This window comes from Mustela nigripes, chromosome 1, assembly GCF_022355385.1.
Source record: "Mustela nigripes isolate SB6536 chromosome 1, MUSNIG.SB6536, whole genome shotgun sequence".
Lineage (NCBI taxonomy): Eukaryota > Metazoa > Chordata > Mammalia > Carnivora > Mustelidae > Mustela > Mustela nigripes.
Genome location: NC_081557.1, coordinates 97,097,002 through 97,167,441, shown reverse-complemented (window position 1 = coordinate 97,167,441; position 70,440 = coordinate 97,097,002). Strand labels below are relative to the sequence as shown.

At 43.8% G+C, this 70,440-nt stretch overlaps 3 protein-coding genes and 1 long non-coding RNA gene across 9 annotated transcripts in view; 2 read left to right on the top strand and 2 right to left on the bottom strand.

The window, feature by feature from the left end:
• Window positions 1-3,675, bottom strand: part of BTG4 (BTG anti-proliferation factor 4) — a 3,776-nt gene extending 101 nt beyond the window's left edge. Inside the window, exons 1-4 of the mRNA XM_059392848.1 lie at window positions 3,503-3,675; window positions 2,857-2,994; window positions 1,850-2,048; window positions 1-82 (exon numbers count right to left, since the gene is read on the bottom strand). The exon at window positions 1-82 is cut by the window's left edge and continues 101 nt beyond it. Coding sequence (XP_059248831.1) covers window positions 1-82; window positions 1,850-2,048; window positions 2,857-2,994; window positions 3,503-3,675 — 592 coding nt within the window. The remainder of the gene's footprint in view (window positions 83-1,849; window positions 2,049-2,856; window positions 2,995-3,502) is intronic.
• A 14,217-nt stretch (window positions 3,676-17,892) lies between these two features.
• HOATZ (HOATZ cilia and flagella associated protein) lies at window positions 17,893-47,004 on the top strand. 5 transcript variants are annotated; one of them, XM_059392825.1, is made up of 8 exons: window positions 17,893-18,134; window positions 21,662-21,747; window positions 22,306-22,775; window positions 23,852-23,922; window positions 41,578-41,640; window positions 42,267-42,319; window positions 44,566-44,639; window positions 45,309-47,004. In XM_059392825.1, exons 3-7 carry the CDS (start codon window positions 22,550-22,552, stop codon window positions 44,621-44,623), a joined length of 471 nt encoding a protein of 156 aa, XP_059248808.1. In that variant the 5' UTR covers window positions 17,893-18,134; window positions 21,662-21,747; window positions 22,306-22,549; the 3' UTR covers window positions 44,624-44,639; window positions 45,309-47,004. The 5 variants fall into 5 exon arrangements, with proteins under 5 accessions (XP_059248808.1, XP_059248805.1, XP_059248813.1 ...); XM_059392822.1 differs by lacking the exon at window positions 17,893-18,134 and adding an exon at window positions 19,946-20,089; XM_059392830.1 differs by lacking the exon at window positions 17,893-18,134 and adding an exon at window positions 19,946-20,089 and having other exon boundaries at window positions 41,581-41,640; window positions 45,309-47,003.
• LOC132013088 (uncharacterized) lies at window positions 41,553-44,160 on the bottom strand. Its single transcript, XR_009402873.1, has 3 exons — window positions 44,097-44,160; window positions 43,236-43,328; window positions 41,553-41,610 (listed from the first exon to the last, which is right to left on the bottom strand). It is a non-coding gene; the product is annotated as an uncharacterized LOC132013088 (long non-coding RNA).
• Window positions 47,005-47,264: 260 nt separating the features above from the next.
• On the top strand, window positions 47,265-68,575 carry LAYN (layilin). Of its 2 annotated transcripts, XM_059417563.1 has the most exons (8): window positions 47,265-48,313; window positions 48,939-48,962; window positions 51,308-51,605; window positions 56,455-56,612; window positions 60,127-60,159; window positions 60,710-60,793; window positions 63,314-63,410; window positions 65,699-68,575. In XM_059417563.1, the coding sequence occupies exons 1-8, from the start codon at window positions 47,782-47,784 to the stop codon at window positions 66,060-66,062; spliced, it is 1,590 nt and encodes a 529-aa protein (XP_059273546.1). In that variant the 5' UTR covers window positions 47,265-47,781; the 3' UTR covers window positions 66,063-68,575. The 2 variants fall into 2 exon arrangements, with proteins under 2 accessions (XP_059273546.1, XP_059273554.1); XM_059417571.1 differs by lacking the exon at window positions 48,939-48,962.
• The last annotated feature ends 1,865 nt before the right edge of the window (window positions 68,576-70,440 follow it).

Below are 70,440 nucleotides of genomic sequence, written 5' to 3'. Positions count from 1 at the left end.
GGAGGCCCAGGCGGCCATCCACCACATTCTTTTTGCGGGAGACATGGAACCAAGATTGAAAGGGTTGTTTCAAGTTTTCAACCTGGGGAAAAAAAAAAAAAAAGGTGAAAAAGAAGGTCATCTCTGAAGTAATAGGCTAGACCCAAGTACTAAACACAAACCCATAACTCAGAAGCTAAGTCTTTAGAAAGTACAGTGAGTACAAATGAATAGAAATCAGAGCAGCTGATGATCGTTGGAAAATGGTCTAGCATGAGCGGTGGTAATAAAGTCATGTCATACCTTTTAACAAAATTAAGTCTTTAATCCCACTAAAATACTTAAAAACGGATCTTCAAGTTTGTGTATATTCTTGGGATCTCTTCTACCCCACCTGTCCCCTCACCTACTTAACCCCAAACTGTCTAATCATAACCTCTAGGGCTGAGGTCTAGAAATATCCATTTTCAACATCCCAAATGACCAATACAGATGTTTTGCAGAGTGCACTCTGAAAAGACATTCTCCAATTGTATAGCTGGCTGTAGATCTGATCCCTAGATGGAAGGAAGTCTTTCCAAGCAGAAGAACAAAATTAAGGGTATGTAGGTCATTACATGATTTTAACTTTTATATGTGTAGAAATATATAATAAACTGTAGAGTTTGGAAGCAAACTACAGAAAAAATACTTGCCAATAATATGAAAATGGGTTAAAATATTTCTAATCTTTGAAGAACCTATAATAATATATTAAGGCCTTAAATAGTAAATGGGTGAAGAACAAATTCATAAGACAGTAAGTACCCAAAACATTTGGGCACATGAATATTGGTTTTTTTAAGTTAATACTTAATAGTCTACAACTGATAGTGTCTTTAGCAAATTATGTCTTTTTAAATGAGAAAAACCAATTTTAGGGAAAATGATAAAACAGACCCTTTCACAAGGAGCTGCTCAGAGCACAAGTAAACAAAATCTCCTCGAGGGTATTTTGGCCATATTCAGAACAGTGGAAGACCCACATCCTCACATCCTATCATCCAGTAATTCCATGTCTGAGAATCAAGTCTCCAGAAATAAATTAAAATTCTGTCATCTCTACAAGTTATCACAACAACAAAGAAATAATCTAGACGTCTGCCAATAGTGGATTAAGTAAATTCCAAGAGAAAAAATAAGTATTAAAATGTTAAGTATTTAAATTGTCTTAACATGCATAAGGGGTTAATTTCAGAAAACATACAAGCAAGTATATACATACAATGTCAATAGAGGGTGTGTCTAGATCACGGTTTTTCAAATTGAGGGTTGCCACGATTTCTGGGTCAGGAAATTCATTTAGGTGGTTGAAATCGATTTAATTGAATAGCAACTATGGAGGGCATTATGCCAAGTAAGGATAACTATTGTTTCATGAAACATATCTCCCACACACAAATATGCAGATCTTTCTAGGAGTTGTGGTTAACACATATTTTATATTTTTTTAGAAAAACTGTTCTTGTGGTGGGATTACAGACCTTTGACCATTTCTTAATATTTCAAGTTTTCTACAAATGGTATGTAATTTTCTGTTGCCGAGAAAGCCCACTAATTTTCAGATTTAATCGTGAAGGAATTTGGATTAAAGGAAACTTGTGTCCATATACTACATAGAAAAACAGTATTCCATGAGATCGTGTAGCTACTGATCACTCAGCCAAGTAGTGGAACTACATATAGAAGAAAAAATTTTTCCAGAATGTTACTGCTGTGATTTTAATCTTTACGGTTTTTTCTGTTTTCCACTTTTACAGAGAACAAATTCTTTTCAGAATTAGAACAGAAAAAAAGACAAAGCACAGAGAAGAACTGAAACTCACTTTACCTGGTAAATGCTCTTTGGATTGCTCACTTTAGGAATGATCTGCGGTTTTTTGTTACAACTCTCTTCATCCGAGGAAAGGCCAGAGTTGTAGTCCAAAGCGGCCCTATTAACAGCGCAGCTGATCTGCTGGGAAAGCTCCCATTCCTCCCACCTGCCTTTAAAAGAAGCAATTGTAAATGGATGATTTTTCTCACCATACCTAAGCAGGAAAAGAAAATGAAGTATTCATTAGGGATTCACAATTTCACAAGGTTTTGTTTTTTTGGTTTTTTTGTTTTTAATCTCTACTCTCTTGTATAGACCACTCACTAATCTGCAAAAAGTTATTTTTAAAAAAAAAATGGAAATAGTTTGACAGCAAAGCAAATTAAGAGACCTTGTGATCTTCAGCTACCACAGGGTTATAAAATTTTTTTAAGATTTTATTTATTTATTTGAAAGAGCGAGAGACATAAGTAGGAAGAGCAGCAGAGGGAGGGGGAGAAGCAGGCTCTCCACTGAGCAGGGAGCCGGATGCGGGGCTCAATCCCAGGACCTGGGATCATGACCTGAGCCGAAGGCAGTCACTTAGCCAACTGGACCACCCAGGTGCCCCACACAGGGTTATAATTAATGGGGGTTATTATTCTGCAAGGGCTCTCTTGGTGAATCTTTCAGAAAAAGACAAGAACTAGTTTCTTTCATTTCAGCTAAAGGACGGCACTGCAACTTCTCGCCCCCTTGATACTGCCTAGAATACTTTGTCGTTATAATCTACGGTTGGCAATGAAGTGCAGGGGTTCCACTCTGATTTCAAATACTGGGTCAAGTCTTTGTGCTTCTAGGCCACCCACTCCTAGCAGAAGTTCGTGTGAATCAAGTTTGCATCGGAAACCTTAACCAGCCCGTGACCTTGGCCACTGCCGCAGGACTGTGAGGTACCATCTCTCACAAAGGTATACAGAGCTGACTATGCAACCCACGGTTTCCGGGGTGACAGGCACGCCCCCTCCCAGGAGATTACTCACCTACAGCACACTTCAAAGGGATCCACCCATAGGGTCATCTCCTTTGGAAGTCCCAGGTGAGAAAAGTCCACTTTACTTTCAGCACAAGCTCTTTCTAGAATGGGATCTTTATTCTGTGTATTATTTATCCTGATACACCTTTTAAAAGCAGAGAAAGCAAAACAAAGATGTGGCGACAGGCGCCTTAGTAGAAGAATCATGTGATGGGCAAACGGCTTCAATACTCACAGCCCCCCCCCAACCTGTGACCCCACCCCCAGCCCCACCCCATCCCCACCCTCCCCAGCTGGGTGATTAGAACCATCGATTTTTGACACAACCTCTCAGACTGTGAGTTACATCACTCAGTCACTCAATTAATGGGATGAACGTTCTCTGCAGCTCTTTCCTGGTGAACGCAAGTTAGAGACTGTGTGGTCCACCTCACATAAGGGGGTTTGCCCTGTAAGTCTTCAACTGTATTTAAACTACATAGTGCTTGACGACGAACTGCCAGCCGCTGCATCTCTTTCCTTCAAGCCCACGTTCAAGTCGGTCTGAGCCCATAACATTTCTGTTGCTCAGACTCTGCCACCAGAATCCTCGCCAACGGGGATGGCTCGCTTGTGACGGACTTCCCTTTGCCATGGTCCACAGCGGCTCTCACCTGAAGGCTTGCCCTTTGGAAGGGAAGTCAGAGTGCCAGTGACTTTTGTAGGTTTCAAACAAGATCGTCATCAGCTTTTCTGCGAAGTCTCTTATTTGCTGTTTACTCAGCTTGTCGTGTTTTTTCACCAATCTTGTGACAAAGAAAACGGCTGTTGCAATTTCATCCCTCATGGTTCAAGAGAAAGGAGGAGGTCTGCAACCATCAAAAGGAAGCGAGGATAACGAAACAGAGACAGGGTCACACTGGTCATCAGCATGGAAGTTTATAGACCTTACGTTTAAAATCGAAATCGTTTGCTAATCCTTCATGAGCAAAATAAGCACATCAATACTAACAATTAACATATTTTGTTCCTCAGCTAGTCAGTTTTTAGTGTTTTCAAGGAAAAAAAGATGGGCTTTTGAGAACTTTAATCCACTTAAGCAAAAAATGAAATATTACGCAACTTAAATTTAAAAAAAATAAAAAGCCCTGGTAAGGGACAGTAAGATATACTCAAGTACTGCTTTTTAGAAACATGTTTACAGAGAGTAAAACATTTCAGGATACAGTAGTTCTAAAATGTGACTCTCAGGTCACATGCTTTAAGTAAAAGTTTAACTTAATCAAACATACATTATACTTGCCAGAAAAAGTGCTTTAGCCCCAACTGAAAATGAGCCAGTGTTGGAAGACACTCTCCCCTACACGTGTTCTGTTAGATTTAGGCTGAAGTTTATATAAGTCAAGGTCCCCGGAGCCTGTCAGGTGTTTAACCTTACACAGGTGTAGCCTGTTAGGGTACTTAAATAGCTTCGTCTAGGTCCCCATCGGATAGCTCCCTGGTATAAGTAGAGTGAGTCCTTTAAAATCTGAAAATCTTAAAAAAAAAAAAAAATTTCCACTTCGATTTGTCTCTTATTTTGCCATTAAAGTCTTGTCTCTTATGACGTAGATTGAGAATCAATCAAGCCTTCTCCTCCTACCATATCCTAATCGCCTATATTCCAGGAGTTTTGTCTCTAACGTTAACTGTCAACATAGTAAAGAATTTTGTCTTGAATCATGTATAAAACTTATGGCAACTTTCTTTGAACAATCGTTGTGTTGACTACACATATTTTTTGCTAGAATGTTTATTTGCAAAATAAGTAGAAGGGAACTTGGAGTTTATCTATTCTCATTGGTTCTCAAAGTGTGGGTCACTGACCACCTCATTAGGATCCACTGGGCTGCTTGTTAAAAATGAAGATTCGTGGACCTTATCCCAGATCAACTGAATCGAGGCTTCTAACGGCCAAGCCTGCGAACTGGTAGTTCACGAGCTCTTCCAGGTGATTCTTATACCCACTAAAATTTAAGAACCACTGCACCTGGCATATAAGTCTTTAAACCCTCCATAAGCCGTGGTCAGGCTCTTCATCAGTGAGAAAGAATTCATCCTTTTAAAAGGAAGCCCATTTCATTTCTGAAAATCTCCCAGTCCCAAGCAGGGTTTCCTTGCCCTGAGGCATCAATCCCTCCTAATGGAGGCCTTGGTTCTTCCCTCTGGGAGTGTAGACTCGGCTGCGTCTGAGGCCCCCGGCACGAAGATGCTTCAAATACCAGCGCGTCAGCCTCTCCTGAGTCTTCTCTTTGGAGGCCGAAACTCCGCTTTTAACAGTTCTTCCCGTAGATGCATTCCTCCCGCTTCACCGTGCTCGGCGCTGGCCTGCGTAGGAGTTTCAGGTATGTCGGTTGCTTACAGTGCGCAGCCCAGAACGACACCCAGTGCCCCAGGTGTGCTCTGCCGTGGCAGGTCAGAGTGGGGCTGTCTCCTCCCTTGCGGCAAACACTGTATTTCTAGAACACAGCCTCGGGTGGCACCCACCTTGCTGGCAGTGCATCCAACCACTGCCCCGCACTCAACTTGCAAGTCATCTTTTTTACTCATGCTTTTAGTTTTCTATCTCTTTCTCTTCTTGCGCATCTTAAGGTTTAAGAATATGGACTTTAGGGGGCACCTGGGTGGCTCAGTTGTTAAGGGTCTGCCTTTTGCTTGGGGGCATGGTCCCAGGTCCTGGGATGGAGCCCCAGTCGGGCTTCTGGTTTAGTGGGAAGCCTGCTTCTCCCTCTCCTACTTACCCTGCTGGTGTTCCCTCTCTCATCTCTGTCAAATAAATCTTAAAATCTTAAAAAAAAATTATATATATATATATATAATATAAATGTGTATATGTATATATACACATACATAAATACATATATGGGCTTTGGAGTTAGACCCAGGTGTGAATTGCAACTCTACGACTCACTTTCTATGTAGCCTGGAGCAACCTGCTCACCTCCTAAACTTTCCATTTCTGATCTGCGAAATGGGAAGCACAAGAAAGTGACCACCTCTCCTGCCGCACCCTCCCCCTCCTGCCGGGTTGTTAACAAGATTACAATCAATAACGCATGAACACATCTTGTCCAGAGAAAAGGGAATACAGCAGAACTGATAAAAAAAAAAATCAGCTTAGAATCAAGTGTCATGGGATTGAATCCCAGTCCTCCGTTTACCAGAATTTAAGGAAGTTTCTCAGTCTCTCTCATCTTCAAAATCTCTTCTGTAAAAGGGGAGGGGGGTAAAAAGTGTACCTATAGCCTTGGAATCAGACTTCCAGAGCTGGAATGCTTTGGAGGGTTATGGGAATTAAATACAAAATGCCTAGAATAGTACCAAGTACTCTGTAAATTCTCTGTAAATGATAGATATTACTACTACTGCTGCTGCTGTCTTATGAGGCTCTTGTCCAGATTGAATTATGAAATTGTATGACGTATTTAGCAGAGTGCCTGGCATATCGTAAGTCCTCAAAAAATGCTAACCTTTCTTATAATAAAAAGTTTATATTTATCATCTTATTGTAAGTCTTTTCTAATGCTTTGTGGATTAAATGGGGGTATAAAGCAATTGCATACTGCAGTTTTACCTATCCTATTCCATTGTTTTAAATTTAGACCATCACTATAAGAAATCAAGATTTATTTGTGACCCAATTCTGTCATTCAATACATTCTCATTCTGTTTTGACTACCTCTTACCTGTAAATTTGGCAAGGATGTATCCTGCTCTAGTAATAAACAAGTTGAATAGAACAAAGATCAAGCAGAGGTACCTGGTGGCTCAGTCAGTTAAGTGCCTGTTTTCGATTCAGGTCATGATCCCGGGGTCCTGGAATTGAGCTCTGCATCGAGCTCCCTGCTCAGTACGGAGACCGCTACTCCTTCAACCTCGGCCCCTCTCCCCGTTCGTGCTTTCTCTCTCTCTCCCTGGAATAAATAAATAAAATCTTTAAGAAAAAGATCAAGCAAAGGGCTTTGACAAAATCCACATGACTCTAGAACACATTCCAATCTATTCTAGAGAGACCATCCTATCAGTATTACTCTTTTGAAATTTTACATATATAGAGAGAGAATGGACTAGAACAGAGCAATAAAAATATTGACTTTAATGTTGTTATGAACTAAGATTTTCAATGTAAGGAAATAAGGATAAAAGTGTAAAATCAAGGAAATTGGGTAAAAACCCTATAATGTTAAATCTGAAATGGTAGTATCAATATGAACTTGAGTTTTTTTCCCAAAAATCTGTATTTCGGTTCTGTCCACTGAAAGATCTAGAATCAATAGGCAATCGAAACACTCATTTTGTGGTCTCTAAATACCATTTCTCACTTTAAAAAATTCCTTGGAGAAATGGCTCATTCCAGTTCTAGTTCAGGTAATACATTAGATGAGCCTGGAATGTATTTTACCAGAAAGCAAGAAAGCTATGCAAAACAAGTGGGTCATGTCAAAAGATGTGAGCCTCCATGAAGAGCTCCCGTTGGCCAAAGAGAAGTCATTCTGAACAGTATAATAGGTACTGAGGTCCTTCAGCCAGTTCCCCTCCTCAGGGTCAACACCATCATCCCCCAGCTGCAGGGACCACCAGATGCTAACTGCTCAAAGGTGCATTTCTCATTGGGGCTCACTCTCGGGAACCACCTCACAAAAGATATCCTCCTATCGCCTGCGAGGGGCGGCCTGCCGTGCAGCCTTTGACTGGCCAATGTGGGGATACAAAAACCTGGCCCCCTTACAGTTTTGAAGAGCCATCCCATCCCCGGAGCTCCCCATGAAATAGACTGAATCTTCAATTGCAAAGGTGTCATTGGTCCACCTGTCCCTCCGCCTAGTCCTGTCTCTCTTACTCCCTCGTAGGTATGTCTCTCAAGAGGATTCCCTAGTGAACTTTCTGCATGCAGTTCCCGATCTCAGAATTCGTTTCTGAGGAACATAGTCCAAGACCGTTTGAACCAGGGATGTTTTATTTTTTTTTTTTATTTATTTTTTTGACAGATCGCAAGTAGGCAGATTGGCAGGCAGAGAGAGAGGAAGGGAAGCAGGCTCCTGTTGAACAGAGGGCTCGATGCGGGGCTCGATCCTAGGACCCTGGGATCATGAGCCAAAGGCAGAGGCTTTAACCCACTGAGCCACCCAGGTGCCCCCTAGACCAGGGATATTTTAAGGAAAGAGTCTCTAAAATGGAATTTTGGAAGTGGCTTACTCACGGGCTGGCTGAAATAAAAGCTTCATTCCTAGTGGTAGTAGAATAAGGGTAGGCATGGCTCCTGGCAACCTGGGCTGGTATAACTTGAAACTTTCACCAGTTGATGGACGGACATGAAATAGAGATACTGTTATTGGAAATACAGATAGGATTGTGCTGGCTACTGTCATATCTTTGGTCAGGAGGTATGAGAAATGATCATCTAGGGACTATGGAAATGGTGGCTGAGCACCTACCTGAATGTCAAGTAATGGCATGACTTAATGAGGCTAGCTCAGTCCAGTGTATTAAGTATTGAGTCTCTAGATGCCCAAAACATGTAAAAATGAAATTAAGTTGTGACTAGGACCTTAATGACCTTCCACTTTCACAGTATCTTACTGATTTCAACTTTCCACGATACATTTCTTCTTCCTTTACTCCATTACAAGGGTTTCCAAACTGCTGTACTTTGGGGTCACCTGAATTTTTTTTTTTTAAGATTTTATTTATTTATGTGACAGAGACACAGCGAAAGAGGGAACACAAGCAGAAGGAGAGGAAGAAGCAGGCTTCCCATGGAGTAGGGAGCCCCATGCGGGGCTCGATCCCAGGACCCTAGGATCATGACCTGAGCCAAAGGCAGACACTTAACAACTGAGCCCCCAGGCACCCCTGAATATTTTTTAAAAATACTGATGCCAGACATGAGTCTACCACCAGACATTCTGACTGAAGGGGGATGGAGGGTATTCAGAGCATTGGGACTTTTAAACGCTTCTTCGAGTGATTTTAATAAGCAGCAGAGATGGAAGAGTATGAAGAGAGAGAGCTCCTAGCCATTTAGGGGATTTCACGTTTATCTTACACTCTTGATTGCTTCGTAATGCTTTGAGCTTAGCAAAGATCGTTATCACAGATTTCATCATTTATCCTCATCTTTTCTAGCTTTTGCTGGGATAACTTTTGCAAAGGTTGTTTTGTTGTTGTTCTTATTTATGTTAGAAGTAAAAAATAATTGGAAATGAGGACAATTAATCATATATTGCTGAAATAAAATTTGGGACCTAAAGACAACATACACATTAGCATATCCTCAAATTTTTCCTTTTTGAATGGTTAGTGTTTGCATCTATGATACTAGTGTGGTGTCCGGTGTTGAATAATTCTTTCATTCATTCACTTTCCCGGATGACATACTGTTACAGTGCATTTTGAGCTGATGAGGCTTTGAACCCTCCCTAGCAATATTTTTTGCAACAGGCCCAGGCAGGCCTTGGATGTTATGACTAGAACAATAGACCTCCTTAGAGGTCAGGAAAAAACAAATAGAAACTAAACTTCATGCAAGACTTCCTTCAGTTATTTGTTTGGGTGGTTTTAAACACCTTTGTTAAATCACCTCCTACGCATAATGACAACTAGAACTTCTGTTATAATTGAGTTCATTCCACCACTATTTCCTGATTGTCTGCTGCATGTGAGATGCTTTTAAGTGCCATGGGATTAAAACATTTTGTTTCAACTTTCAAGGGGTTTATAATCTAGAGAAGGAAACCAAATATGTATCCAAGTGACTATTTGGATGCAGAGTTTCGAGATATGGGATACTCAAAAATCACTCCAAGTTTCCAGCCTCAGTAACAAAGACAATAATGTTTCATTGAAATAACTGTGTTCGGCAGAAGACCTGGGAGAAAAAGAATAGTGGCTGGTTCAGATCCCATGTACAGAGGTTTAGATGGCAATTAAATGCTCATTGACAGGACATGAGAATTTAGCAGAAAGTCTAGCCAGGGCCAGCCTAAAACAACCTCATGTTTAAGTAGAATAGAAAGGGGATGCTGAGGGGCGCCTGGGTGGCTCAGTGGGTTAAAGCCTCTGCTTTCGGCTCAGGTCATGGTCCCAGGGTCCTGGGATCGAGCCCCACATCGGGCTCTCTTCTCAGCATGGAGCCTGCCTCCTTCCTTCCTTCTCTCTCTCTCTCTCTGCCTCCCTCTCTGCTTACTTGTGATCTCTGTCAAAGAAAGAAAGAGAATGCTGAAATGTGAAGACAAACCTCCTTCAGCTCAGGTCATGATCCTGGAGTCCCAGGATGGAGCCCCACATCTGGCTTCCTGTCCAGCTGGGAGTCTGCTTCCCCCCCCCCCCCCCCCCCCCCCCCCCCCCCCCTCCCCCTCCCCCCCCGCGTCCCCCCCCCCCCCCCCCCCCCGCTCCTTCTCTCTCTCTATCTCATTAGCTCACTCACTCACCCTCTCTCTCTCTCAAAGAAATCTGAAGACAAAAAAAAAAAAAAAAAAAAGACCTATTTCTACCAGCATTTCTAAATAATGTCTAAAATTCCCATTAGAAGGCATTTAGTCCCCTGATTAGATGTTGTCTTTTCAGGATTTCCTTCTGAAAATGCCAAATGAGTTATCCTTAATAGAACAAAAGAATCCTGTTCAGTCTAGAGATGTTTGGAAAAGAGGAGGAAGCCTGAGGGAGGCACCAGAGAAACAGGTGGAAACATGAGGATTTTGGCCATTTAGAATGAGGATGAAGAATAGAATGGCGAGGCAGCACATCAAAGATCTATTTTGAGGGAGGCAGACCATAAGAGACTTTTAACTCTAGGAAACAAACTGAGGGCTGCTGGCACAGAGGTTAGGGGGGTGGGATAACTGGGTGATGGGCATGAAGGGGGCACGTGATGTGAGGAGCACTGGGCGTTACAGGTCACTGACAAATCACTGAACTCTACCTCTGAAACTAGTAATACATTCTGTTAACTAAATTGAATTTAAATAAAAAATGCAATGTGGGTAAATAAAATCTCTTTTAAAAAGACATATTTTACCTTCTTATTAAACCTGTAACAGAGAATCAAATGGCAGAAAACACGAAAAGGACCAAAATGATCCTGTACAAGTTAACAGTTTCCCAAATTACATTTCTTCCTTGAACATGAGGGACTTCAGCTCCATCACTAAGGCACCTTCAAGCCCCAGGGCTCATCAGTAGTGGAATAATGGTAAACCTTGAAAATCTGCCTCTCCGTTTGTCTCCTTGATCTTAGCTAAACGTCAGCATAAAATTGAAAATCCTTATTCATTTAATAATTTTTAAAAATTTAAAAATATACATTGAACATTACATTCATGGGATTTTTTACATGTATTAGAGATTATTATTTTTTTTAGAAGATGATCCTCTCAAGCAGGATCCAACACAAACAGTGCATCTTGGAGTAATGTATTTTATAATGTTCCCTCTGAGTTAGACTTCACAGGACAGCTTTTTGCTCAATTGTCTTTTTTTTTTTTTTTTTTATGATTCTTCCCACTATAACATCTGATGCTCAGTAAACATTCACTGAATAAATCAATTCAGTGGTGGCTACTATTTCTTTTGATGCTCCATTTTTTGTCTTTCATCTCAGAGGTAGAGTTCAATGGGTCATCAGTGTCCTGTAACATCCAATGCTCATTATATCACGTGCCTCCTTGGCACTCTTCACCCGGTTACTGTATCCCCGCCAGGAACCCTCAGTGTATTTCCTATGATTAAGAGCCTCTTATGGTTTGTCTCCCTCTCTGATTTCATCTGGTTTTATTTTTCCTTCCCTTCCCCTATGTTTATCTGTTTTGTTTCTTAAATTCCACATATGAGTGAGATCGTATGATAATTGACTGTCTTATTTCATTTAGCAAAATACCCTTAAGTTCCCTCCACGTCATAGCAAATAGTAAGATTTCTTTTTTTTTTTTTTTAAGATTTTATTTCTTTGACAGAGAGAGACACAGCAAGAGAGGGAACACAAGCAGGGGGAGTGGAGAGAGAGAGAGAGAAGCATGCTTCCCGCTGAGCAGGAAGCCAATGGGGGACTTGATCCCAGGACCCTGGGATCATGACATGACCCAGAGGCAGATGCTTAACTACTGAGCTACCTAGGTGCCCTGGTAAGATTTCATTCTTGATGGCTGAGTAATATTCCACAATTATATACAACACATCTTCTTTATCCATTCACCTGTTGATGGACATCTGGGCCCTTTCCACAGTTTGGCTATTGTGGACATTTATGCTATAAACATTGGGGTGTAGGTGTCCCTTTGAATCACTGTTTATATCCTTTGTATAAATACCTCATAGTGCAAATGCTGGGTCGTAGGGTACCTCTATTTTTAACTTTTTGAGGAATCTCCATACTGTTTTCCAGAGTTGCTGTACCAGCTTGCATTCCCACCAACAGTGTAAGACTCTCCCTTGCATATACATTCACTGGATTTTTGAAGTGATAGCTGGTCTTACCATCAGACCTATTTGATTTCCTTAGCGTCCCTTTCTTAAGTTCCAAATTACATCCATATACAAAAGCCTATAGTTGTTAATGAGGAAAAAATATACAGATGTTGTAGCAAAAATCCCACTTCTGACAGAAAGTACATTTTTTAAATAACTGCAAGAAATCACCATTTTATAAAGCGATGAACTATTCTACAAAGAACTCTTCAGTCCCGTTATGTTCAAATCACATATTAAGGAAGTTACACTCATTGCTGATACAAAATTGCATATGCTAAAATGTTACCTGAATAAATTCTACAGGTATGCAATGTTAATTTGAACCCAAAAGAAATTAAGTTTTGAGCTGCCTAACCTATTAAGCGAAACATTTACTGATAAACTAAATGAATCAAACTATAGATGCTTCTTTTTCATAAAATTACCATGCAAGTGTATTTACCACAAGCCTTTTCCCTACTTCATGTGTATTTTCTATGTGCATTATTGAGCAATCATAATGTAAGTGGCATTGTGCTACAAGGACCAAAACTAATATAGTCAGTGTAGTCAAACATACATGAAACGCATTAAGTTGGAAACCAAGACAGTCCACTGCAAACAACTCAGGATGTAAGACAATGTATACACAGTGCTCTGTACTAATATAATAAATGTATGTTACATACACCAGGACTCTACTATCACAAAATGCTAATTTCAAAAATGCAATTAGAGCACTGGAGAATACTATTCTCTTACTAATGCATGGTGCTAATTGCAGAGTGACTATATAAAGTGCAGAAGGAGTTAGAGAAGGAAAAGCTCACGATGAGGCTCCAGGCTCCAAGGAAGATTGTACCCAGGAAGAAGGAATGAAGCTTGAGATTTAAATGAGCTACAGATGAGCTAAGAGGGAAAGACAGTATGAACTTGATAAAATGTTTGAACTTAATGAAATCCTTGGTATGTGCTCTATGGATATAGAGGAAATAAAGATGACAATTCAGGGGTGCCTGGGTTGCTCAGTGGGTTAAGCCTCTGCCTTTGGCTCAGGTCATGATCCCAGGGTCCTAGGATGGAGCCCCACATTTGGCTCTCTGCTCAGCAGGGAGCCTGCTTCCCCCTCTCTCTCTGCCTGCCTCTCTGCCTACCTGTGATCTCTGTCTGTCAAATAAATAAATAAAATCTTAAAAAAAAAAAAGGTAACAAATCAGAATTATGTGATACTTTTTAGAGGTATATAATTCTTTAAAACTAAAGAATATAAACCCCACCTGGAAAAAAGGCTTAAGTGCCAAATGGGGAGAATAGAAATAAAAACAAGAATAAGTAGACTTAAAGGAATGGCATAAAGTATTTTCATGCTGATGAATGTATTAACAAGATAATCGGTCAGTTTCCTGGTTTGGGCTTCATATACTTACAGAACACATTCTAGAGCTCTTTTTTTTTTTTTTTAACATTTTATTTATTTGAGAGAGAATGAGTGAGAGAGAGCATGAGAGGAGAAAGTCAGAGGGAGAAGCCGACTCCTCAAGGAGCTGAGAGCCCTATGTGGGACTCGATCACGGAAGTCCGGGATCATGACCTGAGCCAAAGGCAGTCAACCAACTGAGCCTCCCAGGTGCCCTCTAGAGCTCTTAAGAACAGACTTTCTTCAACTGTGTACTCTGATGACCTGAAATTACCTCTAAAAACCTGAAAAATCTACATGAGGCTTTTTGGAGAGGGGACAGGGGCTAACCAGTGGTGGGAAGCAACCAGGAAAGTTCATCTGTTTCCTAATAGTCCAGAGAAGTACATGGACCCCTCACTGCCTCCGTGGATAAAGCCCTGAGACGAACATTCTGGAAGAGCAGGTGCAGTCATCTGCTGTCCACTGATCATGATGGGTGGTGGCCTCATGATGTGGTGGTGGCCAGGCAGCTGTTTCCCTTGAATTCACATGTGTATACAACCCCGTTTATAACAGCTTGGCTTCGCTGGGAGTCCTCTCTCCTACTTCTAGTGGGCTCAAGACCTATTTCTTATCCCACCCCTTACAGAGTACATGGATACAATCAAAGCTGGTCCTGAGCCTTCCACTTTCCTCACTCTGTATTCAAGAACCCGACCCCCACCCCTCTACTGGTCCCCCATTCTGTCCCGGGTAGACCAAGCAGATATCAGATGTTCATTCATCCTCAGACTTCAACAGTTGCCACTTTAGGAAAGGACTAAATCTCTCCTTTCAAGGATTGCAGCCCCCAACATCCAACTCCACCAATGTCCTTTGATCACCTAAACTAAACATGCCTGAACGTAAATAATTAGCCTCTGACTAGGTTTGCCCCCCAGGGTCTTGGTTTGTCGTTGGAACCTGGAGGTTCATCTTGTTGTCTCTTTGCTTTAATCAGTCACCAGGTCCTATGCCATTTCCTTCCCAAAGTCTCTCCTGTTCATACCATTTCTCTACATCACTTCATACCTAGGTCCTTAAAATAATTGCTCAAATGGACACTTAGTCTCCCCCCTCTCCCTCTTCTAACCCATGCCTCTTTATTAATCTCCACAGACCAACATATCGTGTAAGTCATGGGCCCCTGCAGTCAAGAGAATGGATTAAAACTCTGTGGCCTGACACCCATGTTCCTCCATGATCTATCTCCTCTGTACCTACCTCTTTAATCTTATTTCCCTAAGCGGGAACCCACTCCTAGCTCTCCCAACTGACCAGGTGTTATGGTCTCCATGAACCGACTGGCATCTTTCCTTCACAAGTTGCTCATTCTACCAAGAACATCCCCCTCTGTTTTCTTTTATCTGTGTCCTACTTTTCCTTCTAGACCCAGCTTGACCCCACATTTTCCATATAGCCTTTTCTGTGTCCCTACCTTCAGTGATTTGCTTTTACTTTTTTCCTAAATAGTGCCAATAATGAAGCTTACATAAACTATGCAGCCACTATAAAAAACAATATGAAGATTCCTCCAAAACATAAAAATTAAAGTACCATATCATGCAATCATTCTAATTCTGGGTATTTGTCTGAAGAAAACAAAAACACTAATTTGAAGACATACATGCACTGCTATATTTATTGCAGCATTATTTACAATAGCTGAGATATGGAAGCGACCCAAGTGTCCATCAACAGATGGATAAATAAAGATGTATATATATAGATACATAATGGAATATTACTCAGCCATAAAAAAGAAGAAAATCTTGTAATTCATCTCAATAGGGATGGACCTAGAGGGATTATGCTAAGTGTAGTAAGTCCAACAAAGGAAATACCATATGATTTCAGTTATATATGGAATCTAAAAAATGAAACAAAAAACAAAGAGATTCATAAATACAGAGAACAATCTGGTGGTTGCCAGAAGGGAGAAGGGTGGGGAAATGGGCAAAATAGGTAAAGGGAATTAAGAGATACAGATTTCCAATTATAAAATAAGTCACAGGGATGAAAAATACAATATGCTGTCTTCCCTAAATATAGGGAAAATATTCAATAATACTGTGCTAACTCGGTACATGATAGCTACACTTCAAGTATTTCATAATGTATGTAATTGTCAAATCACTATGTTGTATACCTGAAACTAATACTATATGTTCAATGATCTTTTAAGATTTTATTTATTTATTTACTTATTTATTTGAGAGAGAGGGGCACCTGGGTGGCTCAGTAGGTTAAGCCGCTGCCTTTGGCTCAGGTCATGATCTCAGGGTCCTGGGATTGAATCCTGCATCGGGCTCTCTGCTCAGCAGGGAGCCTGCTTCCCTTCCTTTCTCTCTGCCTGCCTCTCTGTCTACTTGTGATCTCCCTCTGTCAAAGAAATAAATAAAATCTTAAAAATAAATAAATAAATAAATAAATAAATAAATATTTGAGAGAGAGACCAAGCATGAGAAAGGGGAAGGGGCAGATTCCTTGCTGAGTAGGGAGCCACATGGGGCTAATCCTAAAACCCTGAGATCATGATCTGAGCCAAAGGCAGACACTTAATGACTAAGCCACCCAGGTGCCCTGTATATGTCAATTATCTTAATTAAAAATTTAAAAAGTAAAAAGTAAAAACTAATTTTAAAACAATAATGAAGCTTAAATTAGTATTTAGAAGTCTTGAAGTATCTATTAATCTAACAATCTTGATATTTAATATAATTATATAATATAAATATATAAACATTATATATTAATACTGATATTACTAAACTATAGCTATTTTAATTATCTGTGTACTTATATTGTCTCTCTCTCTCTCCAATTAGACCATAAATCCCTAGACTGTTCTCTCAAGATGGTAAGTGAGCAACAGGGTTGCTCCTACTGCTGAATCCTTAAGAGCTCAAGCAACTTTAATTATAAAGCCTATTTTTTAGATTGTTTCTGATTTACTAAAAGATAATTTAACATTTTCGTACTGAAAGCAACAGTATTGATTAATCAATAACTACAAGAAACTAATGAAGAATCTGGTACACTCGTACTAATAAGAGCACAATGAAATGGAATCAGAAGAAAGAAATTATAAAAATTCCTGACAGTTCATTTTAGCTAGAAAGTCTCCTCTCATAATTGAGCAGATTCATTGATTTTTTAACTCTTAAAAAGGCATTAAGTTGACTTCAACCTAGTCTTATATCAACATATAAACTAGTTCCTAAATATGGTATCATGAATGTTAATAAGGTAGTCTGACATTTATTGATCTATATAAAAATCAAGACATGGTTTTCTATTTCCTAAGAGAAAATATGTATATAGAAAATAGGTTTTAAAAGAAGCTTCTAGGCGTGCCTGGGAGTCTCAATCGTTAAGGATCTGCCTTGGGCTTGGGTCATGATCTCCGGGTCCTAGGATCAAGGCCTGCATCTGGCTCCCTTCTCAGCGGGAAGCTTGCTTCTCCCTCTCCCACTCCCCCTGCTTGTGTTCCCTCTCTTGCTATGTCTCTGTCAAATAAATAAATAAAATCCTTTAAAATATATATTTAAAAAGAAGATGCTAAAGTCCAGTAATTTCTAATCAGTCTGATTCTTCACTTCTTCCTCTAGAACAACATCCTCCAAAAGCTACAGAGGATAGAAAATGTTCAGATGGTGTGTCCATGTGTGTTAAGAGTAAGTTTGTCTCCATCTTTCGTAATTCCCAATCCCCATCACTCTAGTGTTTTTTCAAGGAGTGATAACTTTAACCAATACAAATTCTCCAAAGCTAAAGCTGAAGGTATGTGTGTTCTCTACGCTTCTGGTTTTGTTCCTAATCATCAACCTCATCTCCTCTCCTTGGCGCTCCTTTCCCAACACCTGCATCACCAAAAGCCCAGAAATTCAATAAAACAGTAAACAGTCTCTCTGAAAGGTACCTTCCTGGTTTTGTCTAAAACAAATGCAATCTTCTGTTTGGTCATTTAAAACACCACAAGCATTCTTAGTTAGATTAAATCATGGGTCTCCCTGGTCTCCAGGCATGCCTAGACATGAACCATAAAGGGAATGAGATCCTTGGAGTTTCTGTAGTAACTACAGGCCAAATCAACAGCAACCCTAAAACCCTAAGAACAAGCATTCTTTTAAAACACAAACACACACACACACACAGGACAAGGCCACACACAAATTTTTTTCTCGTTATTTTACTTTTTTTAGTTGCATGACCTACAAAATAGACTGCATTTTTAAAAAATCAATTTCTGGAGGCATGCATCTTGATGACTTTTACACACATTGTCTTTATTTTTTAAATTATCTTGGAAGAAAATCTTTAAAAATATAAATTTCAAGGCATCTACTGCAACCACGACCTTGGAAGGCAGCAATCCAGCCCGGGTAAGAAATGCTAAGATGCAACTAATAATCATAAAACGTCTATCAGAAGAGATATTTAATATAATATTGGGTAAAGTGACTTAACAATTTGAAAAAAACAGGATTGTTTTTGTAATTATGTCCTGACCAAAACTTGTAAGTCTGCCTATGGCTAATGGAATGGAAGCTATTTCACTCCTGCATTTATGTATGTATGTCTGTGTAGCTATAAGATGCAAATTGGTTCAACAGTTACCTCTAGAGAGCTCTCTGGTTACTTAGCTCTGATTCCAGCATATTGCCTGGTATGGCTTGGTATCCTGTACGTGTTAAAGAGGTGTGAGGGACTTCTGTGGTGTGTTTCTCCAACACTGCGCTTCTCCCAAAGATAAGATGAATACAAAAAAATAGTTAGAAATGACCCAGCTTTTATAATTTAACTTTGTAAGTTCATCTTGAGAATTAATGTTTTCTGTACTGTACATTTTATACTTCAATGTCTTACTCTTCATTTTGGTGTTCTCAGAACACATGCAAGTGGCAAAAAAAAAAAAAAAAAAGTGCTGTCTTTCATCGTGAAAGATGATGCTGTAACTCGAACTCCTCCTTGAGAAGTTCTGGTGGTTTGATAATGTGAGTTTGGAATTTGTTTTGAATGATCTAGATTACCGGCCCCTAATTCATGCTACCAGTGGCATCTATGAAACCATTTCCTGGGTTTAGGGAATCAGTCTCTAACTGGGAAATTTTCCTCTGGGGAAAATAATTTAGAACAAAGTTCTTGGGGTCAATAGTGAGTGCTCTATACCATATGCAAGAAGACAAGAGTGGAGGGTTACTTCCAACTGAGTTCCACAAAGCGTGGAATTAGAATATTCTTTATCCTCCCCCGACACATTCTCTGAAGGAGAAGAGGGGAAGGAGTAACTCAAGGAAAGAAGTATTAGTAGAGGGCTCCCAGAAATTCTTTGGAACTGTCCTCTTGTCCAGTCGAGTCCAAATACGCCTAAATATATCTACATCATCAGATGTGGAATTGTGAAAAGAAAATGTAACTGGTCACAAGACACTGTTTCTCTGGTCTCCCCAACCCTCACCCTGAATTTAGTCTTGCTTGGAGGACCTACTGGAGCTCCTGGTCCTCGGTGGACCTTCCCTGACAATTAACAGTCCTCGCTGAGGCCCCACCCCCACTTCTATTTCTCCCCAGTTTAACAGTTTATTATATACTGTCTTGAGTGGTAAGTAATGTGTGTTCACATTGTGTGACCACCTAGATTATACATATGGAGGGTAGAATGAATGACCTTGGGTGCTGAACATCTAGCAGGTATTTAAATAAGTGTGTGAGCACCAAGCTTTGATCTAACTCAGGAGCTGGTCCACTCACTATTTGATGAGAAGCGCCAACCCTCCACTCACCACAAGGCCCTCCAAGAGTCTAAGGGAAACCCAAGGGGAAGGTGAGAGTGCACATGGGACTCTCCAAGACAGTCGTCCCACATGCCAGAGGCCACCCAGGCCTATCTCCGTTTGGAAAATCAGAGCCTACAATTTGGTATCAGACCAGGCTGTTTCCCCTGACCAAGATGGGCATGAAAACTGGGCGGCCCTGTGGGGCTGCTTGGGGAGGGGTAGGGGGTAAGGAGCGCTTTGTCCTTCCTGCCCTAGAGGGAAGAGAAACTTCTCAGGAATCTGTGTGTGGGTCTCCAGGGCCCTCCCCGCAGAGACCCGCCCTCGGCCCCTGCTCGTGGCTTTCTCCCCTCCCCCACCCCGCCCCTCCTCCACTCCACCCCACCTCGCGCGCGCCCCGCCCCCGCCGCCACGGGGTTCCAAGGGCGGTTGGCCAGCCACGGCCACGGTCACTCGGCCACTCGGAGCTGCGGGGCGCACGGGGTGGAGAAAGCCGGCTTTAGGGTTTGGGCTGGGAACTGAAGAGAAGTTTTCTGGGGCGGAAAGGAAGAGGGAGTGAGAAGGTGGGAGCCCGACCCGAGAAGGGAACCTGCGGGGGCGGGCCCTGGAAGGCACGGGGGACCGGCGCGGGGACGGCGGCGGCTGGGATGAACCCGGGAACACCTGGATTTGGGGGGACGCGGCCCTGGGGTGCAGGTCCCCTCCGAGCGCCGCCGGCTGGCCTTGCCACGCCAAGTGTGCGCGGGGGTCCGGCAGGGGCCAGCTCAGCCCGCGGGCCGGGCGAGGATGCTGGCTGGGCCCGGGACGTCCCCGGGGGCCCCGCGGCCACGTCCTCGCGCCCGGGCACCGTCGGGCATCGCCCGGGGGGGAGACGAGGCCCGGAGCCCGCGGTCCCCCCGCCGGGGGCCACGGCTAGGCGCCGCCGACCGTCCGGGAGCTGCAGCCCGCGGGCGCCCGGTGCTCGGTTTGTAGGCAGTGTCATTAGCTGATTGTAGTCGGCTGCTTACAATCACTAACTCCACTGCCATCAAAACAAGGCACAGCGTCACCCGCCGCCCCGCGGGCAGGAGGACGCCACCCTCGGCAACGAACGGCCCACCCCAGCGGGCGTCGGGAGGAGGCCGCGCTTCGAGCTGTGGCGCGGCGGCGTTGGCGGCCGCCGTGTGCGCGCAGGGCACGTTGTCAACCTGCGAGGACGCTCGGGCTCCGCGGCCCGACGGCTGCCGCTAGATGCAGTTAAACGGTCCGCTGCGCGGGGAGCGAGGGCAGGACGGGGCAACCCGCCTGCAAGGAGGGAGACAAGTGTCAAGTTTAATGGCTTTAATCGTGAGCTGTAATGACCGTTCAGACTTCCAGGAGGAGTCCCCTAGGTAACGTTTAATGCTGTACGGTGTGATTCATTGTGCCTTTTTCGTTATTTAGTAAGGTATTCGCTAACCCACCAACTAAAAGGAGCTACCATTGAACCATGAACCAGTAAGGTTTGTCTATCACAACGTATGGGGCGCCAACTTGGGACTGCAGTGCGTGAGTCTAGTTACTAGGCAGTGTAGTTAGCTGATTGCTAATAGTACCAATCACTAACCACACGGCCAGGTAAAAAGATTTGGGAATCATCCAAATGGGCTGTTTGTGCACATCATTGTGTTGGGGCAGTGTGGGGTTTGGAAATGCTCCAATATTAGGAATTGCCCATTAACATGAAAAAATCAGTATTTTAGCAGCTAAATACACAATGTATAATTTATATGTCTTTATAATTTACCAATTTCTTTCAGGCTCTTAACCAAAAATAATTTAGATATATTGGGAAATAGGATTTTTTTTTCCTTCACTGATCTATGTCATTGTATAGACTTGTGATTGTCCACGTTTGAACTATGAGACCGTATTAATATTTTGAAAGAATAAAGTGCCATTAGGTCATAAATTGTGGTTACTAACCATTGCTGAGTTGGCTTTCTGATGTCCATCTCCATTCCTGCCACAGTAATTACAACTTTGCTATGGCTGGAATGGTTAGAGTGTTCCTAGATTAACGAGATTAACTTTCCTGGGAGCAGGAAAGTTATTCACTCACACTTATTAATATTTTTATAAGAATACATGAACACTTCTCATAATTTATTTTTCAGGAAGGGACTGAGTCCACACATCAGATACAGTCCTTTTAAGTGCCCATTTAGGACGGTTGCAGAGCAAGCAGCTTTTAGTGGGACAGGTTAGTAAATGCACTTACAGTCTAAGTCCAGCATCTTCCATGAGACTGCTCTTAAAGGATGGGACAGGATAAAAAGTTTATCCACAGTTTCTTCTCGGCCAGTTCAGTACCCTGGCTCCTATAGGCTAGGATGTTAGCTGCCCTGTGGAATTCTCCAACCAGTGTCCACATAGGGCGTGCTGAGCTGTGGCAGTCTGGTGTGGAAGGAGAGGTGGGTTGGGGTGGTAGGACTAAGGGTTGAAAGGCTTTATTTATGGGGCGCCTGGGTGGCTCAGTGGGTTAAAGCCTCTGTCTTTGGCTCAGGTCATGATCCCAGGGTCCTGGGATAGAGCCCCACGTGGGTTTCTCTGCTCAGCGGAGAGCCTGCTTCCTCCTCTCTCTCTCTGCCTGCCTCTCTGCCTACTTGTAATCTCTGCCTGTCAAAAAAATAAAATCTTAAAAAAAAAAAAAGATTTAGATAAACTTGGGGGTAAGGAAGCTGGGTTGGGGGAGAAAGAGAGAGGGTGAAGGCTGACCGCGGTGCTGTGAACTCAAGTGCCCCCTACTAACTCCCAACAGGACAAGAACCACCCCAAACCTGAGGTTTTGACTGTTCCTATCTCGTGGCCGAGGCTTGGACGGGTCCCGAAGCCTGTGAGACCGCAGAAGGGGGCTTCAGCTAGCCCGCAGGCACGCGCTGGACCCTAGCATCTCTCCAGGAACCGAAGGGCTTCTGGCGGCGGTGGATGCCCGCGAGAGGGTTCTTTGCAGGGCGGGGCTGGGAGAAGGGCGAGGGAACTCAAGAGAAGCGTCCAGAGTTGCCATGGAAACGGGGGCCTGCGGAAGGCTTCCCAGCCACCGGGAGTCCCGTGAAATTTGCCCCCAGGGACTACTGGTGTTCACCGGATCTTCAGAACAGGACTCCACCTTGGCCAAGCAGTTCTGGACCGCAGCGTCCCTGTACCCCCCTAACGAATCGCAGCTGGTGCTGCCCCGAGGTAGCAGTCAGCGCCTGCCGGTGGCCCGGCCCTCTAGGCGCCGTCCGCGGGGTGAGTAGCTGCCTCCCGCCGCTGGTTCCTGCCTCCGTCAGCAATAACCAACCTCTGGAAGATCCCAGAGCCGCTCCCACAAGTAACAGCTAAACCTGCTTCTAAAATAGGAATCTTTCATTCCAAATACTTAAAAAACCTATACAAGCAGTTTTTAAAAAAATTTTCAGCAGTTCTTCCACCGGGAAAGCATCAGTGGTATGCTTGTTACATCTAAAATCACATCTGAAAGTAACCCTTAGGTTATGGCATCCATTTGGCTAAACAGAGAAGCATCTAGGGGAAATGTTGTGTTGACTGAAAGGATGTTAAGGGTGGTTGTTTACATAATCAAGTTCAAGCATGAAAGCCTCAGAGAAAGTTGAAAGCAATATTAGGAACCAAGTTCCCAAACCTGTAAAACCTCAGTAACCCAAAGATACGGAAACTGTTATTATGCAATTTTTATAGGTATAGGAGGCTCAGATAACTCCCTCTTCTTTAGAAAGCTTAAATATCTTTAATCCTATAGTCTTTCCAATAATTTCTTCACTTCCCTTTTGTATTTTTTTTTTAAAGAAAATTTACTTCCAGCCTTTTAGCCGTGAGAAAAACAGTAAGTACCAAGTCTCATGCATTTCAACATCTTGATTCCTAGATCCTTCAGAAAATAGGTAATAAGTATAAGGAGTCATCTTTACACGTTGGTATAACTTTCTGAATTGCATACCAAAACCCCATCTCAGAGACCATCCTACTTATCCGGAGGTGAATGTCGAAATTCCCCTAACATGGTGAATAGAACTGTAGAAATTGGAAACTCTTTTACTGCAAATATGTTCTCTCCAGAGACCTCTTCTTGTCTCTGGACTCAGGCTTACTCCTCTCCTAAGGAGATTAGAGGCTCCCGTTGGCTACTGCTAATTACTTCAGTCTCCAATTATTTAAGAATCTGGTTTGTAAAATTTCAGGACACTACATATTTGTATTTCTCTTCCTACTCTGTTACCTTTTAACATTTATCCAAGTTTATATCAACATTATTATAACACCATAACAACATTATTTCAGATTGAATTCCATTTTATTTCTTTTAGAGACTATAAATGTCACTGCTGAAACCAGAAAGATTGAGGAATCTGAGGAGAAGAAAAAGTATCTCCAAAAGGTAAGCCAATATTTCAGAAGGTAATCTGATTTTCATTAGAAATTCATCATTATTTTCTAAATAATCTCAGTTATTCTTTTTAAACACATATATGTAAAATATTTCTACTTCTGGTACATTAGCTTGAGCAGTTAGAGAACTTTTATTTGAATTTTAATTGAGGGTTAAAAAATTGTATTACATTTTGGTTATTCTCACCCCAAGGATATTCAGGAATAAGAGAATCAGAGGAAAATGGGGGGAAATGAATTCACACACCTTCCATCCAGTAAAGCCCCAAACCATATACAGTGTTCTAAGAACATTGTAATAACTGGAAAAATCAAAAGGGCTGACCATCTTATTAGGTCAAAATTAAAAGATCGGAGGAATGAGCCTGTCACCTAGGACCATTTATTTTGACTAAAGGCTGAAATTCAACAAATTAGTATCATCAAATCAACTGAACACATCTCTTTTTGGCAACAGCCCTTGTTTGTTTTTCATGGCATAGACACAGACTTAACTCTGCAGTTCATTCAGTGATTTATAGGAACACTTTGTTTGGTTAATGGCTAAGTTCCATCCCTATAACTGTTCTTATACTATAAAAGCAAAGATAGAAGATTCAGTTGGGCCTAATGTCTTTAATCATGGGATATTCTGGCAAACTCAGACTTGTCAGGAATTCTACATAGATTACGGAACAATGCATTTGTGTTTGCAGATCACATTAATTCACTTTACAGACTAGTGGTGATTCCTCCAAACAAATGAAGTAATTTTAAATAGCATTTGCTTCATTCTTGAGGATATTGGGAACTATGTGTTTGTACTGGGACTTAATGGGTAGGATGGAAACGAATTTTTAGTGATGTAAAAATCATTCCATTTTTGGAAGAAATTAGAAATAAAAAACTAAAGATACACTGTTATCAATTCTTATCATGTTTTGTCAAACAATTACGATGATGTGAGTTACAAGTGGCTATTCTGCTAATGGGCTATTAGAACTGGCTTCCTTGCCCTGGGTTCTTTTATTAATTACTCAATTCTATAGATAGAATTGATTGAGAAGTACCAAGTGCCAAGTACCTTACTAGATGCTGGGAATGCAAAGATAACACGCGGCCCTTGATCTCAAAGAGTTTATAGTCCAGTGGGAGAGAGAGTCAGTTGAAGTCCAGAATTATGATACTTTATTATGACAGATGTATATGGTCACACTACTATGGAAACACATTGAAGAACATCACAATGAAACTTAAGGAATCAAGAAATCTTCCCAAAGGAGCTGAGTTTCAAAGAATATATTGAGTTTCAAAGATTATGCACAGCAGTGCCCACAGCGCACAAGTTAGCTTCCTAACACCCAAATCCAGTCGTGCCTGTCTCCTCCTGCATTAGGGTGCTCGGGCCACAATCGTGAAATACCACAGCCTGGTTAGCATGAACAACAGAATTTTATCTTCTCCTGGTTCTGAGAACTGAGAGTCCGCGATCACGATGCCATCATAGCTGGTTTCTGATCCTCTCTTCCCAGCGTGTTGATGGCCGGCTTCTCGCTGGGTCTTCACGTGGCACAGGGAGAAAACTCTGGTGTCCCTTTCTCCTCTTACAAGGACTCTAGTCCTATCATATTAGAGCCCCACCTTTGTGACCTCATTTAACCCTAATTACCCCGCTAAAGGCCCTATCTCAGAATAGGCCCTATCTCAGTTACACATGGAGTTAGGGCTTTAACATAGGAATGGCAGGGTGGGGTGTGGGGACCATTCTGTCTGTCCATCTACTTTCATTTTTCTCCTGGCTCTCTAGTTCTACAGGATCAAGACCAAATCCCCCAGCATGGCATTTAGGTTCCTTTCCATTCTGACCATAACCTGGCTAACTTCTCCTGCCACCCTTCCCCCAACCCCAGTGTAGCCCACTCTGTACCACTGGTTCTCAACCACGAGGCGAGGGCACACCAGATCCTCCCTCTGTGTGCTGTCAAAGTGACGAGTGGGTGAAATAGTCTTTGCTGAACTTCCGTGTACACGTTATTCTGTGATATCTGCCAAACTGTGCATTAAGTCAAGTGGGTCCTGCAATGGGGTAGAGAAGATTCTGTCTGTTGAGGGTAGAGGAAGCCCAAAAAGCAGCAAGCCGGCAGGAAAGAGAGAGAATATCACCGAAGGTGTGCCTTGTGAGTACCGAGGAGAGCTCAGTCAGTACTACATAGCAGAGTGCTGTTCAGACACACTGTGGTACAAAATGCAAGAGAATCCGCAGTAACTGAAGGCTGCTAGAGATACTCTCGTATCACTGTGATGTAGAATTCACAACAGCCCATTTAGTGAGTGTAAACCTTGTGCTGTAAACTCACCTAAGCACTTTACATATATATCAATTCACTTTCTCCTTAAAATAGCCTCCTGCTAATTCTCCCCATTTAATCAAACCAGGCCTATGTGATTTTCCAGTTCCCACAAGTGGCAAGTGGCAGAGCCGAGATTCAAAGCGTCTATTCTAACTCCAAAGCCCATGAGACTCATTGTATTACAATGATTGCTGGCCGCGGCACTGTCTGGGTCTGCTGCCAAATAATCTAAAATTCAGAACTGTAGTACAAATAAAGCAAGTATGAGAAACAGAGTTTCCAGCCGTGTGAGACCGTAGCTGTTTCCTCAACCTGCAATGCGCTTGTGTGTCTGTACCTAAAACGCTCCTCCGCATTTGTCTCCAAGGCCCAGCTCCAGTGCCAGCTTCTCTGGGCCAAGAGAGGCAAGCCGGAGGCCGGCAGGATGAACAGCTTCCTCCTGCGTGCTCCTCCAGTAGGTCCCCTCCACCTCCCTCGTTGGGGTCGTCCCCGTCTCTGGCCTGTGTTATGGGCCACTATGCGTGTTTCCTGGCTTTCCTGCCAGATGACGGACACTGTGGGGTAGTGGGCTATGGAGACAAAGCGAGTCTAGAGGTCTCAACTCTGCCACTATTTGCATGACCTCGAACAACCTCTCTAACTCTGTGAGGTTCAGCTTCCCCAGACATGAAAGGAGGAATGTAAAAAAAAAAACTTTGATAGAGTTGACTAAGTTACGCACAGCCCCTGGCCACAGTTTGCCTTCAACAAATATAAATTCTCTTCTCCTCTAGGAGGCTGGAGATCATTTCTTATTGCTTAAGCCCAGTGCCTTTCTGGTTATTGGAATTTAGTACGTATTTGTGGACTGAATAAATAAATGCATAATCAAATGAATCAATGAGCAAACATATGCTCTATACAATGACATTTTCATTTTGCTTTGCCTTTCCTACATGTATCCATCTGGCCCATTTTTCTAGGTTGATAATTTTTGCAAGAATTCTCCTCGGAGCTAATCTGTTTGCAAGTCTGCTTGAGGAGCACGTTAGCCCGTCACCTCTCTTCTCAGTTTTGCTTTTGTCTCATGGGTCTCTCTGTGCCGAGAGGAACTCTGTGACTTCGTTATGAAAGCATAGAGTCAGTATTTGGATACCACTGTTTTTCTAGGTGTGTAGCACTCTACCTGCCCTGCTGCCCTCACCATTTTAGAATTTTTAGCTTGATGGCAGAAAATAAGTGGCGGTGGTAGGTTCTTTTTAGCTAATAAAAAATTTACAATGCTCTATTCAATTTCAGAGAATCTTCTACATATTTTGAACATAGACATTGATAAGTAAATACCTAGAATGGTGTTCATCTTAAAATGCGGGGGAAAAAAACCTTCTCCTGAAGGTTTTTCTTCTACTTTTTCTTAAAACTAACAAAAAATCTAAAAATTTATTTTCCATGTGTCTTAGAAGTATCTTCATAAAAGCTTTTTCTTCCAACTGATATTGATTTTTGGGGGTTGTTGAAATTTTTAAAGCTGTAATGTTATCCTCCGTTTTGGAATATATTCCAGGTATACACTGTAAATGCTTTTGGTTAGTGGACAAAATGCTATTAATCACAACTACTATTTCTTTGATGGATTCCATGGCAGAAAATCAAAAACAGTTGAGTCTGTCGAGATTAAATGGCTTACTCTGTCCATAAAGGAAACCTTATAGCACTATACTAGACTATTATTCTTCCTTTGAGAGTTTAAAAGTAGTCTGAAAACATTATAATAAATGAATAGTCAGCTAATTTTTTGAAATCATAAAACTAATTTGCTTTTTAGTTTTGCCACCTTTGAGAAAGCTCTTTAGCTGATTATCTCTTTATGAAAAGAATTATAAATAATTCATTGGCTGGGAGAAGGAAGAAGAGATCAGAGTAGTATTTTAAGGCATATATATAGATGGCATATTGGAAATAGCCATCTGGAATCAAAGTTCTGACATGAATGCATACAAGCTGAAGATTTTTACAAGAAATTATGCAATCTACAGAAAAACAGTACTGACATACTCCTTGTTGGGAATGGGGTTTTAATCCATCCTATCACACAACCTGGGCAACCAAGATTGACCATAGTTTAAGTCTTCCTCAAAAGTGAGCTTGCTGTATGGAACTTCCATGAACCAGAAGCAAATCGTGCTATGAGAAGATTCTCGAAGGAGAATCTAAGAAGATTCACAAGAATTTTTTTTTTTAATTTATTTAGCAGACAGAAATCACAAGGAGGCAGAGAGGCAGGCAGAGAGAGAGGAGGAAGCAGGCTCCCCGCTGAGCAGAGAGCCTGATGCGGGTTCCATCCTAGGACCCTGGAATCATGACCCTCGCTGAAGGCAGAGGCTTTAACCCACTGAGCCACCCAGGCGCCCCCTTCACAATAATTTTAGTTACTGATTTATGAAACAAAAGGAAACTGGAAAACTTTAATGTTATTCTCCATTATCCTACACTTAATAAGGAGGGATACCCAGACTCATTGTAAGTCAGTTTCATAGAGCCAAACCAAACGTGTAGGAAATGCAGTATAAGCAAAGTTCCTTTTCCTCCATAAAGTAAATACCATTAGGAAACAGTAGGTTTCTCTTTCACCAACAAAAGATAGTCATTTAAATTCCTGTTGTTCTTAATTTGTCAAAGAATTCAAGTGAAAGGATATAAAAATAGTGTGGAATTCACAGTAACAAGCAAATATTTTGGTAGCAAATGATAATTAGATTACATAAATATGAATTACTCTTTTATGTTATCTCTAGTACTCTTTGTTTTCAAACATAATTCAAACTCAGGAAACATTTTCAGTTGGCAGATGAGGTTCCCCTCTTAATCTTCTCTGTAACTTCTATAGTCCATGAAAATGTTCTTGGGGAAAGGGATCTCGTAGATGGGACTTGGGATCTTAGCGGGCGAATTCATTGCCCAAGACAGACCCAGCCCCAGATTTGGACAGAACTATGTCCCCAGAGCATCTTTTCCTCTTTTCTTTTTACAGATATCTATGTACTTTACCTTCTATATACATTCACCTTAAGAACATAAAAAAAAAACATTTTAAACTCTAAGATACAACTGGTCAAGAACCCATACTAATAATCTCCTTGTAAAACATGATTAAATGAAACCATTGAATGCAGAATAAAGTCCAAAAGGATGACATATATTTCAAAATAAATGACAAGACCATAGTGGAAATACGGTCTACAGGTCACAGAACAAAATCACAGTCCATGAGCATTGTTGTTCTCTGAAGGAACTGATAGCAGGGAAAGGCAACAAAGAGAAATGTAAGGTCAGGGTGTGAAGGTTCAACAGACCTTGTCATGGGAATTAGAATACAGGGTCAGGGGTGGAAAATAAGGCAGAATATCTGGGATACCAGAAAAACAAGAAAGATACTGAACACAGGGGACAAGACAATTTTTCATATACTAGAATTTGTCCGGAGAGAGGCTTGGCTATAAAAAAGAAAGCAAAGCCCTGGAAACATAAACCTTTCTCCCCAACAATGACATTGCTAAACAGTTGTGCTATTCCTCTACTGCCATACCCAGGAAACTATTTTAAAGCCATTAATAGTTAAGGTAAAAACTGACCAATGGTAATCTTTCTTGGCCAAGCCAAAAAAAAAAAGCTCAAAAATCAACTTGGCTCAGTTGGTTAAGTGTCTGACTGTTGATTTCAGCTCAGGTTAGGATCTCAGGGTCATGAGATCGAGCCCCACCTCAGGCTCCATGCTGAGCATGGAGTCTGCTTGGGATTCTCTCTTTCCCTCTGTCCCTCCCACTCATATGAGCCCTCTCTCTCCAAAAAAAAGAAAAAGAAAAAAAATCAATTTACAAACAGTTGATTGTATTAGATAAACAAATAAAGGTATATTTTCCTTGTTATAGTAATTCAGTATAATTTATTAGAAAAAATTTACCTGTTATTTAGGATAGAATATCTACTAAGCCTTGAAACTTTTGCTATAAAGGACAAGAAAGAATTTTTTTTTAATTTTTTATTTTTTATAAACATATATTTTTATCCCCAGGGGTACAGGTCTGTGAATCGCCAGGTTTACACACTTGACAGCACTCACCAAAGCACATACCCACCCCCTTCTCCCAAACCCCCTCCCCCCAGCAACCCTCAGTTTGTTTTGTGAGATTAAGAGTCACTTATGGTTAAAGGACAAGAAAGAATTAAGACAACATTTAATAGGGCAACATTGGTGCAATCAAGGGAACAGAAAGGATTTCTGCAAAGACAAACTGAGATCTGAAGGGGCAGCGGGCATTAGTGAGGCCAGGAGAAGGGGTGGAGGGGGCAATGGGCAAGCATTCCCGACAGCAGAGGCAACTTTGCAAAGATCCTAAGCTTCAAAGGCCAAAGGGCATTTCAGCAGCTGAATGGCCAGTGACGTCATGCAAAGCTTAGGCCCATGGTAAGAACAATAAGAAGCCACTGAAGGGTTTTACATTGGGAGTTCACCGTATCAGATTTATTTGGGAAGGTCAGGAGAACATAATATGGAGAAGAGTTCCCACTAAAATACGTATGATGGAGCAGAGCATGGATTGGAAGTGGCCAGAGCAGAAGAGGGCAAAGGAGAGTAGAGGCCACTGCTGTGGTCCGGCCGCGGTGGAGATGGCGAGCTTGGATTAGGAAAAGGTGGATTAGAGAGAGAATTAGGAAGTCAAACCACTAAGGCTTGAACTATATATTGGATGAAAGATGAGGCCGAGCGATCTGTCGAAGGCGACTCCCAGAACTCGGGATCCTACAGCAGGTGCCATGTCCGACACAGGGACGCTGGGTAGGTCAAGGTCGGGGTTGCATCGGTGTCTTGTTTCGGTTTGTTTCGGTTTCGGTTTGTTGGAGAGCAGACGGTTAAACACTCTGCTGAGACTTAAGGAGTTTGAGGTGCCTCAGAGATAAATAGAGCCATAAGGCCTGAAATTCGGGGAAGTAGGGCCGGAGATGAGATTTGGGCATGATCTGAAGGAGAGTCCCCGACCCCCTCCTTCCTACAGCCTAATGGGCAGCACAGGAAAGACACACCTGAAAGGAGCAGGTCAGTGCTATTAACCCCTTCATCTTAGCTACATGCATCAATATGATGAAAACCTTGAAGACTCAGTAGTTGTTTGTTTGTGTGGAAGACAAGCTTTGGTAATCAGACCAAATCATAATAATATATCATTCAATCGTATATACTCTATTGAACTGTAAAGTTTAACGTTCATTTTGTGCTCCCATTTTTCTCAACCTTAAAATTCAAACCTCACTTACGGCTTTTTAAAAAATAAGTGCCTTTTAAAGCCACATTAGTCCATTTAAAAATCACTTTACTTTCATGCATCTATTTTGTGTGACTGCTTTAAAACAAGAGCAGCACTCTTCAGGGAATTATTATTGGTTTCCATTAAAAGATGTGTACAGAACTGAGAAAAAATATTTTTTTATTCTTCACAACAGATGAATTAACATTTTATTAAAACCTACATTTAAGGAAAATTGTATTGACTCCCTCTTGTGTAATGACATGTTTTTCTCATTTTAGTAAGCTGATATGTTTTTCTCATTTTAGTAAGCTGTCATTTTTAAATGAAAATTATAAATGTCGGAGCTGGGACTTAAGCCAGGATCAAGCAATTTCCAGGAGGTATGGAAAGGTGCTTAAATACGCATCTTTTTCCTGCCAGTCAGCATTCTCGCTCTAATCAATAATGCTCCGACGTCCGCCATTCTCTCTCGCAGATTGCTGCTCTTAGGTTTGCCTCGGAAAACTCATGCTGGAGAAAGCCTTTTCACGGATTATTCAGGCGATCTTTGAAGGTGGATAGTAGATCATTCGAGGTCCAACCATTCTGTATCTTACTATATCGTAGGTATAATTTTACTCTGTGGAAACTGTAGCATCTGTGTAGCAGATTTCAATTAATCGGCTCAGGGAATGGGAGTAAAGTTATGGAGGAAATTCATCGTTGAAGCATTATCAAAATCAGCGCTAGCAGGTCCATGCTGCCGTTTGGAATCAAGCCCAGATGTGAGACTTTTTATTGATGATACTGGGTTTTACCTAAAGCCAATGAGAATCCTCACCTTCCTCGAGTTGGCACTTGTAACCAGGAAGAGAACAGAACCTGCTGCGGAGTACATCTGTAGGACTAAGATCTGAAAGTCGCTCATGCTCCCATCGGACTCCCAATCATAGGCATAGAATTAAAAATTAAATTTAAGAGCCTCGAGAAAAAAGAAATCAGATAATGTTCTTAACGGCTGTTAAACTGTAGAGCTTTGGCTCTGCCTAGATGATAGTCTGAATCTGGAATGTAACTCCTATTTAATAGTTAACTTTTAGTCAAAAAATCCTATCCTATTTAATAGTTAACTTTTAGTCAAAAAATCCTATCCTATTTAGTTTATATTAAATAAGATCTTAGAAATCTCATCAGTTTAAAGGTACTACTACTGGGACACCCAACTGGCTCAGTTGGTTAACCATCTGGCTCTTGGTCTCAGCTGAGGCCTTGACCTCAGTGTTGTGAGCTCAGGCCCCACATTGGGCTCCATGAACATGGAACCTACTTGAAAAAAAAAGTACTACTATAATTCAACTATTCTTTACCCTTTAACACACTTTTTGCAAAGCGCTACGTGATACCATAAAATAAACTTTGGTCAAAGCTGACCTCAAGTTCTCCGCTCTGTGTATTCCCATAACACTAATCTTCTACTAGAATATAATTCTTTTGGAGAATAGACTAAACTTGTCTTATCCACCATGGTTAATCCCAATTATTAATTTTTCACTTTCAAAATGAAGATTGCATGAAGAAAGCATCTATCCCCGTGTGTGTGTGTGTGTGTGTGTGTGTGTGTGTGTGTGTAAGTGTTCCAAAATATCTAGGATGTGTTTGAAGGAGTCTAGCCAAAGCGGCATGGGATACGGAGTCAAACAGTACTGGGACTGAGTCTGAATACTTGGTCCTGCCACTTACTAGTTAGTTAAGTGACCCTGAGAGAAGTGGTTTCTTTTATGTGGTTGGGTTCTTTCCATATGTCAGGCAGTGATAATAATAATAACACCCACTTCCCTGCGTCTTGAGGACTCAGTGAGTGATTCCCCACACAAGGCCCGTTACCCAGCAGTTACTCAGTGAAAGTCTATCTTCTCTGCTCTCTCTCTGTTTTCTTTCATCCCATAATTAAAAGATAAAATGGTTGTGGGTATAAAGTAAGCTTCAGTATTAAACAAAATGCTTTGATAAAGGGTAAAAGGATAATGCAATAGATTTTGGAATGTTGTAGACTATCATCAAAAGATGATGAATGGGGGACGCCTGGGTGGCTCAGTTGGTTAAGCAGCTGCCTTCGGCTCAGGTCATGATCTCAGGGTCCTGGGATCGAGTCCCACATCGGGCTCCTTGCTCCGCGGGGAGCCTGCTTCCCCCTCTGACTCTGCCTGCCACTCTGTCTGCCTGTGCTCACTCTTGCTCTCTCTCTCTCTCTCTCTGACAAAACAAATAAAATCTTTAAAAAAAAAAAAAAAGATGATGAATGGATCGCAAAAGGCACAGTCCCCCAGATTTTCACATCCTGAATGAAAGACACAATCAAGACTGGCTTGCCCATCATGTTAAGGAAGGAGACTTTCCTAATATTTCCCCATAATCCTATATTTACCACCTGCAAAAGTAAAAAATTAAAATTAAAATTAAAAAAGAAAAAATATATATATCACTGAAAATATATTTTGAAATTTTAACTATGGAGCCAAAATGTATGGGCAGAACTGGCGAACCCTTGCAGGTAAATAAATTTAAATTTATCGTAATGCCTCACTCTATGCAAATCATGATGAAGGTTTGGATCAGTGATTCCCAACTAGAACCCTATCAAAAATCCACTGGAAAAGGGCTGCTTTCTCCTATACAGACCCTTTGCAATAGTTCCTAGAAATCTGGAAGAAAAGTCTCGTATGGAAGCTGATTTACTGAAGCTACGGCACTAGCAGACGTGGCAAAGAGCTGCGCAGTTCAGACCTGATTCAGTCCAAGGCAAACCCCACTGGTGAGCTAAAACTAGAGTCACCATTAAAATTAAAGTGACAAGTAGGACCCTAACCTGAATAAGTAGCACGGGTTTGGTTTGCTTGTTTGTTTTGCTTTTGTGTTTTAGCTGGATGAGCCTGTTTGTTATTTCTTAAATCAGTTTGCTATCTTTCCCTAGCAAATTGTCCATTTCATCTATATTTCCAAATGTATTGGCATAAAGGATTCAGTGGGTTTTTTTTTAATTTTTAATTTTTTATAAACATATATTTTTATCCCCAGGGGTACAGGTCTGTGAATCACCAGGTTTACACACTTCACAGCCCTCACCAAAGCACATACCCTCCCCAATGTCCATAATCCCACCCCCTTCTCCCAAACCCCCTCCCCCCAGCAACCCTCAGTTTGTTTTGTGAAATTAAGAGTCACTTATGGTTTGTCTCCCTCCCAATCATCAACAAGTCAGGAAATGACAGATGCTGGCGAGGATGCGGAGAAAGGGGAACCCTCCTACACTGTTGGTGGGAATGCAAGCTGGTGCAGCCACTCTGGAAAACAGTGGGGTTTTTTAAAACATTTTATTTATTTATTTGAGAGAGAGAGAGAGAGGATGAGAAAGAGAGCATGAGAGGAGAGAGGTCAGAGGGAGAAGCAGACTCCTTGCCGAGCAGGGAGCCCGATGTGGGACTCGATCCTGGGACTCCAGGATCATGACCTGAGTCGAAGGCAGTTGCTTCTGAGCCACCCAGATGCCCTGGATTCAGTGTTTTTAATCATCTTTTTAATCCTGCCATAGCTGTAGTTATTTCTCCTTTTCATTTCTAATCATTTGTATTTTTTCTTAATAATTATGCCAAAGGATCTATTTTAATAGTCTTCAAAAAACCAATGTTTGGCTTTGTTATTCTCCATCATATTTTTGGCCTCTGTGGCACTAGTCATTTGGTTTTTTATTACTTCTTCCTTCAATATTGAATTAGTTCTTATTTTCCTTCTACCTCCCTTGACTTTTCAGTTTGTTTCTTAATTCTCCATTCTCTTTCTTTTCTACTATAAGTATTTACAGCTATAAATATCCCTCAAAATACTATTTTAGGTGCATCTCACAAACTATATAGTATTGTCATTATTATTTCATTTCTATGTATTTCTAAACTTCTACTTTGATTTCTAATTTGTCCCAAGAATTATTCAGAAGTATGCTTTTTAATTTCCAAGTGTATGAAGTCTTCTTAAGACATTTGGTTTTTTAATTTCTAAAGCATATTGTGGTCAGAAACATAGTTCCTGTTTTCTACTAAATCAGGTTTAAGCAGAGTCATATTTATATCAAAGTCTTCAATATGATGCTACCCAACTATCTCACCCTTTATAATCCTTTTCCCCAAAACACACATCTTGTCCCAAGCAAACGAGGCTTATCATCATCTTTAAGCACCTTTCAGCTCATTCCTATTTCCGTGACTCTATTTTTAACTGGACTGTTACCTTCTTTCCAGCACTGAGCATGCTTTTTGTGTTATGATCATTAAGTTAGCCTGCTGCTTATCTAGCTGCCTTTCTCCCTTTGGTGCATAAATTTAAATTCTTAGGTTGCTTATTTTGGAGCTCCTTTAATGTTCTTCTGAACTTTCTATAGCTTTTAAAATTATAAACTTACATTAAGATTTAGATTTAAAAAAGATTTAGATTCAGAGTGGATGTGTTTAAATATTATTGTTATTTTTTAAATATTTTATTTATTTATTTGACAGAGAAAGAGAGATCACAAGGAGGCAGAGAGGCAGGCAGAGAGAGAGGAGGAAGCAGGCTCCCTGCTGAGCAGAGAGCCCAATGCCGGACTCGATTCCAGGACCCTGAAACCATGACCTGAGCCAAAGGCAGAGACCCAACCCACTGAGCCACTCAGGCGCCCCTAAATATTTATTTTTACGTGTTTTTATTTCATTTTCCGGTGTTTGTGCCATGACCATATATTGCATTTATATTCAGTGGAAAGAAAAAAGAATTTCTTTAAATTTCCATGTGAATTAATGTATTTCCTCTAGTATTTTTTTAGTCTATTTTCTTCATGGTTTCTTCCTTTTAGATCATCTGCTCCTCTTGTTATATAATAGTAATATTTTGAGAACTAACTACATAGCACATACACTGTGATTCTTATTTAATCATCAGAACAATCTCTGAGGAGGACCATAACTACCTCTGTTAAAACCTGAGGAAGCTGAGCTTGAAACATATAAGTGGCTTTTTCAAAGGCACATAGCTAAAATATAGTAAAGACTGAGTCTGGGCGTATCTGACAATGGACCAAGGTGCTTAACTACTATACCAAATTAATTCCAAGAATTTCTAGATTCTCTGAGTTTTGGGATGGTTGCCAGGTGTCTAGGCAAAGAATCAGTTTTGAAATCATTCCAATACTCTTCTAAGATAGTTTTAGGATTAAATTTGGTAGTTCTGCTTGTGCTGTGGTAATGCAGAGAAAATTTCTTTTGGTAATGTAGATAAGTAATCAGAGGAATAGACACATGTGCTATTTCTGGTTAATGATTCACTCAAAAAATTACAGTAATAGGCCAAGGAAAAAATACATTTTTCGTAGGAGAACTAGGTCTTGTGAAGAAAGGACCTTTCTTTTAAAGTCTAGTGTTTTAATTATTAAGAGTCTCTTTAATAACTGAAGATTACCTAGGGAGAATGTCTATACTGCGCTGGGGAATTTGTGGACAGAGGCATTTGCATTGCGTAATCAAGGGCGGATAATCTCTTGGGCACCCCCCCTCGTCTCCCCTCCTGGTCTCCCCTCTTCTTCCCCCCAGCTCTCTCCAGCAGCTCACCTGGAGGCCAGAGGTGGAGCCGTCAGTACCCTCTGCACCTGTCCACAGAGGGCAGGCAACCTATCCTTCGCTTCTTCCCTCTCTTCCACATTTTGAAAGCGTTGGAAGAAAATTTTTCTCTGATAATAATAATAACTACCATTATTAAATATTTAGCATTACGCAGTGTTGGCATGATCTCCAGTTTTCACAACAACCTTCCTTAAAAATGAGAAATCCAAGGCTCAGAGAGTGGCTTTTTGATTGACTCTGGATCGTAAGCCTCTAACCTGTGGGTTAGTGATGACAGTTAGAGGGAAGAAAGGAGGAACCAGTGGGGATAGGGAAGGTATTACTTGCCATTAAGCATACAGCAGAACTGAGATTCAAACCCAAATGCTTGGCTCTAGAATATATGCTGTGACCCCCAAGTCATTTGGCTCTGTAAAGCTAAAGAGCAAGAACTAAGCAATTTAATTCTTGATGTGACACTAAAATTCATTAACCACCTATGAGATATTAAATCTATATATTATATATCTTAATTTCCTAGAATCAATTTTTATTTCATAACATATTTTTCAAGAACAGTATATAATATAAATTGAATTTATAAATATATAAGAAAATATTATATTAAAATATTATAAATTCTGATTTCCCTATATCATTTAAAGAATTAATAAATTTTATGACCAAAATGCCTTATAAATACAACATTCCATTATTGAACACAACCAAAATACTGTGATTAGAAATGATTATTCTGTTGTTATAAAATTAACAAACTAATATAATATAAATTAACAAGTAAATTATTTATTTATATAATTATAATATAAATTAATAAGTAAATTATTTATCCCTACTGCTAAGGTAAATTGTAAGGATTTTCCCTCACCACTGAATTTATTTAACTAACAAGGCAGAGATCTATTAGACTACTTGGCCATGTTTTTGTTCTGATGACACTGTTGCCTACAGTAATTTTCTTATTCATTCCCAGGAAACATGTCCAAGAAGCAGAAATCAAATCATATTTGAAAGCTTTGTTTCTGGTGCATTATATTATAAAACTGATTTGCTACTAAAGTCCATTAAGGTAAAAAAGGACCTGAAATCAAAAGAAAAAAATGCATCTATTTTTTTTAAAGATTTATTTGACAGAGAGAGATCACAAAACAGGCAGAGAGGGAGGGAGAAGCAGGCTCCCCGCTGAGCAGAGAGCCTGATGCGGGACTCGATCCCAGGACCCTGGGCCATGACCTGAGCCGAAGGCAGAGGTTTTAACCCACTGAGCCACCAGGCGCCCCAAAATGCATCTATTTTTTAACATAAAATCTGTGTGAGTTGTTTTTCACCAAGAAAGGAAGGACCAGGGGATGATGTGAGAGGGGTTTGGGAGCTAGAGACTGAGGTAGGTAGAGGCTCCACAGCCAATGGCTCCTTCCCCCACTTTTAAAATAAAATTCTGTAATTGGAGCCCTTGGCCAGGTTACACAAGCCATGAGAACTCACGCTACACGGTGATGCTGGTAGCTCCGTGCTGGCTGGTGGCGTTCTCCTACCGTGAACATGTACTTGGTCTGGACCAATCCTAGAATAAATTCTCTAAGACAAATGAATTTTTAATTTTACAATTTCTTTTAGATCTTGTAACTAAATACGTGTCTATGTGTATATGAGCAGTGTTAACGACTGTCTAATTTGCCTATGGCTACATACATATATATATAAAGTCACAGAGTTTTATTCATAAGGGATTTTAAGAACTATTGATGGATAGATTGTTTAATTTCGCTTACTAAAATGTGTTTCTTTTTCTTCTTTTTGTTTTTGCTTAGGCTAATAATTGTGTATTAGTGCAATGATTCCATTCAGACATAATGACTCAATCAATTCAGTTCAACAAAAATTCATTGACTGTCATCCATGAGGCACTGCTTAGCTCTAAGGAAGGTTAAAAAGATGAACAGACTCGGAAACAGTCATGGTCGCAACTATGAGATAAAAGAAGGAAAGTAAGATCAGTACCTCAGTAAAGGTATAAAGGCCTATATAATCACAGTTTGGGGACAGCTAATTGCAGCCAAGTAGCACGTGCCTAATGGAAAAGCTGGAAAAGAAACCAGCTTTGAATACCTACATCAAAAACACGCTAAGTCCTTACCTACAGACGTTATTTAATTCAGTCCCCAGCAAGTAGACAGGTATTATGAAACTTAGTGTTTACAAGTACCCTGGATTATTTTTCTTTCAATAACTGTGGTATAAGAGGCCTGAAACTCAAGTAAAAAAGTAGAAATCCTGTCCCAACATAAAAATGTCACAGGCTATAAAAAGCAAGATTCATGTGACATGAACAAAAGGAGGCAAAGCCCAGGAGCAGGTGCCCTGGCCCTAGCTGCTGATTGCTCACACCCTGCATGGGCTCCTTCTCCCAGACATCTCTTTGGAGCACTTGCGGGGCTGGTAGCTTCTCCTGGAGCCGTCTGGGCGGAGGACTGCTCCCGAGGAACGACTTGGCCATGCAGCAGCCTCTGGGGCTTTGCACAACCTGCTTCCACTGCTTCAAAACTCTCATCCCCATGCTGTGTCTGTTGCGATCTCGTGACTCCCACTGGCAGGCACCAGCTTGTCTCCTCTGGGACGTCTTCGAGGCTCCCCGTACATACATCCCCACCCTAGTCTGAATTCAGGGTCTCTCTTGAGGTCTCTGATCGCACCCTAGACTACCCGCATGGTAGCACATTGGAGACTATTCTCTGCAGTGCCCTTGCAGGCAGGAAATGCCTTGTTCAGCCCCTAGCACAGCCACGGTACCTCACAGGGGCTCTTTGTGGGTTGAAATGTGTCTCCGCTTAAAAAGGATACATTGGGGGCGCCTGGGTGGCTCAGTGGGTTAAGCCGCTGCCTTCGGCTCAGGTCATGATCTCAGGGTCCTGGGATCAAGTCCCGCATCAGGCTCTCTGCTCAGCAGGGAGCCTGCTTCCTCCTCTCTCTCTCTGCCTACTTGTGATCTCTCTCTGTCAAATAAATAAATAAAATCTTTAAAAAAAAATCAAATTAAATTTAAAAAAAATAAAAAGGATACGTCGAAGTCCAAAACATTGTACCTCTGGTTGTGACCTTATTTGGAAATAGAACTGCTATAGATGGAATTAGTTAAATTAGTTAATTCTTACTGGATTAGGGTGGGGTGTCCTTTTGAGACAGCCGGGAGAAGACAGCCTCACAGGGAGCAAGCAAGTGCCTGTGCAGGCCCAGTTCAGAGTTACACAGTTGCAAGTAGGGAGTGACACAAATTGCCCGTGACCACCAGAGGCTAGGCGAAGGCAAGGGAGGGGTCCCCTCCAGGTCTCAGGGGAAGCGTGGCCCTGCCTACTCCTTGATTTTGGACTCCTAGCATCCGGAATTGTGAGACAATAAATTCCTGTTGCTTTAAGCCAGCCAGCTTACGGTTGCCCTAGGAGAGCAATGAATGGATGGCTGACTTTGATTGTGTACCCGACTATGACAAATCTGCATCTCTTCTGTTATTTCTTGCTTCTAGCCTTGATCTAAACAGTGCTTCTTTCATGTTATTTGGCCACTTGAAGTTGCAAATTTTATTTATCTGATTTTCAGGTTTTTCTTTTGTTCTCAAATAGTCGCAATGGCGATTTTCTGCCTTGATATCTCCAAAACTGAACATAACTGGATTTTCTGAAAGAATTTTTGTACCTGTATTTCCCTCTCGTTTGTAGTCTATATCTTGATAAATCTTCATGCCTACACTAAATTAGTTTTTAACACTTAGGAAAATTTCCCTGAGAGTGTCTGTGTCTCAAAATCAAAGGCAGAGGAGAGATGAACGAGATTCCATATGTGACCTACTAAGGGCCTTCTTGTCATGGCTTGGGTTGTGGGCTGCTGCTGGAGTTTGCTGACCTCGCTACTTAATGGCGGTTTCGTGGGGTGTGAGGCTGGGCTTTGTTGTCAAACAGAGCGGGATCAACCACAGTTCGCCGCTGTGGGCAACTCCTTTAACCTTAGTGTCCTCCTTTGTAAAATGGGGTCATAGTAGTGTCAAACTTCTGAGTTATTACAAGAAAATAATGGCATAATGTACATACACTTCTTAGCATAGTTTAAGTAGTAAAGTCTTAATAAAAGTTTTTAGATTATTAGATGGGCACCAAAAAATACACTTCCACTGAGTATCAAAGTCACATTGTTTTATAAAGCAGTGTCCTCTGGAATCAACTGTGTTACAAATGGAAAGTATAAATCTATCATGGAAAATATTTTGAAATTCTACCAAAGATGCCAGATGTAAAATGTAAATGTAAAATGTAAAAAAATGTAAATGTAAAAAAAAAAAAAAAACTATCCTTTACAGACAAAAGCTTGATTATTGAGTCAAAAAACTCACCCACTTTTTTTTTTTTCCTTTAAGCAGGCTAAAAGGAGAGATGAGATTCTCCAACTCCTAAGAAAACAAAGAGAAGAAAGGATCTCGGTGAGACTGAGAGGCATTCAGATGAATCTGTGTGGGGTGGGGACACTACGGCAGATTCTCAGAGGTTTTATGGATTGTCCCCATAAACCTAAATACTCATAATCCAGAGCCTTCTATCTACTGGTGTGGGGGCAGGGGATAGACATCAGGCAGTCTCGTCATCCTTGAGAAATCAGAGTTCTCTAGAGTGTGCAGCTCTGCTCGGAGAGAAATGAGGTGGCCGTGACAGCAGGTTTGTTGTCCCATATGTTAAAGCTGTAGGACAGTCACATGGGCCTCTGTCACATGGGCTACCGCTGTGCTCATCTTTGTTTTACAATGACTGATCGTTATTAGATCATACAAAAACAAATGCTTAATGAAGAGAAACACAGAAAAATAGTAAAATAAATAACAGCACCCTATAAACTTATAGATGTACCAACACCTGCTCTGCGGACTAACCCCTAAATACCCTTCATTTGGAACGTTTCTAATCCCAGTGTCTCCAGGTTGAAGAAGCTAGTCTGTACCAACTCTGATAATTAGACCTTAAGTTTGTTTTTTTTTTTCCCCAGTAAGGAAATGTCAGTCAGTGCAAGAAGTAAAAATTATGCTTTTTGAGTTCTGTCTTGTTTTGTTTTTAGAAAGAACTGGTTTCCCTTCCTTATAAGCCAAAGGCCAAAGTACACAAAGCAAAGTAAGTTTACATCTGTCAAAAATGTTCTTACCTTTCTAGTTCCCTCTTTAGAGAAGCACTTTTTTGGTACTCCCTTTGCCTCCTACCCTCTAGCCTTCTACTGTATTCCCAGATTTCTTCCCTTGAATAAACCTTCTCCTCATCCACATTCAAGTGTGTGTGCCCATTTGCGTCTCTGTGCAGTAGGCCGGGGTACAGCGCTCAGGCAGGACAGCCTATCAGGCCAGAATCCCTGCACCCATTCCCTACCCTGCACTTCCCATTCTGGCCCCCCAGCTCCCTCCCCACTCCCCACACTTAGCCCCCTCATCTGTAGCAACTCAGCAGGTCTCTTAGATTACCAGCTCCCACACCACCAAAGGCATCCCTAAGCTTGTTAAACCTTGGTTCAGGTAGCAAGGGCTGGAACCCCACAGGGAGGGGTTCATAGCCTTATTATCCCCAGAATAATGTTAGAGCAGGAGGAGGCCCACGGTCCAGAAGAGCTGAAACCACCTATCGCCAGTTAATCATTGAAGAAGCTCTAAGAAAACAATCTTCCCACCTTTTGTTTTATGACTGAAAGTCCATGTGGCTAATTCAACATTAATTTGGCAAATACATATTTGCATGCTGTATTCAGGGAAGAACAGTTAGAGAGTAAGAGAATGTAGATTCTTCTCTCATTGAGGCTGATTCCCCTTAATGTAATCAAAGTAATACTCTTAAAAAATAAAGAAGTCCATAGCAATTTTTAAAAGTTTTGAACGAAATGAAAAGATCATTTAATCTCCTGGCTGTGTTGTCTACGTAATACTCAGCAGTATAACTTCTTCCTTCTTAGATTATTTGAGCCAGCTTCTAAGAGTAGAGCAAAACTTGCCAATGGAAAGATGCATTTATCTGATTCAAATAATGGGTGAAATCTGGTACTTACACAGTATCAGCAGTAAGTCTGGGCCCTTAGGTTTCTGGGCATATTTTTATAGGAATCTTCAGGACATTCCTGGTAACACCTCTGTTGATTCGCCTAAGAGTAAAACATTATTTCACAGTTTGAATGGATGATTCCGTATGTGTTTGCCTAATTCCTTTTGTATTCAACTTGCTCATTTTCGCTCCTCTGCCCTGAAGCCTTAGATCTCACTCCCTTTCACTGGGACATCTTCCTCCTCTGAGCATCTTATAAAGTTACCATCTGTACCATTTTTTCTGCAAATAACTGTTTACTACAAGTAGCCATATTTTATAATCACTCAACTCATCAACTATTACATTATTTAACTTTTTTTTTTTTTTTTTTTTGAGAGAGAGAGAAAGCACATGAGTGAGGGGGCGGGGTGATGGCAGAGAAGGAGAGAGAAACTCTTAAGCAGGCTCCATGTTCAGCACGGAGCCTGACGTGGGGCGCAGTCTCACCATCCTGAGATCATGCCTGAGCCCAAACCAGGAGTCAGACACTTAACCACCTGAGCCACTCAGATGCCCCTCATGTATTTCTCACCTGTCTATCAACTATATTGCAAGCTCATTGAGAAACTGAGTCCCCCAAAGTGCCTAGCACACTGACTACATGTAGGAATTCAGAAAATATTGGTAACAAAAAAAATTTAGTTCCAAAAGATCATGTAGTTCAGTATTAGCTAATCTAGAAGGTGATGCTTTTATACTGTACATGATAAACTTTTTTTCAGTTTTTGACACTATCGTAAAATACTTCACTTTTGCCCTCTTTTCCTCCCTCCATCCTTTCTTATTTGCCCAACCCCCACCCCCGCCCGCACACAGAGATACACACCTTTACCATCGTCCTCCAACAGACCTTCTGAGGATAATCCAGATCCCCTTTTGTCAGAAAGAACTAGAAATAGAAAGTGTGTTCATAGAAAGGTTTTGGTATCAAAATGTTTATTGATGTATAATTCCTGTCTACCACAGGAATACTTGCATTTTAAAAGAGGTCTGACTAGAAGGAAAGAAGGACCAGTGGGTAATCCAAAGAAATCAGTCACCCGTGATGATCACAAGTGTGACTTGTGAGCAAAATACATTGTGTGTAGGCAGTCTTCTCTCTCGTCACACTTCACAGCACAACGACCACTCTTCCCACCTGCACGTTTATACTTGGCTGCCCAATCTGATGCATGGTCACGATCCAAGACAGTAAATCTGCACTGGGGAAACTTTCAGAAGTTGTTTCCCTGCTGCGTGGTCTTCACAACTACAGAGCTCTGTGTCTTAAAACAGATTCACGTTACTGCCAACAGGAAAGTGATGTCAGAGTCAGATAAGGAAGACCAAGAGGAGGTCAAAGCCTTGGACTAACGTGATCAACGCAAGGGTGAGGATGGCTTACTTAGATCCTGACTTTTCAAACAACCTTCTCTAATAATCAGGACCCTTGGGATCACTTTGTTAAAACAAAGAAATAAAAGTTAAATATGCAGACTTCTAGGAATTTTACCAGTTACTGAATACTTGCATCTACTTTACTTGGTGGGTATTGCTGGATGTGACGCCACATAATCATCTCTCTCATCTCCCAATTCTGAAACCCCCATTTATCTTATTTTCATGGGCAGGGTATGTCCAGAACTACTGTATTTGATCTATATTATGAGTAGCAGATAAAATGGGGGTTTTATATGCTCCAACAGGAGTTTTATATGCCCCAACTTGAGACAGTTATTAAAAAATCCTGAAAACACTAAAGTCTTCTCGCTGTAAAAAAAAAAAAAAAAAAAAAATCTATATAAAATCCATTTACCAAAACTTGGTTTATTCAGTTTCTGGAACATGTCTGAAGTTAGAAATTAATTACTTCTAGTTCTGCAAGTAGCTGGCTTACTGTTCCTATATCTTAGACACATGTGCACAATGCCATTGCCAACCTCCCTCACTTTCAAAGGTCATTCCCTTTGGTATATATGGGGAAGGAGAAGGTTAAGCGTTTGTCCATTCTGCACTGTGGAACCAGCAGTCTTACTCAGGGTTGTCTGCTCTGCTCCAGGGCTCCACTGACGCGCCCAGCTCCACTGAGGACCACCGTTCACTGCGCTCTTGGCCCCCCTGCCACTGGACTAACCCCCACCGGATGCAGCTCCCACCCACAGCACCCACAGAGCCGTGGGTGACCCACCGGTCAAAACTGCATCACAGGGATAAACCAAATTGCAAGGGAGGGGGGAATAGTCTTTAAATGGAAGAGCGTCTGCCTTGGTAACATTCAGGACTCTCGCTAAGAGAAATGGACAGACAGCAGGTATCAGTGGATGACTAGTAGTTTTGCCCATAACACTATTTGGAGAAAAATGTTTGAACAGAGGGAAGAAATCAGGCCTAGAAAAGGGAAATTTTGAAAATTATAAATTGGCAGTCTCACATCAGCACTATGAAGAGTAAAAGGCACCCTGATATTATTATCTGCCAGACGGATAAATCTCTTTTGTAAAGATGGATAGAGCAGACTGTCAAAACCTAACCTTTCAAACCCGATAACTCCCTTTGTTCTGATTCCATGCTCACTGGGAAATCTCTTGCCCAGAAGCAGAGCATGTGCTCAACAGACTAATAGAAACATCAGTTTGGTTGATAATATTTCTCAATGTATAAATATATTAGTCTCTTAATTGGGTTTAGGCTTGTCAAATTAAGGATGGGACCCTGGACCAAGATAATTTTACCAGGAAAACTAGACTGTGTAAGCTACCCAGCCTTCCCCAGTGCACACCTGTCCACACCTGTACACCTGCGTTACCAGGTATAATGGTTGCATTGCTGCCACAGCTAACAAGGTGATCTAAAACATTTATTACTGCTCACACACCTGGGGGTGTGGCCAGCGGGTTGGCTGATCTAGGCTGGGCCAGGCAGCTCTGCTTCAAGCTACGGCACCTTGGGCAAATGTCTGGTGATTGAGGCAGCTCTGTTCCATGTGTCCTCCTCTTTGGGATGCACATGGTCCAATGGGGTATGAGTTATGTTCCTTTCAGACAGTGACAGAGAAGCAAAAGAACGGATGAGGACATGTGAGGCCTTTTCCACTGTAGGCTCAGATACCTCTGACTTACCCCGTTGGCCAAACAAGGGAAATAATCGAATACAGAGAAAAGGGGTGGGGATATACACTTAGCCCCTTCAGTAAGAAGAATTGCAAAGTCACACGGTACAGGGTGTGGACCCAGGACTTGTGCAGGATTGGAGCTGCTGTTATAATTAGCATATGAGGTTGACCATATGCCTTAACAAAGGCAATGAATGTGCATCAACAGCCAGAGTATCAAAGGGAGAATTCAGGACACAATTTGATTCTTTGGCCCAAGGTGACAGCTTCCCTAAGTTGTAATAGGTGTTGTAACATGGGAAATACATCCTTTTCAATTGTCATTTAGTAGCCAGCTCTCGGCACCCTTACATGTCTGTTTGCTCCCATCAGACCTTCACAAAACTCTTAAGGTAACACCAAGAGTTCATTGAAACTTAGACGAAGGAATTGCCGGAATTCTACGTAGACTTTAAGCGAAGAAAAGCAGAATATCACATGCCAACTCAAGTGCTTCCCTCCACATGGCAGTCCTTACTTTGTCTTGAGAACCAGGAGTTTCTAGAAGGAGTGCTTGTTGGATGTGAGATATTCTAATTCAGACATAAAGATGGGCTGTAAAGCAGCTTGCCGTAATGGTCAGTCCTCACCCGGCTGAGGCTGCTTTGTTCTTCCCTCTATCATCAGCTGATACGAAAACAGATTTCCCAGCCCCAAGCTATATTCATTCATTCATTCATTCCTCCCCCTTGAGAACTGCAGTGGCTCAAGCTGAACCCCAAACCCAGGAAGTCAGACAGCACTTCTGCGGGGATTTGTAGCAATGGGGTATGGGGGGGTGGAAGGGGTGGGAAAGGAAATCAGACCCACCTTCTGCCACTTAGTACTTCAGCTTTTGGACAGGAGGCTCACTTTATTATTTGCGGATATTTGAAAACATTGAGCTCACTGTAAGAAGCAGGTGGAAATAGGAGTATTGTGGCCGTTTCAAAGAGGGAGCCCACACTGAGGGCTGAGCTGGTGAGGAAGGCTTTTTCACAGGGAGCATTCTTACCCAGGGAGACCCTTATGGAGACCACCAGCCCAAGCCTGAACAATTACCCCTACCCCCCAACAGGTGCCCTGCAAAGGCGGAGGATTATTTCCTTGCTGAGTTCAAAGACACCCTTTGGCTTCAGGCGGACCTACCCTCTTCTCAGCCAGAGCTCCAACTCAGCCACCTGGGCTGGACACTCCACACTGTCCCATAGCTTGCCGGCCAGGGGCACACTGCCCACTTGAGTATCTCTTCTCTGTATCCGCCACTCCTTTCTCAGGGGAGGCCCTGAGCACCCCGACTGCAGCCTATGGAGCCCCAGGGAGGTCTCACCGCCTCGACTCTCCCACTGGCCCCCACTGCAGAGCCAGGGGCTCTGGGTGAACTTGGCCATGTCTGCGAGGCATGGGGTGGAGATGTGGCCCTGTTTTGAGCCACGGCGCTCTCTGCATCAGATTCCAGAGAAGCCAGACTGGGATATCACTCGGGCCCGCGCCCTGGGCAAACGCAGGGTCTCCGTGGGAAGCTCGGAGGTGGCGGGGACGCGAGGGCGGCGGGCAGGGAGCTGGTTCCCCTCCTCTGCTCGCTCCCTTCGCGAGGGCCAGGTCTCTGGCGCCGAGGGGAGGCCATCAGGGGCGGGCCCGCGGCGGGGTTGCCCTCCCCTCCGTGACGTCCCAGAGGGCGGAGGACCGCGCGCTGGCTCCGCGCCCTCCCCGCCTCCTCCGGGTGCCGGGTCCGACGGTCCTCGGGAGATGCGGCTGCCGCCTTTGCATTTGCTGTGCACGCTGCTACGGGTTCGTCCGCTCCACTGCCGTGGCGCCGCGGGGTGCGAGGTCGCACCCGAGCCGGGCCATGCAGCCGGGAGCCGCGCTGCAGGCCATGCTGTTGGCCGCGCTGCTGGCGGGGCCCCGGGGCGCCACCGGCCGCCTGCTGAGCGGTGAGTGAGCGCGCTGGGGCGGGGGCGGGTTCCCGGTAGGGCTCCGCACGTGCACCCAGTGCACCCCAGCTGCTGCGGGCCGTCCTCAAGGCCTGCGCCACTCTTCGGCCCACTGCAGAGGCGAGGGGCGACCCCGCCTCTGCTGGTGGACCCGGCCCTCCTGCGCCCCCTGCTTGCAGGGGAGCCGTCGCCCCGCGGCTCTCAGCGCGGGTCTTTGAGATTCATGGAATCTCAAAGTCCGTTCCCCGCCCAGAGTTCCGGGCTTTGGGGCACATAGGCTTGGTGGGGCAGTGGGCAAATCTGCCCCAGGAGGCGCCCCCTCGGCCCGCCCCACTCCCCCGGCGCAGGGGCAGGCTCACCAGGTCTCCTCCAGCCAGTGGGGTTGGGGCGGGGTGGGGGCTCTCGCGTTCCCGGAGACGGCGTCTACAGTGGGGGTTCTGGATCCCCTACGCGGTGGGAACCCAGCCTGTTTACTCCTGGGCTCCTCTGGGGGGAGGATGGCGGGATCCAGCTCTGTTACCAAAGCGCTTGGAGAGGGAGAAAGAAGCCTAGTTAGCGCGGGACAAGCCCCGCCTGACTCAGGGGAATGACTCTCTGCTTCCTTCCTCCTGTCGTGTCACTGCAGCCTCGGACTTGGACCTCAGAGGAGGTACAGTGCTCTGGCTTCTTGCCTCTTCTGTTTGTTCTGCATGTCAAGAGGAGGATGTCCATGTCTCTTTCTCAGGTTTTCCGGCCGCGGACAGACGGCCATGGGGCGGGGGGGGGGGGGGGGGGGGCGAAGAATGACAACCTCTACTCGGTTATCCCGGCTCAAGCCGATGGGAAGGATCTGAAGTGTGTCTCGGGCTGGGGGTGGGCTGCGAGGAGGGGGTGGTGTGTGCATCTGAATGAAGCTGCCTGGGTTAGGGCTGCATGGGCTTTGTCCTAGGTCCTGGGGAACCGAAGCCCCCGCCCTTCCCCTTCCTGCAAATGAGAAGAGAAAGACACTTCCTGAAGGAAGGGAACCAGATGCGCCTCAGGCATGCTTCCAGCTCTGGCTCTCTCTCGCATTCACCCGCAGACTTGGGATGTGTGGCCAGACTGGACCATTCAGGAAACCCGTTTAAGGTGTGATGTTTTCCCTTGATAAACAAATGGTAGAAAAAGGAGGTCTGCCAGTCAATGTAACTCCATCTCACGGTATGCCGGTGGCCAGGCAGGAGGTATCTGGAGCTCATTTTCCTTCTGCTGCCTCATTTGGAGCCACCTTGAAGGAATCACAAGAGCTGGGCTGGCCTAGTCTTCTTCCCAGGCAGCACGCCAGCCACAGCCTCTCTGGCCAGTGACCCCCATTCTGTCTGGAACAACGTCATCATGAAAATGTCCTGCTTTTGAGGCCGCCTAATTTGCCCATGGGCCAGTCCTGTTAGAGTTCTAGCATTAGCAGAATAGCAGAGGAAGGGAGAAGATGCAAAACTCTTCGAACCTGTTGCTTATTGAGACTTGCCTTATAAAAGCAGTAAAAGAAGTTGTAGAAACAAGACTTCCCAGGAGTCTCCCGGATTAGCTGCATGTGCTCTGGTCCCGTTTAGCCCTGAAAATGCAGTCCACGGTCTGTAGCTTTTGCCCCGGATTCTGGTCAGCGTTGGGAACGATGAATGCTCTCTGGTTCCCTGCACAGCTGCAAAACAAATTAGGAAAATGAGAACATCCCTTGGGGGCTGGGAAGAGGTTCTCAAACCAAAATTCTTCATCCTTTCTCGGTGGTAGCAGTTCACAGCCACAGCCCACAATCTGGCTCTCGCCTTGCGAGGGACTTCCCTTGTTGAGATTTGGTTTTCACTTGTGCATTTGGGTCCAGAAGCATATGCTGTGTGCTTCTGCAGGCTAGGAATTGGCGTCTGTTTCTGTATTCCCGGCACCTAGCACAGTGCCAGGCACAGAGCGTCTACGCAGTGCATGTTGATGGAAGGAAGTTCGCACACAGTAAGGCTTCCCGAAGATGCCAGCTGGGGGGATGGGGTATGTACTGGTGAACAGTTTGTCCCTTCTTAATAGAATCCCATCCATTTGTCTAAGATGGCATTCAGCCCTTCGGGTGCCAGTTCCATAAGACGCGTTACACAGGCTCCCAGTGCAGCCTGAAACTGAGGCAAAGTGGGAACTGGGCAGCATAGTTCAACGGTTATGGGCTTGGTTTTGTAATCAGAACCGTGTTCTGACTCAGGTAATGCTACCAATAGCTGTGTGACCTTAGCCAAATTACTTGATTTCTTTGAGCCTTAGTTTTCTCCTCTGTAAAATGAGGCATACACAAGAGCTACATCAAGGGATTACTGTGAGAGTTCAGAGAGAGAAAGAATAGATAAAAATGTAAATTCAATTAGCATAGTTTATGTTGCATAGTAAGAGTTGAGTAAACCTTAGCTGTGTCTTTAGACAAGATCCATCACAGCAGAAAACCCCATCGACCTGATGCTCTTAGCTTCTGCTTATACCACAGCCTGGGCAAAATCTCAGTCCTACTCTACAGGCAAAGGGTTCCAGGATAGAGTAGCCCAACCCCAAGTTCAGAGCATATCTCTTACCTAAAAGAAACACCAAACAGAGAAACCTCCCTCTCAACCACACCGCCCCCTGAGTCTTCCCGATGATATGAAAGAGTTCTATGTGGGTAACTTTAAGTGGAGCCATAAATCTTCACCTACCTTTCTTTTATATGTGCTGCCGAAGCAAGCACAACCTACCTTTCTTTCAAAGGATTGTAAAAAACCTTTGCTTTTTCAAGACCCGCAATGGAACAAACAAAACATGGAGCCCCCACACAATGCAGGCATCGGAATTTAAACCAGCGCATCTCCATGCCAAGTGGGTATCGATGTGCTCTGAGAAGCTACACGACATTACAGAGTCCACAGATGAGTCACTGGCTTCGTGCCCGTGCCGCCGAGCATCCCTGCCCTGGGATACTTTTTGGAGTACTGAAATAGGTTGCTTTTTTTTTCCCCCCTCCAGGACAACCAGTCTGCCGAGGAGGGACACAGAGGCCTTGTTATAAAGTCATATACTTCCACGATGCTTCTCGAAGACTGAACTTTGAGGAAGCCAACACAGCCTGCAGGAGGGATGGGGCCCAGCTAGTCAGCATCGAGTCTGAGGACGAACAGAGACTGATAGAAAAGTTCATTGAAAACCTCCTGGCGTCTGATGGAGATTTCTGGATTGGGCTCAGGAGGCGTGAAGAGAAGCAAAGCAATAGCACAGCCTGCCAGGACCTTTACACATGGACGGATGGCAGCACGGCAACATTCAGGTAAGTGTGGAGAACCCGCAGCAGCTCACCCACCTGACGTAACTCAAAAAGGAGGTAGGCTGAACCCACGGTGCCCAGTGCAGGAGGAAGAGGAGAAGGCCCAGCTGGGCAGAGCCCGGAGAGGATAGCACTGGCCAAAGCCGGGAGGCAAAGGGGGTCAGTCAGTCAACATGGTTCTGTGTCCAACTCCTGTCCCAAGAGCTCTGTCCAGGTAGATGTGGCCCAGGAGCATTGCTTGAACAGAACGTGATGCTTGAAGTCAGGGCTTCTGGCTACCAGCCTTTTGAGTTAGAACCCCAAACAGAGATTGAGGGTCTGTGGAACTAAGACTCTATTAGGGCTCCAGATCACAGGGAGTGGGCCTAGATGGGCCGAAGGAGGACTTAAGGAAGCCTGCATTTTGGAGGACCCTCCTAAACCCACGGCGTCAGGACTCATTCATTTCACACCTTACTCTGGCACCACAGTGGCCTTGCCATCGTCCCTCCCAAAGAAACCCAGCAACAGGGACAAACATCAAAAGATAGCAAAGTTAAAAGGCAGACATAAGACCAGAAAAATGTAACGAATTAGGGAGTAACTATCTTTTTACAATAGAGTTGATATAAGTCATTAAGACACTGAAAGTTTATGTTACGTCAATAAACCCCAAAAGATAAAGAGATGAAAGACTTAAGCAGTTGAAAAATAGAAAATCTAACAGTAAATGATCCCATGGCGGGGCGGGGGGGGGGGGGTAGTTTAAACTCTTTATCAACCAAAAGAATGCTGACGAAAATATGGTTTCTACCCGTGTCTACCGATTATGCCAAGCAGATCCACATCTTCCTTCTACGTGCCAGGGGCGGCCCCTCCAGGGTTCTCGTGGGCTTCTCTTCCTGGAAAAAACCTTAAAAAGGAAAGGGAGTAGGGCACCCAAGTGGCTCAGTCGGTTAATTTTAGCTCAGGTCTCGATTTCCAGATTGTGAGATGGAGCACTGTGTCAGGCACCATTTGGGCGTGGCATCTGTTTAGGGGTTCTCCCTCTCTGTCTCCTCCCTCTCTGTCTGTGGGCCCCCTCTCTAATTGGAAAAAAAAAAAAAAAGGAAGGTTAGTGGGATGAACTACAATGCCCACCACTCTAGCTGGTCCCCAAACCCCAGCTGATACTCACCGACATCCCTCCTCTACTCTCCTGTCTAGATTCCCCTCATTCTCTGCTCAAGGAGCCTCCGTGTCCGACCTTGTGGCAGGACCCAGACCCTCCGGGTATGCGAGGACCCAGTCAATGTGCGCTTCTCAGGCTAGAGTGATAGCACTTTCCTGTTTACCATTGAAATTGGGTATGTGAAGACCCGCAGGAACCCTAGTAGATAACTGGATGCCAAACATATTTCTTCCTGCCCCAAATGGGGAACTGCATAGCTTCTTCCTCCTGTGATTAGGCCGATTACTTCTTACAAAGATAACCACTGCTCTTCTTGCCTAGTAAACCCATGACATGCCTAGTAAACCCAACTAGATGACCAGCCTACTCCCACACCTCCTTTGCTATACAGTAGGTCCCTTGGTCTGATGAGGTGTTATTTGGCATTCTGGGCCAGTAGATCAGGGTAGTGGGTAGTGGTCCTGACCGAGGCCCTGAGGCAGGAAAGGCAAACCCACACCCAGGCTGTAGGTCTCTTCCCGTCAAAGGGAATCATTGCCCTTTTCAGAATGGAAAGAGTCCAGTGTAGTCCACTTGCTCCGCAGTGCCAGGTTGGTGTCCTAAGGCTGGTGTTCCTTCAGGGACTTAGCTTTGGTCTCTGCTGCTGGCAGGTTAGATGTTTGACAGGAGCTTGATGAGCCTCGGTGAGAGGAGATGAACACTGTCGAGCCCACGCAGACCCTCCGTCCTTGCCACCATGGTTACTCCAGGCCGTAGCTGTTGTGCGAGCACTGGGGCGGCCAGTCCCAGGCTAGCTGACATCAACTGGCCGAGTTACTTGTCTCCTAGCCTGTTTAGTGCCTCTTCCGTGTTAGATGCTTTCTGGTGGTTTTTAACTTGTGATAGAGCCTCACACTTCCTGCCTATTCCCATATGTCTGTTTGCATCACATCACTCTGTCCAAGAGCTCCACTCCCCATCCCCAGTCTTCTCTTTCTCCGCTTAGCCTCCTGATCAGCTGGCCAAGCTCTTGCTTTACCCCTGAGTCCGTATAGAGTCTAACCTCCAGGAACTTCTCTTTTTCCATGCAAGCTGGTTCACTAGGGGCACCATCTGAGCTGGTCCATGGAGAGGAGGTCCTCTTACCTCTTGATCTTTCACGGCCAACTCTGAGTGGGGTCGGTGTGCAGCTGCTGTCCTGTGGAGCCGTACTCCCATACTTGGCTGTCCTTTCCATGAAGCAAACTTGGGCAGCCTCTGTCAGGCATCATAAGGGATTCCCTTGTGCAGGGATAGGTGGACACTGAGGGAGAGGCCTTGGAGCGACCGTAGGAGATGCCGTGCCGTGCTCTGCCTGCTCGTACAGTGCTCTCTGGTCCTGGATAGACCCCTTCCACCTTAGAATGGATCGTTCCTGGGCCTGCCCAGCCCGGGTCTAGGTGTGTCTGACAATGCCTCACTCACGATGGGCAACTTGGATTGCACGGTTTTTTGATGTTCCTCGCCTAGTAGCAAGCCAGGAGTGTTTTGCAAAAGGTGGTTATTTCTCACCTACAGATAACATGACCTTGCTATAGAATCCTAGGGGTCTACATTGTGATTCTCTCTTTGGGGCTTGCCACAAATTCTCTGTGGGGTTTCTTCCCATCCCTGATACCTCTGCTAATAGGATCTCCTCGATCATAGGCCCAACTGGCAAATCCGCTTACACCAAAGTCCAGGACCTGCTTCAGCGTCCTTTGTAGCTCTGGACCTCACTCAAAGCTGGCTGTCCTTCATGCCAGCTGAAATAGGGGCCAGAACATTATCCCCAGTGTGAAATATGCTGCCTCTAGAACCCAGAGAGGCCTACGAGGTGCTATGCCCCCTCCTTCACATTATCGTGGGATGCTTCAAGATGCAACATTTGTCCTTTAATGTGAAAGGGAGGCTCTGGCCTTCCCAAAAAGTGGTAGGTTTCTAGTGATCTAGAAACTGTGATCTAGATCTAGTGATCTAGAAACTAGTGATCTAGCCTGAAGTGGCAGGCTCTTGAATCTTTACGGAATTATCTCTAATCCCCTGGACACATGAGTGTCTTCCTAAGCTTACCCTGTTCAAGAGCATGTCAGAAATATGGTAGACCCGTGTGATTTTCCACGAGATGTCTAGGGAGTCCAGGCCTCCTCACACCTCACTATGACAGAGGGTTCGAAAATTAGTATAGGCCCGAGGCAAAACCACAAATGTGTACCGTTGTCTATTCCAAATGAACGCAAACTATTTCTGATTCTCCTTCTGATGAAAAGTATTATGTTCCCTGGACCTGCATATTAAGTAGCCAAGAGCATGTTAACCTGCTCGAGCAAAGACCCCGCATATGGCACAGCAGCTGTAATTAAGGCTTCTACCTAGTTGTGTTTATATTACTCTGGGGTCCTCCTTCAGGGTCTGCGTGGTGTTTGCAGGGGCCAGTCCGGTGAACTAACTAGAGATATGCTGGAGACTCCCCCACCTTGCATTCTCTGATCCTCAAGGGTGGTACTACTTTCTGTCACCTTCCCCTGGATAAGATACTGGGTTTTATTTATTACTTTGGAAAGGGTTGGGGGGAGTGCAGTTTCAGAATCTTGCACTTGACCTCGTCCACTATTACACCTCTTACCTCATAGGCTAAGGAACCAATGTGGACTATACCAGATACCAAACATGGCTGTTCAAGTCATGTATCTGGGAACTGGGGAAATGACCACTGGATGGGCCCCACCATCAGCTGGTCCTGGGCCAGAATTCCATTGACTCCCTGGCCTCCATAGGCTCCCACTCGAATGGGTAGCCCCGAGGACACTCCAAGTCTTCAAATTCCAGTGTCACCTTGCATCCTGTGCCCAACAGAAGGAAGCGGCTCAGGTAACCACACAGACTCTGAAGCCCAGGCTGGAGTCAGTGCGTGCAGTGACCGTTCACAGCATTGGGCTCTCTATGGAATCCAAGGCCTTGCCCTGGCATCCTTCTAGCCAACTGGGTGGTAGCACCATTTATTCCAAGTGTCACTGGATAGTGGAGCTTGGGCTGCACCCCATCCAGGAGCAAGAATGACAAAGACGAGGAATCTGGTAGCAGAGGCAGAAGGAGGGACCCACCTGCCTGATGAAGTGGAAACAACTTAAAACAGGACAAAGACTATGTGGGCCTTCTGCGCCAGTCCCCACCGCCCCCCGCCACCTGTTTTCACGGCCTCTGCATTTTGGAAAGTCTTGCTCAGATTGCTGGCATTTTCCATTTACTTCCCCCGGGCTAGAAAGGCAGTCTTGACGCTTGAAAAGCACAAAGAGTTGTGAGCCAGGCAAGCTCTGGCTGAGATAAGCCAGGCCTCTTCTTAGTGCATCTGATTTCTGAAACAAAGGGAAACAAAAGCCAGTTAGGAAAAGGCAGGGAATACGCTCTCCCAGATGGGCCCTGCTCGCTGCTGCTTCTCATAATTACTCTGCAGATACCATACAGTAATATATTCCTCCCTACAAAGAGGTTGTGGTGAATGTCAGATGATTGATTGTGACGTCCATGTTAGAAAGCACGTGATTCTACTTATTGGCAGGACTTCAATTCCTGCCTCTCTCTGTGTTGTCTTCTGAAGCAGAGTCCTAAGTTCGGGGCTCTGCAGAACTTGAAAGGAAAATAAAGGTTTTGAAGTCTTGGGGTTTCCTCCCCCAGTGGTCTCCATTGTTGACCCCTTTCCTCCAGGAACTGGTACGTGGATGAACCTTCGTGCGGCAGCGAGGTCTGCGTGGTCATGTACCATCAGCCGTCGGCACCTGCTGGCGTCGGGGGCCCCTACATGTTCCAGTGGAATGACGACCGGTGCACCATGAAGAACAATTTTGTTTGCAAATATTCCGATGGTAACGAATCCCTCCCCAAGTCATACGGCTGAATTCTCAGCTTCCTCTCTTACTTCATGCACAGCTACTAGTTCCCAGAATTTGTTACAGTGGTCTCTGAGAAAGCTTGTTGCAAATGCACGGCTGGGGAATGCAGTCTCAGTTCCTCACTGAGGCGTACTCCTAGCAAGGAAGAGGGGGATCTGATGCCAAGAGAAGGCATAAAGAAAGGAAAGGGCCTAATTTATGTATGACAAAGTGAGAATTATGAGAAGCGCAGGGAACAGAAAGCCCTCTAAGTGGATGATCACAGATTCTTATTCTTACCACATGTGAGGATGGCTGTAGGAACTTGGGGAAAAGAAGGAATGTGACAGGAAGCTGGCCATTGTGCTTAGGTTTTCTAGCAGCTACATGACATGATTTTCTGAGGCTTTAAGGAGATGATGGAGTCCCTCAGTTTCACTGGTAGTGGACAGACAGCAGTCACCTTAAGGAACAGGCTTGAACCACCCTCTAGCTATGCCATGCAGGTTCAGCTGGCGTTTGCTTCTAGATCTGTTCAGTGCTCTGAATTGGCTACAAGCCCGCAGTCTCACTCCACTGAGGTTCCCAAAACGCCTCCTCATAACTGAATTAGATCTAACCTTGAAGTGAGTTTTGATCTGTCCCTGAAGTTTCTCTGATCCCCAAGCCAACTGCTGGGTCCCAGACCTGCACCGTTTCCTGGCCAGTATAAAATGACTTGTTAGCTATATCTAGTTAAAAACTAAATACTCCTAAAATTGTTTGAATTTAACTGTTTTTGCTATGATTTTTGCTGCTACAAGGTGCCCACCCCCCTTCATCCTTCCCTTGTGCGCATTGTGAGTTGCCCAGCTGCTGGGCAACTTTTCCCTGTGCTTAGAACTGTCCTACTCCTTCCCAGACAACTCATTCTTACCTGGGGGTTCGCTCTGAACATCATCTCCTCTCATAACGCAGCCAAGTGCAACAGGGATTGTGGATTGGAACCTGGACGATGATGATGGTTTCCGATAAAGGGCAGTATTGGGACGATTGGCAGAGTTTGAATAAGGTCTGTAGATTAGGTAACAGACTATCAATGTTGATTTCTTGGTCCTGATTACTCTACTGTGGTTGCATAAGAACCTGACCCCCAAATCTTTTGAAAAACATTTTGAATTAATTAGAAGTAAAAGTACCCAAGTCTGTAAATTTTTCTCAGAAAAAAAGTTACACATGTGTCTGTATGTGCTTTTCATACATATGTGGGTGTATACGTAGATATAAATAAAAATATAGATCCATAGATATAAATAAAAATATAGATACATAAACATAAATATAGAGAGATACAGAGAGAGAATAAATAAATGCAATACAAAATCGTAACATTTGGGTGAAATATATGGGCACTGTGTACTATTTTAGCAAATTTTCATAAATCTGAAATTTTTCAAAATAAGAAGTTTCCTTTGGGAACCCTCCTAGGGGCCCCTGAAAAACAAGTTAGGTTTTCCTTCTAGGAGGATTTTAGCACTGAGCACACACAGTACTTTAACTCCCTGTTTATAAGTTTTTCCCTTTCACTACGTGGTTGGCCTAGAGACATACATGTTTGACCAGTTCGTGCCTGTGCTTGCTGGGCAAGGAGAGGGACATCCAGTGCCGTTCCAACAAGGAGGCACACCATCTGTAATGCCAGAAACGCTGCTATCTATGATAGCACACAGAATAGCATCTAGAATAGATGTATCTGGCAAAATAGAGGGCAGGTCTCTCTGGGCCAGGGACTGGTTGAATAACGTCTAAAATAGGACTTGGGCAACATGACTGCGTGGAGTGCGCACGTGCTGGCCAGATCTGAACCCCTGCTTGCTTCTGGGGTCTGCTAGGGGCGTAGGTGTCGTCAGTGAAAATCAGAGACAAATCTGCTGAGGCGGCACAATGCAGGGCATCGCAGGGGCTGATGGTGATGCCGCATCAATGTGCCGTGTTCAGTGCAGTATTCACGGTGGACTGAATTGTGTAAGGACAAGAAAATGAATAGGTCATGTCATGTTGTTGAATATACTACATGTTATAGTGTCCTATCGAAAAATTACTCTCTGGGATTCTTAGCCTGTATTGCGTATGTTCTGGCCATCCTGCAGGGCCTGAGAGCCAGAGGGGGTGAGGGCTGTTCTCATTTGCTATTGTATCACCACAACCTAGCACAATCTCTCTCCTTACAATGTTAGTTTTCGCTTGTATTGATTGGGTTCCAATTCCAGCCCAGCTACTCACTAGCTGTAAGATTTGGACAAGTTACTTAATCTCCTGGTACCTAGGATACATGGCGTACAAAACCACCAGAATGATTGCCACTGGCTCATCAGGCTGTTAGCAGGGCAAATCGTGTTCATTTTTAGAAAACACTTAGAACATGGTGATGTTTCTGTCATATAGAAGCACTATATAGGTGGGCTTTTAAAAATAAATAAATAGGGACGCCTGGGTGGCTCAGTGGGTTAAGCTCCTGCCTTCCGCTCAGGTCATGATCCCAGGATTCTGGGATCGAGCCCCGCATCGGGCTCCTTGCTCAGCAGAGAGCCTCTTTCTCCCTCTCCCTCTGCCTGCCTCTCTGCCTACTTGCGATCTCTATCCTTCTGCCAAATAAATAAATAATCTTTTTAAAAAATAATAAAAATAAAAATAAATAGATTTGCATCACCTTTGCACGTGCGCGTGCACACACACACACACACACACTCTTATAGGAAGAGGATTGAAAGTTTCCTTCAGAAGCTTCAGAATAGCCTTAGCATCCTGGCCTAAGGACTGTGAATTCCAAAACGATGCCCTTTAAGGACCCCATCCTTATGAAGCCCAGAGCATCCGATGAGCATGAGAGATTTGCTACCAGTTCCTTAGAGGGATGCACTCCCAGCCCAAGGGGAAAATATTCAATGTAGATTATCTGTACAGCCTGATGGTCTTCAGGCTCTCGAGACATTTGAAATGACTCAGGTTCTAGAACTCCAGTGTCCACCGTGGGCAGGTGGACTCCCCCCACCACAACCATGCCCACTTCCAGGAGATCAGTGTTTGTTACTCTCTGAAACATCCCCAGTGGGAATTGTTAACATGTCTTTGATAGCTTTAAGATAATCCAGGCCTGAGTGTCATTGGGAAGGGGTCGGGGTTGCTTTGGACCTAGATTAGCCCTATGTTGATAAGGATTAAAGCGGAGTAAGGGCACACAGGGGTTCATACCACTCTTTCTATTTTTGTGTATATTTTGAAATTCCTGTATTTAAAATTTTAAAATACTTTTTTTAAAAAATACCCAAATGAAGCTGGGGGAAGGCTAGTCTTGCTGCAGAAATGATGCTTTTGACTTACTAACCCAGATCTTGGCATCTCGCAGCACTAAATAAAGTTTATCAGATGACTGAGGGAGTAAATAAGGGGAGGCCATCATCTGGCCAATTTCATCCAGATGGCATGGAAATTTAGTTACTATTTTCGTGTTTGTTTCTTTCTACCGCAGAGAAACCAACAGCTCCTTCTACAAAGCCTGGAGGTAAGCCTATCATTTGAGATTTGGGCTAATTTGGGCTGTTTCTCAGGCCCCTTTTATGGGTTTAGAACTGTATGTTCTTCAGATTTGCCAGCAGGAAGAGGGCTGGTGGGAAGTCAGACCATTTGGAGGGGTGTACGCCACACCCAGCCCCGCCAAGTAGTTCATTAATCTCCCTGGAGTTGCCCATTGCTCCCAAAGCTGAAAAGCAACAACCACAAATTCAGTTTGGGATGAGACTTGTCATTATTGACAGTATGAAAGGCATAACTCGATCTAATGACAAAAGGAGTGAGTTCTGTGTGCTTTGATGCCAGGCGCCTGCTGTCTGTTTCAGGACAGGCTTCTTGGCAGTGAAAATCTCACCAGGAAGGTGAAGACGGTTAAACCTGGAGGCCAGCAAATTCAACCCTTTACTTTTCTATCTTTATAAATGGCCTTGGTCAAATTGCTACTACTTTCTCACGTCCCTCTACAACCTGGTGGGACCTCAGAGACCATGTGGATCGTGAGGTCTTCTACCTTGTTCTCAAGTCCACTTGTCTGTTTCCAGATGAAAGAACAGAGCCAGCGACACCCATGCTTCCAGAAGATACGGGGAAAGAAGATGCCAGAGAGACATTTAAAGGAAACGACGGTATGGACAGAACCCTCCTGGGGAAAGTAGATGGTGGGACCCTCTTGATCACAAATTACAGAGGGTTACGATCTCTACTTTGTTCTTTCTCGCAGTTATTTTAAAAATGAACTAAACGGGGGGCGCCTGGGTGGCTCAGTGGGTTAAGCCGCTGCCTTCGGCTCAGGTCATGATCTCAGGGTCCTGGGATCGAGTCCCGCGTCGGGCTCTCTGCTCAGCAGGGAGCCTGCTTCTCTCTCTCTCTCTCTCTCTCTCTTCCTGCCTCTCTGCCTAACTGTGATCTCTCTCTGTCAAATAAATAAATAAAATCTTAAAAAAAAAAAAAATGAACTAAACGGGGCATCTGAGGCTTTGCAGAAAGTGCATGCAGAGTTGGGGACCATCTGGGAAGCCTGGGGAGAGTAGACCAACCAGTAGATGAAATGGTGGCATGAGGATGGGGGGTGGGGGTTGGGCACCCAGCAGTCCTGGGTGGGGGCAGGGTCCTGGCACAGAAAACCCCAGGTGGGATGCGGGACACAGGACGTCCCAGCTTGATATTCACATGAAAAAAAAAAGAGGTGGACAAAAACATTTTACAACTCAAATCATAAAGGATCCAAGAAAATGGGTGATAAACCGGGGTGCTAATGGAATTTCAACCTCGAGCCTCCCACCTGGAGCATTAAGAGGGAGATCTGGGATTGTGTCCCTGGACAGCATTTAGAAAAACACGTCATTTCTCCGTGCTATAGTGTCCTCTTTTGCATAACAGAAGTAATGGGGCGTTCCTCACCTGAGAGCATCACCATGGCCCTGAAATGAAATAGGATATTGTAAAGCTGCGTTTCTGACACCAGCTACCCCAACTTAGGGCAGAACCCACAGGGGAAGAGCTCCATCCAGATGAGACTGCCCTCCCTGCAGACATCAGTCACAAGGTCAAGGGTCCCCAGGCCATTCCCACTTCTGATCAGCTGGCTGCAAATCCAGAGTGTGCCCATAACCCCCTCAGTTTTGATAACTCACAAGAACAACTCACAGAATTCAGGAAAACACTCTATTTCAGCTGCATTTCATTGTAAAGGAGCTAAATCAGGAGCAGCCCCCTGACAAACCAGATTGGGTAATGTCCAGGAAGGTCCCCTATGGGGAGGTTCTGCATCCTCTCCCTATGGACTTGAGCAGCATCATCACCCTCCTGGCACATGACTATGTCCACCACCCAGAAAGTCCCATTGAGCTTGGTGTGCAAAGACTTTGGTGCAAGGATACAGCGTATAATACATAAACACTGAGGTGTTCTTACACAGGCATCATTGATATGGTCATTGGCCATGTAATTGAACTCAATCCCTAGTGCCCCCTCCCTCCTAAGACATCTCCTCAGCATAGACTCTGATGTGGTCTGATGGGGCTCGTGAATAACAGTTACTCCTATTACCTTGGAAATTCCAAAGATTTAGAGCCTCTTTTCCAGGAACCAAGGACAAAGGCCAGTCAAATATTTTTTTATTATACAACAGATAAAATGTATTGAAAATGCGTTGGAAAAAGTACAAAAATGCTGTGCAGAGATGGGTGGTGTTTTCATTGTTCATTATTATCATGGCGGCATTTAAAGTGAGTTTTGTTTTGGGCCCTTATGGTGTGGGGGTGGTTGTCAGGTTTGCAGCCTCACAGGAAAACAAAACAACAACTTCTAGAAGGTTGGGAACATTGGACCAGAGGAGTAAGGAAGGGGTCAGTCGCCAGTCCTTGGTTCTTCCTAAAGGCAACCATGACAGAAAATTCTTTGGTTCTAAGTCTTGAAGGACAGGAAAGGTCAGGATAGCAGGCCTCTGAATGCCCTCCACAGTCACTGCTCTTGGTCCCAACTGGATCCAATTAGGTTTAGTCAGATTTGTTGGGAAGGTTACAGTCTGATTCATGTGTTTCATGTGACCTTCTCTTTCCTGGTAATGGCACGGAGACTAGCTTCTCCCTCACTCCCTCCCTCTTCCCCACCCCACCTTGGGAACTACCACTTCTGTCCTTAGAGCCAAAGACATCAACACTGCCCAAACAGCCCCTGCTTTTTTTTAAGGGAGATTTTAAGGGAGTGCTATTTTGCAAGAAACTCCAACATGTAAATTTCTTTTCTCTATTACTTAGGGTCATAGGACAGGTAGAGAATGCTCAGTCACGGTCTGGCTGACTGTACACATACCTCCTTCCAGGAGCTCGCTCTTTGCAATACTCCGTGTTGGCTATGCTTTTTTTTTTTTTTTTAAGATTTTATTGTTTATTTGACAGACAGAGATAACAAGTAGACAGAAAGGCAGGCAGAGAGAGAGAGAGAGAGAGAGGGAAGCAGGCTCCCTGCCAAGCAGAGAGCCCTATGCGGGACTCGATCCCAGGACCCCGAGATCATGACCTGAGCCAAAGGCAGCGGCTGAACGCACTGAGCCACCCAGGTGCCCCTTGGCTATGCTTTTTTAAGCCTGTTTTGATGTTCATAAAACATCACTAATACTGATACTAATATGGTTTTCTTTTCAGAATCCACCTTGAATCTTGCTTATATTCTAATCCCTAGCACCGTCTTTCTCCTCGTGGTCATCACGGTTGTCTTTTGGGTTTGGATCTCCAGAAGGAGGCAAGTAAAACCTTCATTGTGTCAACCTGGTGTCTTCTGGACTCCTGGAGATTTGGACATTGGTCTTTTTGCTTCATGAAAAGCCACAGCAGCTCCAAGATAATTACCATTGCAGATTGGAGAGTGAATTCTCTGGTGGCCTCCTGGCATTCAGAAGTACTAGGCATTTGTGCTTAGTTGTGATTAGGAGAGTGGTCTTACAGCCTTTAATTTGTGTGTGTGGAAGCTTTCAAATGACGTGAGGGGTGAAACAGTTATTCGCCTCCTCTTTAGCCACACATCAGCCAGCAAGGTGCTTTCGTGACTGTAGGCTCTCACTCCAAAGATGTCTGTTAGCTGGGCGAAGGAATAGGGAGCCACTGAAAAATGACTCTCCCAGAGCCTTCTGGCAAAGATCTGAAACTGAATCCCTTTGTTCAAAATGAAATAGCTAAAGCCTTTTAGTTGACTTTGCTTTTCACTGACTGTACAAATTCAGATTGCTGCAAAATAGCCACACTAAGTGGCCTAGATCATCTCTGTTTATGGATCGTGTGCCACCAGTTTTGAGGTTCCCACCGCTCTTCTCAGTTGCCTTTTTACTCCCCAGCATCATACAGACATGGAAACATGAATGTACCATACACAGAACGAAGCTGGTCTGCCCATTTTACAACAGGAAAACTGAGTTCCAGTTGAAGATTCGATTCCCTTTGATGACCATTTTATGATGAATTAGTAAGATTTCAACGCACAGTTGACCCTGGAACAACATGGGTTTGAACTGTGTGGATCCACTTATACATGTTTTGGGTATTTTTAACAAATATAGTATAAGTCTGTAAATGTCCTTTTTCTCCTTTATGACTTTCTTAATAACGTTTTCTTTTCCCTCACGTACTTTATTGTAAGAACACAGCATATAATACATATAACATATGAAATATGTGTTAGGTGTCTCATCAGAAGTAGGCTGCTAATGGTTCCGTTTGGGGTCAAAGTTACAGATTGTCATCTGCATGGGGTGCAGGGGGAGAGGGTTGTTACCCGTAATCTCCTCACTGTTCAAAGGTCAATAGCAGAAAGTGCTTCATTTAATTATATCTTCCTTATAGGATTATCAAAAGAATTAAAAGTTAATTCATGCAGAATAGGCATATAGGAAGCACTCAAAAATGTTAGTTCTTACTATGATCCTTTTTATCAGTTAATTCATGTTGATCTAAAAATAGAATTCAGTTTAAAAAATAGGAATACATTTCCCAGTTACTCACTCTGCAGTTGTTTTCAGTTTTTTTGTTTTTTTTGTTTTTCCCTTTCTTAGTCTATTTAGCACCTCACCAGGATTTGGGAATTGTAACTCTGAAGCTGGAGTCTATCTCAGGAATTTTTTCAGGGGGTTTTAACCTTTTTATGTCACAGACCTCTGTAGCAATTGGGTAAATCCTATGGACCCCTTCCCAGAACAGTATCTCTAAATATATAAAATGAGATAATTCTGGATTGCAAGGGAAGCAATTGTACTGATAAAAACAATTTAGCAAAATATTTCCAAAAAATAAATGTGATTCGGTAATACACATGTTTCTTTACTAATATTTCTTTATTTAGTGGTGGGTATAGTTAGCATAATTTTGCAGTAGAGATGAGTATATCTATGATAACTGTGATGTGATGTGAAAAATCAGTGATTCTGTTGGCGATCAAATCAAAGATATTGCTAATTCTACTCTAATTTATTACCTATATTTAGAATTGAAGGCAGGCTAACTTTGACTTGGAGATGAGTTTTTAAAAATGTGATATTGTTGGGGCACCTGGGTGACTCAGTGGTTAAAGCCTCTGCCTTCGGCTCAGGTCATGATCCCAGAGTCCTGGGGTCAAGCCCCACATTGGGCTCTCTGCTAAGCAGGGAGCTTGCCTCCTCCTCCTCTCTCTCTCTCTCTCTCTCTGCCTGCCTCTCTGCCTACTTGTGATATGTCTGTCAAATAAGTAAATAAAAATCTTTTTTAAAAAATTTGATATTGTTCCCCATCCAATTTGATCCATGGATGCCATGGGAGCTCTGGGGATCCCAGGGCAACCCCCTCTGTGCTATGCTCTGGCAGAAGCGAATGGTAGATAGGCAATCTCTTTCCTGTTTTGGTACCCCCCACGCCACCCCAGAGCCCTGACCCATAAGTTCCTGCAGGTGAGAAGGGCAGAGTCATTCATTACTCCCCAATGTCTTCCTCGTCCCGAGCAAGAGACACCGGGATTTTCTCAATCCCTTCGTCTAAACTACTCAACGTGCTTTTCTTTCCTCCTAGGAAACGGGAGCAGCCAGGCTCCAGCATGAAGGAGCCGCACACCATCTGGCCCTCTCCTCACCATGGGGACAGCCCAGACCTCGAGGTTTACAACGTCATACGAAAACAAAGTGAAGCCGATTTAGCTGAGACCCGGCCAGACCTGAAGAACATCTCATTTCGAGTGTGTTCGGGTGAAGCCACTCCCGATGCCATGTCTTGTGACTATGACAACATAGCTGTGGACCCCTCCGAAAGTGGATTCGTGACTCTGGCGAGCTTGGAGAGCGGCTTTGTGACCAATGACATTTACGAGTTCTCCCCGGACCGAACGGGGAGGAGCAAGGAGTCTGGATGGGTGGAAAATGATATATATAGTTATTAGGACACATGAGAAACACTTGAATGAACGGGAATGGGAAAGAAAAGGGGAGCAAACTTCTCCTGTTTTCTATGAGGAGAAGACTCAGAAAGTCTATGAAAATCTCCGATCAGGTCGTGGGGATCAGCATGTGATCTCCATTAGCCCCTGTTGGATCCCCAAGTTTGGCCAGATCCCCTATCCCCGACTCTCCCCCAGATCAACCTTAGGAGAAAGCCTTGCCCGTGGTCAGGCATGTAGTAGAAAATACCAGTTGATGGGTTACTTCTGACTTTCAAGGGACCATGCTTTCCTTGGCAGGGAGAAGGTTGTGGCTGCGGGACTCAGGAGTCCCACCTCTGGGTTCTCTGTTTCTTACTCTTTATAGCAGCACGTATAATCACAGCAAGACAGAAATTACTGACTCTTTGCAAAGCCCACGTCCTCTGGCATCGGGCTGGCCTGTGTGTCGGTAATTCTAAGGTCCGTTTTTTTCAAAGAATCAAATCCAATCAAAAGCAGGAAGCAGAATGTTAGTCTGTCTGTGTCTACAGCCCTTCCTCTGCCTGTGGCCTCAGGGGACCTCTTTTTCTTTCTCCTCACATCCAAACTTGGAAATAGCCAACTTGGAAATATTTGACAAACTGGGACTGAAATCCCCAGTCTCGGCTTCCAGGCGCCGCTGCGTGCCCAGCCCGGGCCGTGCTCGTTATGGAGCTGGTGTGTGTGTTCGACCCAAGCACCAGCACAGCATTGCCGGTGACGGTCCCCACTCCTCCTGTTTGTGGTAGGGACCGGCCTGAATACTCTGGGACTCAGGTCCACAGCAGAGTTTCTTGGCCCAACACCAGTTGTTTACACGTTGAAGGTCTAAGGGCTTCTATCTTGTTATTTTAGGCTTTCTTCTCGATCTTATTTTCTCACAGTTTGTCCTTTTGCCTCATGTGTGGAGCCCGGAACGAGAGAGAGTTAGCTGGTCTGGGTCCCAGCAGCGTCGCCTGCCCAATTACCCGCCACAGTGGGGCGGAGAGCAGGGGGTGGACGACAAACACGTCACTTATGCCTGCTTCCAGGAAGTGCATTTTGTGGACTTACAAGATTTTTTAAAGATTTTTTTTATTTATTTGACACGGAGAGAGAGCACAAGCAGAGGGAGCAGCAGAAGGAAAGGGAGAAGCAGGCTCGCTCCCCGTGAGTGGGGAGCCTGATGTGGGACTCGATCTCAGGACCCTGAGATCATGACCTGAGCTGAAGGCAGACCCTTAACCAACTGAGCCACCCAGGTGCCCCGACTTACAACACTTAAAGCAAAAAGAGTGACCCCATGGTCTGAAGGACTGACTTGTTTGCTGCTCCAAAACATCGAAGTTCCATAATTGGGCTTCAGATGTCCCGACTCTGTAATCTGTCCGTTTAGCTCCCCCACCCCCACCCCGGGTCCCCCTCCTCAGGCCCCTGTGAGGCTGCACCTCCACCAGGACGGGATCCTGTCTGTCCCATCAGCATCAAACCACCTACACCCAAGACCGCATTTGGCACAGAGGATACAATGTTTGTGGAATGCATGAACAATTCATTTTCAGGTCCACGTAAATTAGCCTAGATATGTTAGCCTAAACGTTTGTAGGACCCGTTGTTCACACTCTGCCTGAGTTGGGGAGGTCAGGGAGTTATCTTAGTTTAAAAGGCTTTCCTTTCGCCTAGGAAGAGGGAAGCGTGGTAACAAACAAGCTGGTAAATGGCATTAACAACATCCTTCATGTCACTGAAGCTGGTAACCAAAGGGTTAATGGGGCTAACAAGCCCAGCTGCAACTTTTTACCCAGGCCCCTTCTATTTGCCTTTAAATTTCCTGGCTCTGAGCCTTCTTTGGGGGAAGGTAGAGCTGAGGCTGGTCCGTTGGGCTCCTCATCTGGTCGCTTCTCAGAGAAGTCGTTTCCTTGTTGCCAGCTCGATGGCTCAGTGGTTATCCTAGAAGTGCCTCATGCGACAGACCTGGGTTTGGGTACAAAGTTGGCGAAGCCACCTGGAGCTCCCCGCTCATGGTTCCTCGGGCCCCAGCCGGGAAGGGGAGTCCAGCGACCGTCCAAGCGGCTGCCGAGGCTCTTGGTCCTCCGGCGTCGCAGGGGCCGCACCCCAACTGGGTACCTTTCGGCACCAAATGTAACTCCTGCGGCCGGCGGCTAGTCTGGGGCTTGGTTTGGATGGACGTCTCTGGGTGAATACTTCATGTGCGGTGGCACGTGACCCTGTTTCTTCCGTTTGGTTCATTCGGTGAAGCTCGGACTTACGGGCTGGCACCGATGGGGCTTCCTTCAGTGTGTTTGTTGTTGCAGCTTTTGGCATCTTTGAATAAGAGTAGCCGTGTTCTGACTGGGATATGCGAAACGACCATTTGATCCCCATACGCAGCCCTCGGGGTTGTATCCTCTTAAACTGGGTTATTATTATTATTATTATTATTGCAATACCGCTTGGCCACCATATTTATGAGACTCCTAAGAAAAATGACCAATAAAAGGATCCATAAATTATAACTCCTCTTGCAATGGATTTGTTTTATACAAAGATGATACTTAGAGATTGGGGCTTGAAGATTTTGTTTGCCTCTTGTTTGTGTATTTGTGTGCGCGTCCTTGGACGTTGTGGATGTGAGAGGTTTTCCTCTGTCTCTGAACGGTCTTGCTAAAACTCGTTTGTAAAAGCGCTCCATTTGGTTGGCTTAAAGGCTAACGCTTGTTTGTAATAATTGGGCATTCTAAAACTCAGAAAAATGGAAACTAAACCAAACATTTCTCAAGTTTATGTGCCCTAGGAAAATGTTTGATATTAAAGCTAATTTCGGCTTGTTGGTTTCATTAAAATGGAGCTGTCTTCAGAGCTGTCAGCAGTAGACGTAGAGTTTCTGTCCCACCAATTCCTTGTATTTGAGTTTGTTTCTGTTTGGTTGGTTCGTTTTTGTTTCAGAGAAGAAGTACTTTGATGCCTCATGAAGTTTTATGGGTGCTCTAAGAACTAATAAACAAATGTAAATGATAATAAATGTAATTAAGACTACTGGAAATAATAAGGGAAACAACTCTTTGCAGGGAAAGCAAGACTGGTAGTTCAAAGAGTGAACACTTACGACAAACTAGAATGTAAAAAGGAAACTTGTAGAAGGTTGGAAGCAGGGATCTTCAGGAAGGAATTCTGGGCGTGGTCAGGACTGATGAAGAGTATGGAATATATATGGGAAAGCCTGTCTGGGAGTGATCAACACTTGGGGAAGAGAAAGGAAAGTCAGAGCAGATCAGGCAGTTGTTTGGGCAGTTGATACCATATCAACCGAAGCCTTAACCGATTCTCTGAGGAGTTCCAGAGTGGGATTACTCTTCAAACCATCCCCAATGAGGTCAAAAGGCCGGGGCTTCTATAATAGTCATTGGATGTGACCAGCTGGGAAGGGGGCATGACCTTGGCAAGGCAGCTGTCTTCAGTTAAGGCAGTTCTGAATGGCCTCTGAGAGTTGAGGGCTGTTGGCCGCATTCCCACAGCTGAGAGCTCTTCATTCCTGATGGCATTTCTGATCAGAACCTCATATATCAACATGGAAGATGACAGGGAGGGGGAGAGAGACTGCATAAGCTGTTTTCCAGTCCTCTTGTTGGAATGCATGAGTTTTAATATCAGAAGTACACTGCTATAAACTGGAGCTTGGTTCTTCTCCCTGTGGAAATGACCATTTTCTTAGATTATTGGCCTAAGTTGTAAACAAAGGTTTTTCTTTATTTTTAATCGGACTAGAAAAACTAAGTTTCTATTAAAGTTAAATCTTCTCAATATTAAATGAGCTAAGTCTTGTTAACCGTATAACCCTCTGCCGTTGCGCTTAGAACCTTACTGCCACCTTGGCAAATAGATAACTAAGTTTTGCAATGATCTATAATCTTATTGAGGCCTGTGCTTTAAAACCCGATAGTATAGTTCAGAAGTACTTTCCAAAATTCAACTTCGTGACTGCTCTAGTTACTTCCAAGCAAAGATCAGGGTTGGAGGAATGGAACATTTCTGCACCCATTCAGAAATACGTTGAAACCTCACATTCTGCAGTATCCATATTTGTGAGTTCTTGTGTTGGACTTTATCTAGGGCCTTTAGGGGAGGTTGGTTGTAAAATTTCTTCAGACAAGCCTTCCCTTAAGTAGTGGTTTCAGGTCCAACAGAAGCTTGCTGGCCCAAGCAGCATTCTTTCCAGTGTTCTCCTTGCTAACAGAGTGTAGGGAACCTGTGGATTCTTGTGGGACCACCGCACAGCAGCATCTCCCCTGTAATGGGTGCATTAGGTGAATACGGAATCATTTCTTCCATAAATTGTTCTGGGATAAGGATTTGTTGTATTTCCAGTTGCCTTCAGGGGCAG

Bases quoted from the DNA above. Each gene is read 5' to 3' on its own strand.
- HOATZ (XM_059392825.1), top strand. From the start codon at position 22,550: ATGGAAACGGGGGCCTGCGGAAGGCTTCCCAGCCACCGGGAGTCCCGT. The intron at 41,641-42,266 runs GTGAGACTGAGA...TTTTGTTTTTAG, and splicing joins AAAGAGAAGAAAGGATCTCG to AAAGAACTGGTTTCCCTTCC. The intron at 42,320-44,565 runs GTAAGTTTACAT...TACTGCCAACAG, and splicing joins GCCAAAGTACACAAAGCAAA to GAAAGTGATGTCAGAGTCAG.
- LAYN (XM_059417563.1), top strand. From the start codon at position 47,782: ATGGGGTGGAGATGTGGCCCTGTTTTGAGCCACGGCGCTCTCTGCATC. The intron at 48,314-48,938 runs GTGAGTGAGCGC...GTGTCACTGCAG, and splicing joins CACCGGCCGCCTGCTGAGCG to CCTCGGACTTGGACCTCAGA. The intron at 48,963-51,307 runs GTACAGTGCTCT...TCCCCCCTCCAG, and splicing joins GGACTTGGACCTCAGAGGAG to GACAACCAGTCTGCCGAGGA.